The 72089-nt window shown below is 40.3% G+C and overlaps 5 protein-coding genes across 5 annotated transcripts; 2 read left to right on the top strand and 3 right to left on the bottom strand.

The window, feature by feature from the left end:
- The first annotated feature begins 26725 nt into the window (after positions 1-26725).
- On the top strand, positions 26726-28885 carry LOC138942173 (uncharacterized). Its single transcript, XM_070312222.1, has one exon. It carries the CDS (start codon positions 26726-26728, stop codon positions 28883-28885), a length of 2160 nt encoding a protein of 719 aa, XP_070168323.1.
- On the top strand, positions 28882-31962 carry LOC138942172 (uncharacterized). Its single transcript, XM_070312221.1, has one exon. The coding sequence runs from the start codon at positions 28882-28884 to the stop codon at positions 31960-31962; it is 3081 nt and encodes a 1026-aa protein (XP_070168322.1).
- Positions 31963-34680: 2718 nt separating this feature from the next.
- LOC138942171 (uncharacterized) lies at positions 34681-36427 on the bottom strand. The gene has a single exon (XM_070312220.1). It carries the CDS (start codon positions 36418-36420, stop codon positions 34681-34683), a length of 1740 nt encoding a protein of 579 aa, XP_070168321.1. The 5' UTR covers positions 36421-36427.
- Positions 36428-41315: 4888 nt separating this feature from the next.
- LOC138942075 (uncharacterized) lies at positions 41316-43291 on the bottom strand. Its single transcript, XM_070312107.1, has one exon. It carries the CDS (start codon positions 43267-43269, stop codon positions 41707-41709), a length of 1563 nt encoding a protein of 520 aa, XP_070168208.1. The 5' UTR covers positions 43270-43291; the 3' UTR covers positions 41316-41706.
- A 14930-nt stretch (positions 43292-58221) lies between these two features.
- On the bottom strand, positions 58222-58716 carry LOC138942170 (uncharacterized). The gene has a single exon (XM_070312219.1). The coding sequence runs from the start codon at positions 58714-58716 to the stop codon at positions 58222-58224; it is 495 nt and encodes a 164-aa protein (XP_070168320.1).
- Positions 58717-72089: the final 13373 nt, after the last annotated feature.

The raw sequence follows: 72089 nt of genomic DNA, 5'->3' as shown, positions 1-72089 counted from the left end.
CATGTATTTTGTAACAATTTTTATAATTGTTTAATAATTGCTTATTTTTCACATTAAAGTCATATGATAATCAATTTATACTTTATTTTTCTCAAGACGAATTTTTTATTTAGTCTTCTTACAATGTAACCTATAATTATGCCAATAATACATGGTCCTATTCTGATCCATGGGGGATAGTACAAAACACTGGAAACTATATTGTTCGTCAAATCTGCAATAAGACAATATTTAAGAAAGCATATAATTAGTAAAATGTTTTTATTACTTACGTCGGAATATATTCGTAAATATATGAAATATAAGCAGTAAGTACAATAGAGCCTATTAAAAGTGCACCCAATACGACAACAGTCATGTGAAAGTAACTAAAATTAGCAATTTATATTTATTTAAATATATACCCAATATATTGTGCTGATTATAATATCCTCGATATATCGACTTACACAGTTGACAAAATCAGTAGCACAGTAGCAATTATAAAATATTGCATGTCATTGGCTAAATACCAACTCCAAATCATGTACTATAAGAAAATAAAAGATTTAAAATAAAATTTTAATATTTTTTAAGCAAAATTGAACTAATTATAACTATTTAAAATATATTTATATACCATCGAATCGAGATCAAACAGATTATTTATGTATAAAAAATTTCTCCACCAATATTTTGTACAAATTTCGTGCAATCTATAATTTGGATAAAATTGTGAATTCTTGTCGTACCAAGCCGAATTTAATTGCAGTATTCCTATCATCATCATGTAGGCAGGTGTCAACCTTAATATAAATTGTTTTGAGATATAAATATATATATACAATACATAAAAAGAGATAATATTATTATGTTAAATTTTATTTCTAAATTGTTTTTATATGCATTGTTCTTATTTATTGCCTGTATAAATAAAGATAATAAGCGAGAAAAACGTACCGAACAAATCTTTTTATTATATGAATAAAGAATTCATTTAATTTTGCTTTGTAATTAATCCATGTGGTTTTATCTTTACCTATCTTATCCTTCAAATATAAATAGGCTACTAAAAATCTGCTTGTAAATAAGAAGGTATCTGTCGATATGATTATGTTACTTAATACTTGAATGAAGAAATCCGAAATGATTCTCCGTAAGAATGTTTTATTGTCTATATATACAAAATAATCTCTGTTATATATAGAAAACAAGATGTATAAATGTATTAATTCTATAAGTCTTTTTCGAATTACTCACCGATATAATTCAACATGAAGAATATTGTATGAAGAAGAATTATTTAATTCATAATCAGAAATTTTAAACCGTGAATAGTAGGTATTGCGTTAGCATCCAATTTTGTGCTGAATATTATTTTTGTATTTGTGTATAAAGAAAAACATATCAGTATTTTTCCAATTCTATTTCTCGATGTGAAGATAAAGATGTTATTTCCATTTCCTCGGACATGTTCACCACATCTATATCACAAGATAGAATTTTCACTAATATATTTATATAAAAATCAACATATGCTTTAACTAAATCAGGAAACTTGTAGAAAGAAGCATTATTTAAACTTAAAAAAATATATGCATATACAAGATGACTATTAATATATAAATCTATATATAGAAATGATGTAGCTCAGATTTCCGAACACACTCTTTTGTAATTCCAGCTTATCAATAACTTCTTTAGAGGTTGTAGATTTAACAGGGTACAGCCATATAAATTTCGTGAAGGAGTCGACTACAGCCAAAATGTGTTCTTATTTGTCGACTCAAGCGGTCCTAAATAGTCAACATGATAGGTATGTAGTGGTACGTCTTCTTTGGTCAACGGATGCAACAGACCTTCCTTCTTTCCGGCTTTCTTGTTGACTAAGATGCATTTTAAACAATTATCGATGCACCTCTCTACTTTCACTCGTAGATTAGGAACATAGAACTCTTGCTTGATGTTTTCTTCGGTCCGCTTTGTTGCGAAGTGTCCCTTCTCGTGAGCTCGCTTTATGATCTCGATTTGCATGGATTTTGGTGCCAATAATTCGTACCCATTTACATGCTTGTAGACTAATCCATTGCGCAAAAGAAAATCTTCGTATGGAGCCTCTTCCAGACGATTTTTGACAGCTCGTATCTCCTCGTCTAAATTTTGTGCTCTCTTGATTTATGGAATTACGTTACTGCCAATTACGACCATGACTGGGTTGCGACTTAGTGCATCTGCATGCTTCATCCTTGCTCCCGATCGATGTTCCATAATGTAGTTAAAATCTTGGGTAAACAGGACCCATCTCGCGATTCGGGGCGACAAATCTTTCTTGCGCATCGTTTGCTGAAATGCAGAACAATCAGTAATGATTTTGAAAGTTTTACCTAATAGATAAATACGAAACTTCCTTAGAGCTTTTACCACCGCCAGAGCTTCAAGCTCATAACTTGAATATTTCCTTTCAGCATCAGTCGTTTTCTTACTCATAAAGTACACTGGATGCAATTGATTGTCTGTGGGTGATTTCTGCAGCAGAACTGCTCCGTATCCATCTTGACTGGCATCGGTGTATTTCGGTTTCATAGTCGAAATTGTATATGCGCAAAACCAGCTCTTCCGCAAGACACCTCTTCAGCTCCTCAAACGCCCTTCTTTCGGGTTCCGTAAATTGGAATATTGAATTCTTCTTTAGTATGTCACTCAGCGGTTTGGCAATCCTTGAGTAATTAAGGATAAATTTTCGAAAGTATCCTGTAAGTTCAAGGAAGCTTTGCACTTCCTTTATCGTTCTTGGTTCGGGATATTTTAATACAGCTTTAGTCTTTTCAACAGAAGGATACAGTTTGCAATCCTCGATCACGTATCCTAAAAATGTAATACGGGTTTGCAACAGCTGACATTTCTTCTTATTAATCTCAAGCCCATATTCCTTTGCTCGTTCCAGCACGATCTTCAGGTTGTCGAGAGCGTCTTTTTCATCTTCTCCTGGGATTATGAAGTCATCGACGAGTGACAAAACTATTCCTTTTACTATTAGATCTTCGAAAATTACGTTTATGTATCGCTGAAATACCGCCGCTGAGTTGCAAAAGCCAAATGGTACTCTCAAGAATTGGTACTGACCATTATGTGTCATGAATGATGTGTATTTCCGGGCATTTTTCTTCACACGTACATGGAAGTATCCGTTCAGTATGAGATCAATGGAACTGAAGACGCGTGCCTTTTGCAATCTATCCAGTATATCTTTGATTAAGGGAAGCGGATGCCGGTCTTTATCCACTATTTCATTCATCGCTCGGAAGTCTATACATACTCTTGGCGTCCCGTCTCGCTTTCGTACTACCACCACTGGACTGGTGTATTCAGATGAGCATGGCTCTATGATTCCTTCCTTAATCCATTGCTCCACTTGTTCTTCTACGATCTTTCTTTCCGGCACCGGTAAACGCCTCGGTCTTGCAAAAATCTTCCGGTTGTCTTTGACATTAATCGCCATTTCAACATTGGCGTCCTTCGTTTTCTCGGGTCGATAATCTTCAAGTAGGCGCTCCACCTCTTTCCTTACTTCTTTGCCAACAATATGCGCGGTGTCTGGAATATTTTCTTCTATGATATAGCTGGGTAAGTGCATTAAGTCTAATTTGTGTATTTTCTTAATGATGATGCCGTTTTGCTTAATCATGAGCTCGGCTTGTGTTAGCAACTCGTTTCCTATTACAGCTTCCATAGTCATGACGTCATTTGATACTACATCAGTGGTGGGATTTAGTTGCAACTTTCGGCCGGATTTTTTTACTCACGCCTACGGTTCCCTCTCTTACTGCTCGCTCCTTAGCAACGCAGCGCCGAACGGCCGTAACTAAGGAGCGCGTCACTAGTCTCAGGAACGTGCGTATCACAAATGTAATAACGCAATACCCTAGTAGCAAAACTGCTCATTAAAATTTTTTAATTAATACTTTATTTCGTATTAATAACTAGAATAATTATTATTCTATTATTAATTACGTATATGTTCTGTAACAATTTAAAATATTTATGTTTTATTCAAAGCTCCTAACGCACTGTTATATATCAATTTACGTAAAATTATGTTATTTATTTTCACAATATATATTGAAATATGAAAATAAATATAAATATATTAAAATACGTTTTGATTAAAAGAAGACACGCTTGCGGCATATAAAAACTATATATTAAAAATTATAAAAAATATATATAAAAAAGCTATGGTTATAATATAATCGGGAGACAATATATTTCCTCATCACCCATGAGGTACTATTGTTGATGCGTTTTTTTTTAAGTGGTTTCCCCAGTCGGCCTATTCCAGTAAAGAGGACAACAACAAATAATGATCCGTGTAGGAAGGAAAATTTTATATAAGTTAATACAATACAATATATTAATAAAAAAAATAATAAAAAATTAATAAAAAAATACAGAATATTCGTGTTACGTCCAGACTCAATGGAAGGAAGAGTCAGCGGGAGGGCGTAACCTTTTTTTTGTAACGGATGGGAAATGCATTTTGCGCACACCCCGCCCCGACGGGTATCGCGGCGGGGTTATGTGGGACTCCCCCCGGCGAACCGGGGAAATACCCACTAAAACCCCTCCGGGGTGTCATCCTGGGTGATCAAGGGGACCCCTCGGAAAACTGGCGTTTGCACTACTTCAGAGGGGCCCCCCGCCCATGAGCCACTCATGTTGAGGAGGAGGGGGTTTAAGAACCTCCACCCCTCAAAATCCCCGATGTTGTGGGGACACCTTCCCTATGGCACCATTGGTGGGGGGGAAGGAGGGACCGGAGGAGGGCTACCCCCCACCTCCATGTCCACCTCCTCAACCCCCCACCCCCCGTGGTGCCATCCTCCTGTGTGAGGGAGGGGCCCGCTGCTTCTGTCGCGGCAGGCGGGGCAGCCTCCTGCGGCTGTCCCTGGGCCTCTCGCTGCACCGCGGGAGGCCCCCCTTCCTTCCCCTCGGCGCGGGGGGGGAGCACAGCCCCTCGCCCCCACGCAGTGGTCCGCCGGTCGCCCCAGGTCCGCGCAAAGCGGACACCTGGGGGACCCCGCCGGACAACGGGCTGCAGAATGCCCGGGTGTGCCACACCGGTAGCAACACCCGGACCTATCCTCACCTCCCGTGCAATGCTGCCTGACATGGCCGATTGCCAGGCAGCGGAAGCACCGCAGGCGGGCACGGAGCACCTCCACCTGTGCCCATGCCCACCCCACGCGCACCCTCCCGGCAGCCACCGCCCTCCTAACGAGGGGGACGGATGCCCGGACTGATATGGTCCTCGGGCCGGACAGGGCCCCCCCGATCTCCCCGATCCGGACGACCCCGCCCGTCGGCCCCCCGAGTTCCATAAGGGCCCGCCTCACTTCCTCAGGGGTTACCGAGCCGTCCAGCCCCCTAAGCCGCATCTCCGCGAGCTTAGTGGGCCGGACGACCCGGACCCGTGTCCCCTCCAATACCCCCCGCAGGCTGTCCGCCAGCCGGTCCGGGGGAGGGGGCCGGGGTGGGGCGGGTGCCTTTCCGCGGGTCCCGCCTCCACCCCCCTTCCTCTTTCGCACCACCCGCACCTACTCTCCCCCCGACTGGACGGGGGAGGGCGGTGTCGGGGGCACGTGCTGGGCCCGGTCGAGGTTAACGGGAGGGGCCGCAGCCCTTCTCCCACCCCCCTTCCGGGTCTTGCCCTTCACGGGCCGCTGGGCCCGGTCGGGGTTAGCAGGGGGGGCCGCAGCCCTCCCCCCACCCCCCTTCCGGGGCTTAGGCACGGCCGACCCATCGCCGGTCCCGCCGCCGCCCCCAATTCGCTCGAGGGCGGACATGAGGCGTTCCTTTACGCTTCTGAGGCCCTCGGCCAGAAGGGCCTCCACTTGGGCCATCGAAAGAGGTTCCGACCGCTCTCTCGCGCCCATTCCTCCTCTCTCCCCTTGTCCCCCCCAAGGGGGAGACGGGGGCGGAGAGTCCCAGAGGATCCCGCAGGCGCGACCGCGCGCAGGGATCCCCAGGATCGACTCCCCCGAGTCGTACGCATCCCCCGCGGCGGGCCCCCCCCCGCGGGGAGCCCCACTACCGCCCCCACCGTCGACCCCTACTGGGGGCCGTAAGGTCCTAAGGACCTTTGACGGCGGGCTCCCCCCATCCGGGGGGGTTGTTTTGAGGCGCGGCACCTCACCCCCCCTAAGGACCGCGACCTCCCTCACGCAGGCAGAGAGCCTCCTCCGTAGCCACTCATTGGCCGACCGGAGGAGGCCCTCCCGCGACTCCTCGCCGGTCCCCGTCCAGCTGAGGAGCTCCGCGCAATACGCCCTGACCTGCACGCGGTCAGGCGCATGCCTCGCTTAAACGTTCTCCTGAGGTTGCTGGAGACGGACACCATCCGCTCCAGCTCCCCAAGGGACTCACGCGCGCGCCGCTCGATCTCCAGGGACAACAGGTCCCTCACCTGATCCGCCACCTCCGACTCCGGAGGCAGCGAGCGAGTGCCTTGGGTCTCGGGAGGAACGTACCCCGGCTGCAGGGACCGCTCCTCCTCGAGAACCCTCAGCTCCCGCTCCTTCGCCGCCGCAAGGCGCTCGATCGCCTTCGCCCTACCGACATACTCACCTGTAGTCGGTGGGCGTCCTCTCCCTCTCTTGGCCTTGGCAGCCAGTTCCAGATCCCCCGGTCGAACGGAGGAGACAACCCTGTCCCTGTCCGCAGGCCCGGAATCGAGACTTGAGCTCGAGAGCGTATGGGGGGACCGAGTCATCAACTCCGCGATTACCGCATCCCTCCTGGCCTTCTGCCGAGCCACCGCCGCCTTCATCCTGGCAGCCCGTTCAGGCCCCCCGGTGTCTCCCGAGGTGGACTCATCGGGGTCCGGGGAGAGCCACTTTCCCCCCTTCCTCTCCTCGTATCGCTGGCGAACAAATTGTCCCCAGTGCTCCTGCATCGAGTGCGGCCCCTCTCCTTGGCTGGGATACTCGTCGAGCTCTTCCCAATCCCAGTCCGCCTCCGTCGACAACCCCGCCCTCCAGGGATGCTTTGGCAGGCGGTTCAGAACCACCACCGGTTCTTCCTTCCTCCTCCCGCCAGTTGGTGGATTGGCGGCCTTCTTCTTTGGGGATGGGGACTTTCCCTTCCGCGGGCTAGTCTCCATCTCCACCTCCACGATGCTACCCGCATCCTCCTCCACCTCGGCGGTAGTCCATTCCCCGGCCGTGCCGATCGGCAACACGACCGGTAGCCCATCGTCGGATGACGACCCAGGGGGAGCTGGGACGATACCCCTCCTTTGCCGGTCCAAGGTACCCGAACCTTTGGCGTTCCTTCTCTTCTTTTGGTCCATGGCATGCTGTAACAAAAGAAGTGGTTTTTATTTCGGGGTTTTCCTTCCCCTAGGCCGGTTGGCTCCACCACGCCTAACGAGCCCGCCCTGCCCGGCTTTTTTCAAGAGGTATGCTCCTCCTTTTGGCTGGCTCTTAGATCCTTTCCGCCTCCCGCATAAGCGGGAGGTTTCAGGGGAGCCCTACCACCACGTCAAAGTGGCCAGCCGTCGAGAGGGGGAAGGGCGTAACCTACTTACCTCGAAACACACTCTCTCTCTTTTTCGAGACAAGTGTTTCCGAGTCGAATGAACCATACAAGGCCTTAGACAGGTCAACGACCGGAAGGGTCGCTCTACTCTATCGAAAGACCGTTCGATCGGTGGACCCTTTTCGGTAAAGGAACTGAATCCTTATTACCCAGGATGGGACCCTGTGCGATTTCGGGTAACAGGAAGGAGGTCGGGTTAATAAGTTACTCGAATTTTAAAGTTTAACGTTACATTAATTCAAACAAAAAATAAATGAATGATTTTTTAAAAGGATTAAAAATTAATAAAGAACATTTAGTTCGGTTTATGAAAACTTATATGTAAAATACATCTTCTTAAATTCTAATATGTAATTGTAAGTATTCGTGTGCGTGAGTGTAGGTAAAGGAAAATTATGTTCTCGCGGGTGTTACGGAGGACATCAACCGGAATTAAACGGGGAGAGTAGAATTTAAATTCCGGTTGGAGATTTACAATATAAAGTCAAATAGTTATAAATTATAAAGAGAAAAGGAAAAATTAAAAAGTAAGGGAAAAGGTGGGATGACTATTAAAGATCCCAGATTAGTACGGTAGAGGGGGAAGGGAACTTCATCCAGAAGACCTCGATAGGGACGGCTACAGAAAATCGGGAACCAGGGACAAAAAAATGGGATCATTGAACCAGGTGGACTGGTTCGAAGGATCAGATGGAATTGGTCAAGGTCCACTATATCTGGACCGACGCGATAATCCACGTCTGTAAGAGGCACAGGGTAAGGAGGAAATTGACTTAGGAGATATCGGTACCAGTCTTCCCTATCTCGGTCTTCGAAAAGAGACTCCGATTCTCCTTCGGGATCGGAAGGTTCAGATTTGAAATCTTCCGGTTCCTCTTTGAGGTCGGGACACTCTTCCGCGAACTCCCGGAGGGCTCCGTCTAAGTCGTGCGACGCTCCTGAGAGGTCGGGCGATTCCAGGCGTGAGGAGGAGGGGGGAGTAGGAATTCTAGAGGGTTGATGTTGTTCAGGAAAGATAGGTGAACAGTTAGAAAGGGGAGGGGGAGTAGGGTTTCTCAGAGGTTGTTGGAAATCATCGAAAGCGGGGGAATATCCGGAGGGAGAAAGGGGATCAGGATTCTCCAGATGAAGAGATTCGGACGAGGTAGATGGATGTTCAGGGGGAGAAGGTGGAATAAGATTTTCCGACCATGGAGGGTGTTCAGGGAAAATAGACGATGGGGGACGCTCGGGGGAAGAGACGGGGGAATAAGAAGGGGGAGATTAATGAAAAGAGGAAGTTGGTAAGTTGTGTATTTTGTGTGTTCGTTTTTGCTTGTTATATATATTAATTAACCGATGCGTTTGTTACGTCCTGGCGACTCCACGATTCCTTCCTTCCGCAATGTTGCGGCAACGATAATCGATCGGTGATAAAAATAAGTCGTTCAGTAAATAGAGCATCTTGCGCCACGTATTTCTTTAAACATTTAGTCACTTATCAATATCAATATCTATGAGGAACCGTGGGAAAGACGCGAGAGACCGGTGACGAAACCGCGCCAGTCGCCTAAAAATAAATAAAAATCAGTAGATATCCTCGAAATAGAATTTTCCAACGGAAGAATAAATTGATATCAAAAAGATAATAAAATTCCTTCTAAGAAAATATCCGACAAACGTAACTAAATCAATAATGATGAAACTCCTGTGACGACATATCCAGTAACGATAGTAAGACCCTTTCTAATCAGATCACGTGCGCAAGGGAAATCTAATGCTCAACTGATATCGAGATCACCAATCGATGATCACCACGGGTAAATATTCGAAAAGTAGGAGAAACACTTCGCCTAACGAGGGCACTGGCATAATTTTTAATTCGTTAGAGACTTGGAAGATTCCCACTCTTAGAAATTAGAATACATCCCTAAAAAAGAGATATAAAAAGAGGACCCAAAGGGCCACTCACTGTCTTACTTAGCACCTGCTTACCACTTCATTTACTTAGCACAATTTTATTCACTTAATTTTGTGCGTGCGTCTTCAGTTAACATAAGTCTCATTAAGTGCCGTGGCACCGCGAAAACTACAAAAAAAATTATACCAGTGCACTCATCGCCTGGCTAATCTGGAACCCGGCAACCCGGTACATTAAGAAATTCCACACCTTCACCTACGAAACAAAAAGTAAGTCACATTCATTCAATTTAATTTGCGCTATTAACCCTCGTGAGATATAACGCATTACGTTATATTATATTAACGTTGGTTTTCATAGTGAAAACCAGATCCGGCAGTCCAAGCCAAACGGTCATTCGCAGGAGTCGGAAGACTCGAACGCCGGTAAAATGCAGATTCTGCGCTACTCGCAATAACAGTTCAACAACAATATCTGTTAGACCCATTCTTCCCCTCGGGAGTGGTGCACTTGGACACAGTATAATTGGACACGGTGCAAATGGACACGTTACAAATGGACACGAGATTTTGCACACGGTTCAATTGGACACAGTGCATTTGGACACAGTAATTTTGGATACAGTAGCTTTTGGACACATAAGAAAATACGCATCGTTTACTTGGACACCGCTCAATTGGACACTGTTCATTTGGACACCGTTCGTTTGGACACAGAAAGATGCGCACCGTCATTTGGACACCGTTCGTTTGGACACCGTTATTTGCCCACCGTTCGTTTGGACACCGTTCATTTGCCCATCGTTCGTTTGGACACCGTTCATTTGCCCACTGTTCGTTTGGACACCGTTCATTTGCCCACCGTTCGTTTGGACACCGTTCATTTGCCCACCGTTCGTTTGGACACCGTTCGTTTGGACACCAAAATTTGATTTAAATTATACGACGTAATCCACACCAAATTTTTGTATTAAATAAGAAATAGGTTTGGGTTAGGTTATATCTTCCGGAAGTGGAGTTCCCCCGCAGGGGGGGGGGGGGCGGAACCCACTGTATCCATGCATGACATCCAAATATGCGAAAGGCTAAACAAAGTGCTAAAAGCAATGTAAAATTAATGACATCAATATCAGAGATATATAAGTATGAATATATTTTATTTTGACAGATATTATAACCTTCAAATGTATCTCCTTTTCACGATTTCATATTTTACATAGATTTACCAGTATAAAGTGTTATAAGAATACTGATTATATTTTCCCAAAATGATTTTTATTTCTCTCCATCTGTTACATATTCAAACAAACAGTGCGCATGTTTCTGTGTACAAATGAACGGTGTCCAAACGAACGGTGGGCAAATGAATGGTGTCCAAACGAACGGTGGGCAAATGAACGGTGTCCAAACGAACAGTGGGCAAATGAACGGTGTCCAAACGAACGGTGGGCAAATGAACGGTGTCCAAACGAACGGTGGGCAAATAACGGTGTCCAAACGAACGGTGTCCAAATGACGGTGCGCATCTTTCTGTGTCCAAACGAACGGTGTCCAAATGAACAGTGTCCAATTGAGCGGTGTCCAAGTAAACGATGCGTATTTTCTTATGTGTCCAAAAGCTACTGTATCCAAAATTACTGTGTCCAAATGCACTGTGTCCAATTGAACCGTGTGCACAATCTCGTGTCCATTTGTAACGTGTCCATTTGCACCGTGTCCAATTGTACTGTGTCCAAGTGAAGGCCACTCCTTCCCCTCTCGCCTAACTACCCCTCCCCCAGCTACTCCCCAATCTACTTCCCCGAAGTCACTGAACTTCCGCTTTCCCCTCGTTCATTCTCCTCTCTATCTACTGTCCTCCTTAACAATTCACCCCCAACTTCCCCGCACCTTTCAGAGTCGGAATTCGACCAAGCGATAGAAGAGTTTTGCAACGAATTGCCCGACCTGGAAGCCGACTCATCTTACCAAGCTTAACCAAACCTAAAAATTCCCCCTTCTCTCTTTCTCCCTCCTTCATACCGCATCCTCTTACTCACTCTCACACATACACACACATGTTTTTATTTTTTTTTATTTGTTATTAAACCTTTACATTGTATTAACCAGTCAGAACCTAAAATTTAACGGTAGAGACTTTCCCTCGTCATTCTGACTGATGCCCTCCGTACCATTGTAACTCATGAGTAGGAGGTGTTACCCTTCCAGAAGAAGGTCCAGAAGTTGCGCCCATTGGTGTAGGCTTTTGTTTTTAGAAATTAATCCCAGCCTCTTGAAGAGTCCGTTAGGATCGGCTAAGTTGACATTTATTATTCCTGTTGGAATTTATTTCAAACAGATATCAAGAGGGTGGTCTGGCAGGCGAGCACGCGGTGTCAAGTATCGCGAGTTTTGCTTACGGATTCGGGTTTCATCAGTAAACCGTCGTCCGTATTCCTCTCCTTATTCCTTTGTTCTAAACTCTTAAGCCCATCACGCGGCTTTAGAATTGAATGTTTCATCATCTGTCCGCGCGCACATGATGTGGGTGTCTAGCGTTCGAGGGTTTCTTATCTTTGTTTAAAATTCTCAAATTTTGACGTGGACTTTAGTTCGGGAATATTTATTGATCCGTCTCATTGAAAAAAGAATTTTATAGTTCTGAAAGATTAGTCTCGCCTGCTAGATATTCCTTTGGTTCATTGTTTATGTCAAGTGCAAAGAGTTCCACACAGACCGTAGACGTTTAATATTACATGAAAGAAAAGAATCGTGGAGTCCACTGGACGTAACACCCTCCACCTTAAACAAATGTTGGGGGTGCACAACATTTGCAAATTTGTCGATTCTTTTCTCTCGTATTTTGACCTAAACATATTTGGAAAGAACTCACATTTAATCATAAGATTAAATGTGTTTTCTCATATTCTTAAAGTGTAATTTTCCTTCTAGAACAACATTTTTAATTTTTGAATAAAATACTAGTCTTTGATTCTAAGTTACAATTATTTTTCTTTGAAGGCACGCTTCCTATTCTAATTTAACATCGCTGATTGTTTATATATTTAATTTTGTCTAAATAATATATATATAACCCCCTTTTTTCAGAACTCACTTTTCCTTTTCTCCTTCCCCCCCCCTTTTTTTTGGCATTGCCTGTGTTACCATCGTCTCTGAAGGAAAAGGGGATGTAGGGTTCGCTGACCCAAAAAGGTTTCTATTTTCCGGTCCGTCCGTCGAACACCGGAGCTCCCCAACCATCGTTCAGTTACTCTCTGGGAGTATGTAGATATATTACAATGCAGGCTCTACATTCGCTTGCTGGTTTGATTGTTACGATCGGTTTGTAGCATATAGTGCAATTTGTTTGGGTGTCGGCTGAATTTTTGTGCACTAGATTATGCGGCGGCACCATTGTATATCCTTCTTTTTGTTCCTCGGACATATAGGTATAACAAGAGTAACAGACCTTATAACTATCGCTGGGGTGTTGGAAAAGCGAATTTTCAGTCAGTTTGACGCACCGTAGTTCCATCAGGTATCCGTAGGTTTTGGGATAGTCTTGTGGTAGTACGCCGTCAAGTGTTTCGCGATCTTCTTCTTCTAGGATTTCGAGGGTCAGCGTGAGACAATGGTACGCTGGCATTTTACTGGAATCGATAATCATCGATAATGCAACAAATAAAAGGAAAATGGTTCTATTTCCTCCTTATTTTTAATTAGTTATTTTAATGCGTAATGTTGATAACAGGTATTACGCATTGATGTATATATATATATATATATATATATTGTTAACACGAGGGTAAATAGTGTTAATAACAAGGAATACAAGAATGTAATGTATGGTTAAAAATAAGTCCTCCTTTTTTTCGTTTAGGATAGGGTAGATCTGCATATTTGTGTGTGCACGTGTTTTCCTTTGTTTCTATACGCAGGGAAACACATGCTCGATCTTTTTTGCGCTTTGCATGGCAAGACCGAACCGAATCAATGCATTCTTGAAATCGTAAGATCCGTAAAAACTGTCTACTCGTAGTTGCAGTTCTACTAGGGCAGCCCCTTCCCAAAGAGGCTGTACTATCTTTATCCAACCCTTGTGTTCTTCTGCCATGAACCGGCAAAATTCTCTCATATCGCGGGGCCATATTGAGGTAGGGGTTATGCAACTCGTATAAGGTAAGCCACATGCAATTGTTTGCCACGGCAGTTTCTTGAATTCGTCTTCTAGCTTATAAATTTTATGTATCGGCAGAATAATTTTCGTACCGATATCTTTGAGGGAGACTTCAACTATGTCTCTTGTTCCTTTAATTTTAGTTATTAGTCCTCTGTGCCAGAATCCATCATCTTTAACAGCGACGGCCTGTCTCCGTTTTATCTCCCGCAATTCGAGAAGCGAGATGTTACGTCCCGTCATTCGGAAGTTGAGATCTTCCTCTAAATTTTCCAAATCTATTTCGTTATCTCGAAGTCGCACCCAGAAAAGCAGCGGTGATTCCACATGTGTGACCTTTACTGCTAGATGTTCGCGAGCTAGTTGTCTGGTGTCGATTGATTTGATTTCCATTGTCTATAATGAGTAATCGCCGGTTAACAGATGTGTTTTGCTTTCTAATTTATAAACAAAAACATGTAGTTAAAGATTTCCTTAGGGCGTGCGTTAAAGTATTGCTTAATTCTAATAGTCTCTCTTCCCTTTTACAGAATGATTTTTGTTACTATCATTACTAATTGATAGACGCTAGGATATGTTAATATTAATGATTTTCCTACGCCTTTTATTGTTATTAGTATTATATATTGTATATCGCAAGATAGAATTTTCAGTAATATATTTATATAAAAATCAACATATATGCTTTAACTAAATGAGGAAACTTGAAGAAAGAAGCATTATTTAAACCGTAAAAAATATATGCATATACAAGATGACTATTAATATATAAATCTATATATAAATGTTTGCTGATCTTTATCAAAATATTTCCTTATTAAATTATTCGACTTGAAAATACACTGATTTTAAATAGTCAAATATCATTTTAATGTACAATGCATAAGCTTGATTTTCAAATACAAGTATAATACATAAACAAAATTACGAATAATTTAAATACGATACTTACTAGCTGTAGTATTAGTTTTATCTTTTGCAAGTAAATATTTTTGATACACGAATATATCGTACATTGTTCCAATTATCATTATAAAAAAAGTAAGCGCTAAAACACTACAATTATAAAATAAATACAAAATATATCTCTCTATTATTTCAAAATTTTGGAAGCTATAAAAATTTGCTTGTAATTATTAATTATTCAAATAAAAAGACTAAAGATCAGTATTTCATACATCAAAAATTAGGCTATTTTGGAACCGTTTAAATCCGCGAAAAATCATCGTAAACAAAAAAATTAAAAAAGCATTTTGAAACTTAAAATTTTAACTTTAACGCGCTCTCAACAGTTTTCTCAGATTTTTTTATTTTTCTTGTTTTATGAAACGAATATATTGTTTTGTTCTTAAAATTACGTAGTTTTAATGCTCTGAAGCTCGACTTTACAAATGTATTACAAATTCTATTCAAATTCACATTTGAAAAATCACAAATCACAGAATCACATTATTTACATCAACTTTCAATGGGTATAGTTCTCGTAATTTCTTTCCACATATTTGAGTTAACAAGATTGGCTCTCGAAGCAACGATATAAACAGGCAATGTATTACTAATAACTTTTTTATATTCATTCTTGTCAGATTTGTTAACTTGCGCAAAAACACTAATTAAGGCGCCAAAATTTACACAAATACATAAAATAAACACAAATCGATAAAATAACATAATGCAGAATACTTCAATTTCAATTATAAACTGCAACAAACTTCATAATTTTATTTATTCTTTGTTGGTTTTAACAATAATATTAAATGCAACTAGTAACTTTGTTGAAATAAGAAGATTTATTATAAAAGGATTATATATTGTATTTGTATTGTTATGACCCCGGAGACTTACTGATTTTAATGTAGTTGATAATGACACTCTTGTAGTTGCAATAAAGATATATATATATATATATATATATATATATATATATATATTTTATTCACAAATTGACTTAATTACAAGGTTTCCGTACGTTAGCTCGCGTCGCGTATCGCGATAGCGGATATCTTGGCGCGTGCGTGTCTGGAGTCGAGTTTCGGTTGCGAGACTCACTCTCTCTCTCTCCTCATTCTGTCGTATTTAATTCTGCTGACTGTGTGGCTTTAACTTAATATTGACTGCCCGCGTAATGTTAATTAATGATAGAGACTGCCCCTCGCTTATTAATGATCGGCCTTTTTATTATGTCCCCTTGATTTCCGGGAGGAGATCGTTTGGCAGCCGAGCTATGTGTCGTGTTGCTCGATTTTGGCGGATACAAGCTAAGGAGTTCGAAGTAGGACTTCTTTGCTTGCTTTTTCGCAATTTCTTTATTCCGTTTATCCTGATTTCCGCGTTTTCGCAATGAAGTGATTGCGCGGTCGCTCGGGCTTCGCGCGTGGTTCGCCTTGTCAGCGCTTCGCTCGGTCAACATTCGTAACGTGATCTGTATTCGCGTTATACGTTGAGCAATGCCTTACCATATAAAATAATATATATCTAGTAATTCGTGTATAACCTATTTGGGTTATAACAATATAAAGTAAAACTCGTGTCTCAGTACTTGTAAAAAGATTTTTTCTATTACTGCACACATCTGCTCACGTTCGTGGTTGCTGAACCATTAATGAGAATATAGATATAAGAAATATCTAGACGGAGTATATTGCTGCGAAGTTGAAGTCAAGGGGGAAAGGAAATTGAAAGTTTTGTGTGACAGATATGAACAACCAAGATAGAGGGGCAGCTCAGAGTAAAGAATAACAGGAATGAGTAGAGTCCTATATAATCAGAGAAACAACAATAGCGTTTCGCTTGCGCTGACGGCCATGTTGGTCAGTTGGTCCCGTAATGAATAGTGAATCTTATGTGCGAACTAATCGCAACTGGCGTACCGTATGTGAGAAAAAAGTATATTTGTAATGTTATTTTAAAAAAAACATTTTAAATATCTCTGAGACATTTTTAAGACATTTTAGATTTACAAATGAACAGCTGCGAGCCTAACATGGCGATTATGGAAAGCATGGAGAGGGTGACGATGTCGCCTCCATAGACATAGTATATCTAAATCGAGCGTTTGCCTTTATTTAAGGAATGGGGATAAAAATACATGTAGGAAAGGATATACTTTGATTGATTAAAAAAAAAAATTTTAGAGCAGGTGCTCGCAATGCCTGCTCGAAATAATCCAATATGTTACGCTGTTTAGCAAAGTTCTTCAGCTGGAATTGCATATGGTCTTATACCGTATGCAATCCCAGCTGAAGAAATCGCAGTTACAAAAGTACACCGTCTTCTCGAAAAGATTGATTTTGCTTTATTCTGCAAATAAGTGCTATAATTTAGATAATATTCAGGTATAATTAAGAATTATACTTATAAAACAATAAATAAACATATATAAGCAGATATATTATACGAAATTTCAATCTACTTACTCGATAGCAAATATATTTTCTGCAACAGATTCAAATATAACCTTAACCTTATTATATCTTGACGATGCTACCGCGTACTGCGTACCGCGTCGCTTGATACATATCATATACGTATACACATTGTCTCTCAAAGCGTATTAGCACACTCAGGCGAATAATCGTATATGAGCGTTGCGAACGCGCCTTGAGAGACAAAATTGCTTTGCGTGTGTGCGTGCGAGCGTACGTACGTGAAAGTCTGAAACTTATGATGATTATTATGATAATGATGAAGAACAAAAAATGTCACATTTCTGGTATACGATTATCATTTCTCAGGATTGACTGCAACAATCTTATTCACACTGGTGGCAATCGAAAGCTTGCATCTACATTGTATAAGGAAAGTGCCGTTAGATTTTTCATTAACGGCTTGGTTCCTGAGGAATTTTAATCGAAAATGTATTAGACGTAAAACTCTGGATAAGCTACTCGGTAGCGTTGCGGCCTCTGTATATAGGCAACATAGGCAAACCGTTGACAAGCCGAAAAGTTTTTTTTATATATTAGGGAAACCGGAAAGTAATGTCGTTTCTGCGCATGTCGATATTCGTTTGTCATTTATCAGCTCATATCGATCAGGAAGACCAACAACTTTAGACAATGACATGTTAAGGGCGGAAGTGGAAGCAAATCCGTGTCAGACAATCGAGGAACTGTCAAACACTTTTAACCAACCTTGATCGACCATCCAAGAACATTTGCAGCAGATTGGTAAAGTAAGCAGAGCAGGTGTTTGGGTCCCGCATAATCTGTCCGAAGAAAACAAAGCTAACCGGTCCACCACATGCAATTTATTGCTTCAGCAGCACAATACAGAAGCGTTTTTTGATCGCTTGATCACTGGAGATGAAAAATGGGTCTTCTATGATAATCCAAAACGCAAAAGGCAGTGGCTCTCTCCGAATGAATCGCCACGAAGTACAGCTAAGCCAGGTTTACACCCCAAAGGGCGCTTTTGTGTGTTTGGTGGGGTATTCGCGGGGTCGTTCATTTTGAAGTGCTGAAACCTGGACAAACTGTGAATGCAGACCTTTACTGTGAACAATTGGATCGAATAAATCAATCTTTAATTGAAAAGTGCCCAGCGATTGTCAACAGAAAAGGCGTTATTCTGCAACACGGTAATGCAAGACCGCACTGCGCAAAACGAAACCTGGAAAAAATTAATGAATTGGGGTGGGAGGTATTGCTTCACCCACCATACTCGCCCGATATTGCGCCATCGGATTTCCATTTATTCCGATCGCTACAACATTTTCTAAGTGGCAAAAAATTTGAAAATTTGGATGATGTCCAAAATGCCAATTCCAGATATTTTGCTCAAAAACCAATTGATTTTTATCGATCCGGCATTGAAAATTTGCACACTAGATGGATGGCAAAAGTTTGTTGATAACGAGGGTGATTACATCATTAATTAAAAATAAAAACTTGTTAAAAATTTATCTGTTTGAATTTAATGTAAAAAAACGACATTACTTTCCGGTCCCCCTAATACTTAGCGTCGCGACGTTACCACATCGCTTGATAACATCAGAAATTATATATATAAAATGGCATTTCGAACAATGGAACAAGAGGGTGTTATCGAACCCTAATCAGCGCCTGGAGTTCTCTTATCGTTCTGGTCAAAAAGAAGGACGGTGCCTACAGCTTCTGCATAGACTACCGGAAGCTGAACGCGGCATCCGAAAAAAACGTATACCCGCTGCCACATATTACGGCCACGCTCGACAAGCTGCATGGAACCAAATATCTGTCCACGCTTGACCTCAAAAGCAGGTATTGGCAAGTGCCGCTCACTCCGTTCAGCCGGCCTGCAATCGCATTTACCGTGCCTGGCCGAGGCTTGATGCAATTCAGAGTGATGTCCTTTGGCCTGCACTCGGTACCCGCTACCTTCCAACGGCTGTTCGACGCGATACTCGGGCCGGAGCTCGAACTGCTATCTTGGTGTACCTCGACGATATTATTATCTCTAGCCATACGTTCGAGGATCACCTACGGCACCTATCCGAGGTGTTTCACCGCCTACGCCAAGCACGGCTCCGCCTCAATCCGGACAAATGTCATTTTTGCCGGACGAGCCTCCGTTACCTCGAGCACGTTATAGACCGCCAGGGTATCCGCACAGACTACGAAAAAGTGAGCACCATTTCGAATTGGCCAGCACCGACCACCGTAAAGAAGGTACGCCAATTTCTGGGGTGGCCTCATTGCCGACTTTTCGACCCTTGCCGATAGAGCCGCGCCTTTCATCAGGTTGACCCATAAAAAAGTCAAATGGACGTGGACGGACTACAAAGAAGCCGGTTTTCGAAGGCTGAAGAAAGCCCTGACCACCACGTCGGCCCTGGCCTGTCCGGACTTTTTGAGGCCATTCATCCGCCAAACCGAGCAAACGGTCTGGGGGCCGTACTAACTCAGCACCTTGACGAGGGAGAGTGGGTTATCGCTTATGCCAGCCGAACCCTCAACGCCGCGGAGCGTAATTACAGCGCTACCGAATTAGAGTGCCTGGCAGTCGTCTGGGGCATTCGGCGGATGCGCGAGTACCTGGAGAGGTATCTTTTCACGGTCCTGACCGACCATCAGGCCCTCCGCTGACTCCAGTGGATCAAAGAACCTACCGGCTCTTTAGAGAGATGGATATTCAAACTCCAACAACACGATTTTGATATCCAATACCGCTGAGGCGCCCTTAACCGAATAGCCGATGCCCTGTCTCGTACACCCAAGTACAACGTCGTCACGCGGCAACCAACGTGCCGCTGGTACCGCCGCATGCTCGCAGACATAAAAGCAAGGCCTGCCGACTTGCCCGACATTCGAGATGGCCAACTCTATCGGCATATCCTGACCTAGACTTTGGGGAAACACCGTCCGAAGACCAATGGAGGCAATGCGTCCCAACCGAGCAACATCCTCCTTGCTCGGCCGAATGCACGACGATCTGGCAGCAGGGCAGCTGGGTACCGTGAAAACCATCGCTCGCGTTGCGTCGCTTTACTACTGGCCCGGCATGTTTAGGGACATCACTCGCTACATTAGGAAATGCCCGACGTGTATAGCGCACAAGGCTTCGCAGCAACGACTGGCCGGAACTCTGTGCGCAACCGTCTACACCACGCCCTGGCAACAAGCGGCCGTCGATTTGGTTGAGCCACTACCGAGGTCCACATCTGGCTCTTAACGATGCAGGACCGATTCAGCAAGTGGATCGAGATGGTTCCATTACGCCGAGCCACCACCGAAACCTTAGCTTGCGCCGTGATCCACCATCTCATCTATCGCCACGAGTGTCGGACAATATTCATATCCGATAACGGGACTCAATTCACGTCCCAACGGTTCAAAACCCTCCTCGCCGCCTTTGGTATAGGACACCAGAAATCACCCGTATACCATATGCATTCCAGTGCAACCCGGTAAAACGAGCCAACCGCATGGTTAAAACTATGATCGTCCTATATGTGGGGAAACGTCATAAAAACTGGGACGAACAGATCGCCGCGCTACAATTCGCAATCAATACAGCAAGATATGAGGCCACGGAATACACCCCAGCGTACATTCTCCATGGGCGCGAGGCGCAATCTCACTCGGAGGATCAGAGATCGCCGGCCCCCGCTCCAAGTCCGGACATAAACCGGAAGCGACTCGAGGAGGCCTTTGAGGTGGTCCGAATCCATAGCTCGCGCGTTCCAAAGGCAGGAACACCATTATAACCTGCGCCGGCGCGACTGGCGTCCACGAATAGGCGAGCAAGTCTGGAAACGCGATTGACCACTTCCCAGCAAGAGCGACGCGTTTAACGCCAAGTTGGCCCCCAGGTACATCAGACCCCTGGAAGTCCGGAAGATCCTGTCACCGTCGTCCTGTCGACCTTCGCGACGCCAAAGAGAAGTGGCATCGGCACGTTCACGTGCAAGATTTGAAACCGGCCCCGAGCACCGACGACGAACATCCTGAGCCGGAGAGTTAAGCCAACACCACCGGAGGACAACGCCATCCCACGCCCTCCCACCAGACTCGCCAATGAGACCTCCCCGCGTCTAGATTTAAAAAGAGGGGTGGTGTAACGACACCGTTACTAGCGGCTTCGCGAGCCGACCAGCCGCTCGCATTTCCTGAGGCTCGGCGCCTATGACGCCCCTAAGCTCCCACACCCGTGTCGCGGCTCCTCCGTGGAGCCACCCCACTACGCGCCGACTCGCGTGAGTGGGAGGCCGACCGCCAGTATATAAGGCGGTCCGACAAGCGTAGCGTTACCAGTTCCCGATCCTGAATCCTCTCATTAAGTCCAGATGCAAAACTACCTCTCGTGTTACACCAGGTCACGGGCTACCCGTGGTTATGCCGGGCTACCCGGTTACTGGGACGGCGCATTCTTAGAAAGTAAGACCGTTTCGCGTACACCGCATCCAGATTAGACCGTAAGACCGTTCTGCGTATATCACGATCAAACCAGACTAGACCGTAAGACCGTTCTGTAAATATCGCGTTCAGATTAGACCGTAAGACTGTTCCGCGCATGTCGCGACCCGACCAGATTAGACCGTAAGACCGTTGTAAATATCGCGTCCAGTTAGACAGTAAGACCGTTCCGCGCATATCGCGTCCAGACTAAATTGTAAGACCGCTCCGTACCGATACCGCGACCTGATAGCTTGTAAGACCGTTTTGTACATATACCGTGGCCGAGCCCCGTACTTGTAGAATTAATTAGCTCCTTTAGGATAACCACCCGCGTCGCGCTAACTCCACCTTTATACGTAGCCTTTAGACTACACTAGCGTGCTAGTCTTTCTAAGGATAAGACGCAGAATGTGCCGACACCCCGTCCTTCTAAGGATAAGGCGATCAGGCCGTTGGAACCACATTAAGGGCCATAAATTATTTTTTCATTAAATACTTTTTGAGTTATTTTATGTTTTAATCTGACAAATTTTGATATAAAAATTAAAATATCTTGTAAAATACTTAGTTTTTGATAATCTTACCGTAATATTTTTATGTACAGAATAATGAGACAAATCAATTAGTGTAAAGAAAAAAACAAATAATTGTTTAAAAAATACATTGTAAATAATTATATACTTTTTTTAAAAACAATTATTTTTGTGACCTTCACGTGATCTTCACGCAACTATTCAAGGTCAAATTAATGACACCACCTTATCCCCCTTAAAGCCATACAACTTTTGTCTGAAACATTTTTCCATATTTAAAGCCGTTTCCAAGATTCAAGGGTGAGGTCAGACTTTAGAGATACCCTGTATAGACTGCGCGTCTCTACATTTCCCTCTACATTTTTATTCAGAACGCGTCAAAAAATAGAAAGAGTCTGTCTTTGTCTAACTTGGAAAGAGAAAACTAGAAGGGATGGAAAAGATGAAGATAGAATGGTGATACAAAGTATGCTATCTCTGTCTAATACTTGACGATCCCCACTCCTTAATATTTGGTCTAGATATACTATGTCTATGTTTCTATCACAAAAAGCCAAAAAGCATTGTCGGTAGATCGCACAGTGGTCCCAAACCCCGAAAAGCTGGCCAAAAGTCGAAAAATAAAGTTTCAATTTAGTTTCAATTTTGACTGTTGGATTGGATAGAGGAAAGGTTTAAATGTCGTGAACCGGGGTCAGGAAGAGAGAATTGTGTATATCTACTTTTATACAGCCAATACAAAAGTGACATTCGAATGAGTAACACGCAAGGAAAAATTAACCTTGTATTTAAAAGTATACCAAAATTCGCACGTTTCACCGATTTGAATTTTATAAAATGGATCTTTCAGTTGAAACTAATGTTACGTCCAGACTCGAGGAAGGATGAGTCGACGGAAGGGCGCAACAACTATCTTTTATTTTCCCGAAGTTAAACGTCTCGTGGCGTTCGGAATCGGGTCGAACGAACTGATAGGTCCGCAAAGCAGGTAAACGACCGTTCGGATCGCTATTACGCTGCTTATTCAGACGTTCGTTCGGTGGTCCCTTTTCGGTCAGGGAATTTAATCCCTTTTACGCGGGATGGGACCTAGTGCGATCTTCGTACTGGGATCGAGAGAGGGGTTAAGAAATGTTTAATTAATGAAAAAAAAATATAATTTTATTCATTATAAAAACAAAAGTTAGAATACATGATATAATATATATATGTAGGAAGTGCTTACATTATCGTGTGAGTGTGAGTGATTGTGTGTGGTTGAGCTTATCGCTCCGCGGGTGTTACAATGGTACGGAGGGCATCAGTCAGAATGACGAGGGAAAGTCTCTACCGTTAAATTTTAGGTTCTGACTGGTTAATACAATGTAGGTTTAATAATAAAAAAAAAATTAAAACATGTATGTGTATGTGTGAGAGTGAGAAAGAGGATGCGGTATGAAGGAGGGAGAAAGAGAGAAGGGGGAATTTTTAGGTTTGGTTAATCTTGGTAAGATGAGTCGGCTTCCAGGTCGGGCAATTCGTTGCAAAACTCTTCTATCGCTTGGTCGAATTCCGACTCTGAAAGGTGCGGGGAAGTTGGGGGTGAATTGTTAAGGAGGACAGTAGATAGAGAGGAGAATGAACGAGGGGAAAGCGGAAGTTCGGTGACTTCGGGGAAGTAGATTGGGGAGTAGCTGGGGGAGGGGTAGTTAGACGAGAGGGGAAGAGTGGGTCTAACAGATATTGTTGTTGAACTGTTATTGCGAGTAGCGCAGAATCGGCATTTTACCGACGTTCGAGTCCTCCGACTCCTGCGAATGACTGTTTGGCTTGGACTGCCGGATCTGGTTTTCACTATGAAAACCAGCGTTAATATAATATACGTAATGCGTTATATCTCACGAGGGTTAATAGCGTAAATTAAATTGGACGAATGTGACTTACTTTTTGATTCGTAGGTGAAGGTGTGGAGTCTCTTAATGTGCCGGATTGCCGGGTTCCAGATTAGCCAGGCGATGAGTGCACTGGTATAATTTTTTTTGTAGTTTTCGCGGTGCCACGGCACTTAATGAGACTTATGTTAACTGAAGACGCACGCACAGAATAAAACAAGTGTTAAGTAAATGAAGTGGTAAGCAGGTGCTAAGTAAGACTGTGTGTGGCCCTTTGGGTCCTCTTTTTATATCTCTTTTTTAGGGGTGTATTCTAATTTCTAAGAGTGGGAATCTTCCAAGTCTCTAACGAATTAAAAATTATGCCAGTGCCCTCGTTAGGCGGGGTGTTTCTCCTACTTTTCGAATTTTTACTCGTGGTGATCGTCGATTGGTGATCTCGATATCAGTTGAGCATTAGATTTCCCTTGCGCACGTGATCTGATTAGAAAGGGTCTTAATATCGTTACTGGATATGTCGTCACATGAGTTTCATCATTATTGATTTAGTTACGTTTGTCAGATATTTTCTTAGAGGGAATTTTATTATCTTTTTGATATCAATTTATTCTTCCGTTGGAAAATTCTATTTCGAGGATATCTACTGATTTTTATTTATTTTTAGGCGACTGGCGCGGTTTCGTCACCGGTCTCTCGCGTCTTTCCCACGGTTCCTCATAGATATTGATATTGATAAGTGACTAAATGTTTAAAGAAATACGTGGCGCAAGATGCTCTATTTACTGAACGACTTATTTTTATCATCGATCGATTATCGTTGCCGCAACATTGCGGTAGGAAGGAATCGTGGAGTCGCCAGGACGTAACACCCCCGGCCTTAGACAAATGTTGGGGAGGAGCCCGACATTTGCAAAGATTAAACAGATTCCTTCCTTTCGCAATTAACTAAAGTATCCTAATTATATATGATTTCGGGCATGCTGGTTGGTTTATTAAGAAGGAGGAAAGAGAAGGCGACCACCAAAACCCCTTCCTTCTTTCCTTCGTCCTTCTTTTACTTTTTCAATTAACTATTATTATTATTATTATTATTATTTTTTTATATATATATAATTCTTATACAAAACTATCTTTTCTTATATGTGCCCATATATGGCGTAAGAGATAGAGAAAAACTACATATGTCATAATGTTTACCTGACCATTATTGATAAGGTTGGGTCTTCGGCTGGAGGGTTTTATTGCCCTGTGAGAGAGATAGGATATTCCCTTTTTTTTCTTCTTCCCTCTTGTGTTGTTGGAGTCATCTGAACAGCATATGTTCTGCTTGTCGGGAAGGTTTTTGATATTTGGCTTGGATTCTCGTTTATTACGAGCAATTAGCCATTGACTAGGATTCCATGTTGAATCCCATAATAGAATGTCCAAGCTTCATTTGCCTGGATCTGAGTTAAAAGTAGATTTGCTGATAGATATGCAATGATGACTTGTCAATTGACAAACGCTGGAATAGATTTTTTCTGACATGTTTTACATGTATATATATATATCTCTCTCTGTAGCTTGCTGATATCAGTTGACATCACCTTTTTGTAACTATCGGTCAAGTAACGCTGTTCTATAGTGTTAGAAAAGATAGTTTTGGTTTTGTTAGTTAATTAATAAAATACGGTAATGCTATACTATATATATATAATGGTATATATATATATATATTTTTTTTTTTTTTTTTTTGAGTTTATTGAGATATATTTTTTTCTTTGTTCAAGATCGAACATATTTGCTTCGCGTTATTCGTTCGCTTTAGTTCTCATGTCAAACGGCCGTGAAATTCCTGCGTGTTTACTTGTCGCGGTATCGCGGAAGGACGAGAGAGAGAGAGAGAGCCTAGCGCGTTCGTATGTTTTCGTTCGCTCTCTTTCGCGTATGTTTCGAATGTTTCCTGTCGCTCTCCGGCTAAGTGCGTGATCATGCTCTACGAGAGTGACCGAAAGGAATGTCAGTTTTTATAATTTAGTCCGTAGTTGCCGATCCTATTTGGGATCATCTACAGTTTAGTTCCTCTTGGAAGGCCGCACGCGACACATCGCATCAGCAGTGTCGCGAACGCAAGTTTCGCGTCTTTCGCCAGCGGCAGCGATATTCCGAACCGCTTGCCCTGCACCAGTGCGGAAACCAAATACAAAAAGTGCGGGCGATTGAATCGTGCCGAGTGCACCGCCGCCGCGCTTGACTCTATATCGTCGGCCCTGCCCCGCGCTCGCGGCTCAGGGCGCGTTTCGATCTTCAGGACTCTGTGTCGCTCTCCATTAAGCGCAATTATTATTGTGACGATCGACGGGAAGACTCGCGTCTGAGGTGCGTAAACGCGATCGCGCTGGCTATCCCGCGCCCCGACAAGATTTCCGCTCTCGCGTTACCGCTCGGTTACCGAGCCGGACATTACGTCACAACATAAGTCGCTCGTCAAGATTTCCGTCAATCGTCGGATTCGCGCCTCAGCGTTCCGTCAGTTTCAATTCCCGTCGGCCGCCTCATGTAACTGTCTGTGCAATAAAGTATTCTGTCAGTGCCTGTTATACTTTGTGTTTCGTCATTCTCGCATCCCCTTCCGATCCGATAGCGATTCATATCGCGCAACGTTCCCGATCGCGTGCCTCTCTCGAGGCTTGTGCCGGTATTCGCATTCGCATTCTCGCGGCGCGGGGATCCTCCTCCGCTCGCGAACATATTGCTGGTCCTTCGAGCCGGATCGCCGGGACGTGTCGGATCACGGGAGTTTAGTGACAAAAATCGCAAGTTACTTCGGCAATCATGCAGGATCTCCTGCAAAAGCAAGGCAGTGTGCAGCACTCGATCGAGCGTTCGCTCTCAAACTTCAAGAAGATAGGAAAGTCGAACGTGACTGCTCCCACGATTCGGAGCAGACTCGCCCACCTCCAAGAAAGCTGGATGCTGTTCCAGGATGGGCACGCTCAACTACTCAAGGCCGTTCCTCTAGCGACTCGCCCTACTGTGAGCTACTTCAAGGACAACGTCCGCGATGCTGTGGAAGACATCTATCAACAGACGAGAGACTACATGACGAATTGGCTCGAGGAACTCGAGCCAATCGTAAGTGAAAATCAATCTCTTAATGCGAGTGTTGTCGGGCTTACGGATGCGTCCGCGTTAAATCTTTCTTATTTACCTCCCATTAAACTTCCACCGTTCGATGGCACATACTCAGACTGGGAGAATTTCCGCGATCGCTTTCTCACTCTCATCGTAAAAAACAAATCGCTGACGGACTTCGCGCGTATGCACTATCTTTCTTCGTCGTTGAAAGGTCGCGCTCTCGACGCGATAAGCAATATTCCGGTTATCGCGGATAACTTCTCAAGTGCATGGGACGCGCTTAGTCGGCGATTTGAAAATCCGCGCCGGCTTTTGGCGCATCACTTCAATACGTTGCTCGGATTGCCGGTGTCAAATAAAGAGTCGGCCTCGGATCTTCAATCGTTAATTGATAAAATTAATATTTCCGTCGCTTCCATGAAGCAGCTTAAACGCACGCCGAGTGAGTTATGGGACGACTTTCTCGTCCACCTCGCCGTGCATCGGCTTGATTCCGCGACGAGAAAAGCGTGGACCATAAGAGCGACTGACTCCGACACTCCGCCAACGTATGAAGCTCTGTGCGCATTTGTGAGAAACAGAATTCGAGCTCTTGACGAATGCACTCCTCAAGTGCATTCGAAATCCGGAAATGATCAAAAGGCCGTCGGCCATCAACGCGTTTCCGCCTCAACTGCGTCCGCGTCCTCGCCGATAACATGCCCGCTGTGTAGATCTAAGCATCTTGTAAATAAATGTTCGAAGTTTATCGCTCAGACTCCGATCCAGCGCCGCGAGACCGTGAAGTCCCTCAAACGGTGTTTCAATTGTCTAAGTTCTCTGCATTCCGTCCAAGAATGCAAAAGCCGATTTTCTTGTCGGTCGTGCAACAAACGGCATCACTCGATGCTGCACACTGGATCGGATTCTGAGCCAGGAATTTCCGTGTCTCCTGCGCAAGACACTCCGCCGCCGGTTCCGTCTCAAGTGCCGTCGGCTACGGTCCCGGCAGTCAATTCGCTTTCGGCATCCGCGGTTCTGCCCTCGCGACCGCGGGTCCTTCTCGCTACCGCGCGTGTTCACGTCGCGTCGGCCTCAGGCCATTCAGTGGTGGTCCGAGCTATGTTGGATCAAGGCTCGGAAGCCACCTTCATTTCTGAAGCCCTCGCTCAGACTCTTCGTTTACAACGCATTCGCATGCCTACGTCTATCTCGGGCGTCGGCGGATGCGCTGCCGGCACGGCTCGGCAAGCCGCTTACATTAAAATTTCTCCTCTCATTCCTTCCTCGGCGTATTTATCCGCCACCGCTCTCATACTTCCTTCGCTTACGGCTTATGCTCCTCATCGTGTCGTCGATAAATCCGCGCTCTCTCATCTCTACAACTTAGCGTGGGCCGATCCCGATCCGACCAGCACCGAATCAATCGATTTGCTCATCGGCGCCGATCTGTGTTGCGAGGCAATCCTCGAGGGGGTTCGAAAAGGACAGTCCGGATATCCCGTCGCTCAACAGACGATCTTTGGTTGGGTTATTTCCGGTCCCGTTCCGGATTCGGCGACGCGCTCCTCTCACACGGTTTCAGTGCATCATTGCACATCATTAATGTCCCTCTCGGAGGATATACAAAAGTTTTGGGAGATCGAGGAGCTCCCCTCGTCGCGCATCTACTCTCCTCAAGACGAGCAATGTGAAGCTCACTTTGTGGAGACTCACTCACGCGACGCAAGCGGGCGATATATTGTCCGCTTGCCGTTCAAATCTCCGCCGCCTTTAGCTATAGGCGACTCAAAACGCTCCGCTGAGCGTCTTCTACAATGCCTTCTCCGCCGCTTCAAGTCTCAGCCCGATCTTTACCACACTATCTCGCGTTCATGACCGAATACGAGACGCTCGGACACATGCGTCGTGTCGCGGATGACACCTTTTCGTCACACTCCGTTTATATTCCGCATCATCCAGTGACTCGCGCGGACAGTGCAACCACGAGGTTGCGCGTTGTTTTCAATGCATCGTACATTACCTCCAACGGGTCTAGTCTAAATGATCACCTACTCGTTGGCCCGAAGCTACAAACTGATTTGCGATCAATTATCGTCAACTGGCGGCAATTTCGGTATGTTTATATAGCGGACATTGCCAAAATGTACCGCCAAATTTTATTAGATTCTCGCGATGTAAATTTTCAGCGAATCAAGTGGCAGCCGGCTCAAGGTAACGCCCCGTGCGATTTTCAACTCCTTACAGTCACTTACGGCATGGCGTGCGCTCCGTTTCTCGCTTTACGCGTGCTCAAATGTTTGGGCGACGACGAGGGTAATCGATTTCCTCTTGCTGCCTCCATTCTCAAAACGCAGATTTACGTCGACGATGTCATTTTCGGTGACAATCAGATCGAGGCGCTACGCGTTAAGCGTGATCAACTCATTGCTTTACTTCGCTGCGGTCAATTTGAGCTTCGTAAATGGGCCAGCAACTCATCGGTCTTACTGGCGGATATCGATCCTTCGGATCACGGTTTAGCCTGTCATAAAGATCTCTCTGAAGGTGAGAGTGTCAAAGTGCTCGGTATCATTTGGAATCCCGCGAACGATGCATTTCAATTCAAAGTGTCAACGGAGCCTACAACTCCAAATACTAAACGGTCAATTCTGTCGGTGATCGCTCGATTGTACGACCCGCTCGGATGGGTCACTCCCGCGACCGTCGCGGCGAAACTCGTTATGCAACAGTTGTGGCGCGCAAAGATCGGCTGGGACGAGGTGATCCCGGATGCGATCATGGCGAGATGGCAAATTCTTTATTCTACGCTTCCAAATCTCAATCGTATAGTGCTCCCGCGGTGGATGAATTCTCTCTCCGATTCGGCGGAATTGCACGGCTTTGCGGATGCCTCCACCCATGCATATGCCGCCGCCGTTTATATGCGCGTGACGAATTCCGACGGTCGAGTTTTCGTCTCATTAATCGCGGGCAAATCTAAAGTCGCTCCGATTTCGCCTATGACCGTGCCGCGCTTGGAGCTTTCCGCCGCGCTCCTTCTTTCCCGGTTAATCACGTTCATTCGCGACGCGCTCAATTTGCATTCTGCTCCCTGCTTCGGATGGACCGACTCGACCATCGTCCTCGCGTGGCTTCGGTCTCATCCATCGCGATGGAAAACCTTCGTCGCAAATCGCGTTGCGAACATTCAGACTACATCACCATATGTGGTGTGGCGTCATGTGCCCACGGCGACGAATTCTGCTGATTGTGCCTCGCGGGGCCTTTCCAGCGCCGAACTCTTAAATCATCATCTATGGTGGGACGGCCCCCCATGGTTGAGACTGCCCTCAGATGACTGGCCCGCGGCGCCGGAGCCTCTCAGTGACGATTCTTCCGGAGAGGAGAAACTTCGCGTCTGTCACGCCGCTACTCCGCCGGTTCCGTGGGACCTCGCATCCCGTTTCTCGTCGTGGCCCAAATTGATTCGTGTGACGGCTCACTTATTTCGCTTCATTCATTACTGTCGGCGCCTTTCGCTCAATTCTACTCAGTTTCCTGGGGGCAGCGCACTTTCGGCCGCTGAATTCTCCAAAGCAAAAGTTTATTGGCTCAAGCAAATTCAATTCGAGTCATTCCCGGCGGAACTCCGCACGCTGCGCTCAGGAAACCCAGTATCTATCAAAAGCTCGCTCGCACCTCTGACGCCGTTTCTTGATCGCGACGGGTTATTGAGAGTGGGCGGACGCCTTCATTGCGCTCCGCTTCCGTACGACTCGCGTCATCCCATTGTTTTGACCAGCCACCCCCTCGTTCGGCTCATCGCGTCACATGCGCACCTCCGTTCGCTACACGGCGGGACTCAGCTGACACTCAGTGTTCTCCGGAAGGAATACTGGATCCTTCGCGCAAGGACGCTAGTCAAGTCTATTATTCATGCGTGCGTGCCGTGTGTCCGCGAACGCGCTGCGGTTCCGCAGCAATTAATGGGCAATCTTCCGGCCGTGCGGGTGTCCCCTCCGCCTAGGAGCTTTGCTCATTGCGGGGTAGATTACGCTGGGCCTATCAAAGTTCGTTCGGCTGCCGGTCGCGGAATTAAGTCCCACAAATCGTATGTCGCGCTTTTCATTTGTCTCGCTACTCGCGCCATACACCTAGAACTGGTCGGGGACTATTCTACCGCCGCGTTTATACAAGCTCTCAATCGCTTTAGCGCTCGCCGCGGACTTCCCCAGGCCATCTACTCGGACAACGGTACGACGTTTGTCGGCGCAGATCGCGAGCTTTCTAAAGCATATCGCAAGACGCTTCGGGATCCCCAGCTGCTCAACATCACCGCAGGTGATAACATAAGCTGGCACTTTATTCCGCCCTCCGCTCCTCATTTCGGAGGACTGTGGGAGGCCGGAGTAAAGAGTGTCAAATATCATCTCCATCGCGTGGTCGGGGATCACACTCTTTCTTTCGAGGAGCTTACTACGCTCTTATGCCAAGTCGAGGCATGCTTAAATTCCCGTCCAATCGCGCCGCTGTCTGACGAATTCGACGACTTTCAATTTCTGACCCCCGGTCACTTTTTGATTGGAGCCTCGATAACGGTCCCTCCGGAGCCGTCGGTTCTGGAATTGAAGGAAAATCGACTCTCGCGGTGGCAAACCGTTCGGCAACTCGCGGAGCGCTTTTGGAAATTGTGGTCCGCAGACTACATAAATACTCTACAGCAGCGAAATAAATGGCGCAAGCCGCACCCTCCGCTGTCCATTGGCAAAATCGTTCTCATTCGCAATCCTCTATTTCCTCCATGTAAATGGGAGATCGGCCGCGTCATCTGCGTTCATCCTGGTCCGGATGGCCTTCCGCGCGTGGCCACCGTAAAAACCGCGTCGTCGGAGTTTGTTCGCCCTATCGGTAAATTATGTCTGCTCCCGATAGACTTACCAGATGATTCAAATCTTCGGGCGGACAAGGTCTGACCTCCGGTTTTCGCGTAAATTCTAAGTCTCATCTCCCGAAGGACCCGCGCTCGCGATCGCTCTCGGCGTCGTAAAGCAGGTACTGTTAGTTTAACTTAAGGTTCTTCGCGATTTCTTTCGTTCTCGCTCTGCGTCTTTCATTTTCTATGCGTTTATTCGTTGCGATTACTCTTAAGTTATGCGATAATCTCGTAGGCTAAGTTCAATTCATAACTCGCGGTCATGTCATATTTCGATGTCAGTGCACCGCCTCTTTCTTTTCGCGCTCTCATTTGCGTGTATTTGCGATTCTATTGTGCTGTATTAGCAGTCACAATCGCGCGTTCTCGCGTTTCTAGTTTAAGTTTCTATTCGTTCAATTCTGCGTTATCACGCGTTTCTAGTTTTAGTTGGCGTTCTTAGCGTTAGTTCGTCAAGTGTTATTCGAAGTTTATTCTTTGCGTTTGGCGTTTTCTTCAAGTACTTCGCCGCGTCTTAATCTAAGTTATTTCGTCAAGGCGGGCGGCTCTTCAAACCAATGTATCTGTTGCTGTCCTTCGGGGACACCTCATGTAAGCTCTCGTCCTCCTAGATTCGCGGATCTAACCACGCGCCTAATTAACGTGTCTTCTATTTTGAAGCTAATATTGGAACGACGTTCCAAGGCGGGCGGTATGTTCAAGATCGAACATATTTGCTTCGCGTTATTCGTTCGCTTTAGTTCTCATGTCAAACGGCCGTGAAATTCCTGCGTGTTTACTTGTCGCGGTATCGCGGAAGGACGAGAGAGAGAGAGAGAGCCTAGCGCGTTCGTATGTTTTCGTTCGCTCTCTTTCGCGTATGTTTCGAATGTTTCCTGTCGCTCTCCGGCTAAGTGCGTGATCATGCTCTACGAGAGTGACCGAAAGGAATGTCAGTTTTTATAATTTAGTCCGTAGTTGCCGATCCTATTTGGGATCATCTACAGTTTAGTTCCTCTTGGAAGGCCGCACGCGACACATCGCATCAGCAGTGTCGCGAACGCAAGTTTCGCGTCTCTCGCCAGCGGCAGCGATATTCCGAACCGCTTGCCCTGCACCAGTGCGGAAACCAAATACAAAAAGTGCGGGCGATTGAATCGTGCCGAGTGCACCGCCGCCGCGCTTGACTCTATATCGTCGGCCCTGCCCCGCGCTCGCGGCTCAGGGCGCGTTTCGATCTTCAGGACTCTGTGTCGCTCTCCATTAAGCGCAATTATTATTGTGACGATCGACGGGAAGACTCGCGTCTGAGGTGCGTAAACGCGATCGCGCTGGCTATCCCGCGCCCCGACAAGATTTCCGCTCTCGCGTTACCGCTCGGTTACCGAGCCGGACATTACGTCACAACATAAGTCGCTCGTCAAGATTTCCGTCAATCGTCGGATTCGCGCCTCAGCGTTCCGTCAGTTTCAATTCCCGTCGGCCGCCTCATGTAACTGTCTGTGCAATAAAGTATTCTGTCAGTGCCTGTTATACTTTGTGTTTCGTCATTCTCGCATCCCCTTCCGATCCGATAGCGATTCATATCGCGCAACGTTCCCGATCGCGTGCCTCTCTCGAGGCTTGTGCCGGTATTCGCATTCGCATTCTCGCGGCGCGGGGATCCTCCTCCGCTCGCGAACATTCTTATAGAGGTAAATTATTGTTATTATTATCACTATTACTACAATAGTATGTGTATATAATAAGTTTTACTACTATTATTCTTATTAATACTATAGGATATATATATATATATATATATAGGATATATATATATATATTTTTTTTTTCTATATGTATATTGTTGTGATTAGTCTATGTTAGGGAACGGTTAAGTAAAAGGCTTCTTCTCACTTTTACAAGTGGGGGAATACACTTGTGGCGACGTCGTCGATGAGTCGCGCGTGTCCCAGCTGGATCAACGAGTCTCGTAGGTTGTAGGCCCCTTCGGTGTTTTCATTATAGATCGTCAGTTTCACCATGGCTTCTCTTTCACCCAGAGGATGGATAATTCGTATCCACCCCTCTTGGCGATCTCCGAGAATCTTGCATATCAATCGCGTTTTTTCGGGCCATTTCGTGGCTCCGTTTACGGGACCCGTGTGCGCCAAGCCGCACTTGATGCTCTGCCATGGCAATTCTCTGAATCGGTCTTCCAAGAAGTATACCTGGCTCATCGGTTTCCAGACTGCCAGGCCCCAGTCTCTCAAAGATATTTTCACCATGGCTGTTGCTGTGTTTATTCCTATAATGAGACCGCGTTGCCAGAGATTTTTTATTTGGATGGCGCACGGTTCATCTTCCCTTAAGTCTTCGGGCCAACAGTGGAGGTAGCGACTTCGTCGGTTCATCCGGAAGTTGAGCTCTTCGATGAGCTCTACTAGGTCTTTCTCTCCGTTTTTTAATTGGACCCAGAAAAGTAATGGAGACTCTGTGCGAGTTATCCGTACTTCCAATCGTCCGCGGGTCAACTCGTGCGTGTTGATGTTTTTGATTTCCATTCTCTAAAAATAGGTAAGACTAGGTTGATATAATTGGAAAGTTTTTAAGAGGGGCCCATTGCTTTAGGTTGATGGAGAGGAAGAGGGAAAAGGCGTTTCGTCGTTCTTTTTTCATATAAAAATTTTTTATTATTATTATTATTATTATTATTATTATTATTATATTCTATTCTTATTATTATTAATAAACAAAAATAAAATAGAATTTGATTTCCCCTTTTTTTCCCTTTTTTTTTTTAATCTCTTATCTTTAACGTATAGGTAGAGTTTTCTTCCAGTCGTAGTAGAGGATATACCGCATTCATTTCTATGGTGTTATGATCTCCTTGTTTGGTGGGTTTTATTGCTTTATTGTTTTCTTGCGGTGCGCTTGGCAGTAGTGGTGGTGATGGTGGGCTCGGCTGTGGCCTCTCGGGTCGCCTCCGTCTTCCCAGATGTAATAAAAGATTTGTAAGAGAGTCCCAGATTGCTCCAAGCAAATATATGGACCATCCGTACACGGTATGTAAGGCATAACCGTGCACAACTGTGTCCAATATTAACTTGGAAACTCTTGCAATTAAATATATGCCGAGTAATCCAGCACTGATATTCCCGAAAAACAGGAACTTGTTCCAGAATTTTTTCCAAGCGGAAGCGGCTATCTTTTCCATAGATGCTTCATCCAATAAATTGGAAATGGAGCCCCCCTGTAGAGAAGTGGGTCTTCCCATTACTCCTCTTGCTACGGTGTTAAGTACTGACGGTCGTTCGGCCGGAAACATTATATGATCTCTCAGATCTTTTAATTCTTTTTCAGAATATATACCACTAGTAGCGAGCGATCCTGGGTTAATGTACTTCCAGGTAGGCTTGGTTAACGGTTTCATGATAGTAGGTGGTAAGGTATCTATCGGATTAGGTATAAATTTGTACCATGAGTCTCCTAAGAGGTACATGGCAGGTGCAAATGGATTGCATGCAGTTTGCGTTCCTTGTTGTAGTAATATATGAGTTTGAGGCGTTAGGAAATGTGTTCGATTCTCTCGGATTACTGGTAATTGGTCGTAACATTCATTTGTTCTTGCTAATTTTACATCAACTGGTACACATTTGATTATGTGAATTACTTCTCCTGCCAAAAGAGCCATATATCCAGGTCCTTTCATTAGATGGTATGCGAAAATGTCAGGTGCTTGCGTAGCTATGGCTAGTGCATTATGTAACATTCGTTTTTCTAAATTACATTGATGTAATAATAAATTTCTGTATAGTTCATTTATTTGCGTGCGGACGTGTCTTTCTACATATACGAATTTGGAATTCATGTAAGTAAAAATGTCAAGATTTGAGATGCCTGATTGTTTTTTGAAAATAGTAGTACCGCGTACTGTCTCAAAAATTACTAATTTTGGATGCTCTGTTGTTATTAGTGAATATCCACATGTATTGTATTTTCCTTTGCTAGTCAATGCAAATATTGTCTCTTGTGAGGTTAAGGAATAAACTGTTTGAGGATGATCCTTGTCGTTATCTATTATTTTGTATGCGTATCCTTCAAATAGTACACCGAAGTTATGGAGTTTGCAAGTATCAGTAGGTACGGGATCCCAGTAAGTATCTCCTCCCTCTACATCTGTACAATGTGTGGAGCCAAATTTACATGCTACCCCGGACCTGAGTTGCACTCGATTAGTATTTATTTTTACGTCGGCTACGTAATCTTGCAGCGTAATTCTTATGCTTGCGAGTACGATTACGTCTGTCCATGTTCCATAGGGATCGGAATACGCTCCTCCGATACATTCCCCGTCGTTGTCCACACTTCCAGCGAGCGTTATTGGACGAGTTGTAGTTTGATTTGATCTTAGGCCGGTTATATAGGTGTGCCCCATTTGATAAGTACCATAATCGTGCATTCGTTTGCATATATCTCGGGATATTTCCTCTATGTATGAATATTTTCCGTTATATACGTCCATAGTGTGAAAGAACATTCCGCACCTTTTTATTAATCGGTCTATTTCAACTTTACACTGTATTATTTTCACGGATTCAAATTCATTAATTTGAAGTAATTGTATATATGCTTGTTCACGTTTAACGTTTTGTGGTGGAATGTCACACTCTTCGATAGTTAGTAAGGATAATGTTGTTAAATTCGCTGAAGGAGATCCGCAATCGTACCCTATTATTCCCAGAGTTTGGTAAAATTTGATTAATACTACTAGTATCGCGATTAGTCGTTTAATGTTGTTATCCATCTGAAAGTTTACATAATTATTTCTTCGATAATTATTCCTTATTGGTAGGTTTGATATGTGAAATTCGTAAGCGGTTAGGATGTACAATTCGGCTATTCTTTTTTATTCTAATTTTTACGTTGTTTTTATTCAAGATTTCTAGAATTTCGTAAGGCCCAATATATTGATCTCCGAATTTACCTGGTTTTGGACCTTTTAATAAAAATACTTGATCTCCCGGTTTAAAGGTTTGCGGGTTGATTTTTCTATCATAATAATTTTTTGATCTAACTTTGGCTTGAATTACGTTATCGCGTGCGTTTCCCTGAATTGCGTGAAGCTGAGTGACAAGATTTATTAAATATTCGTCGTAATTTGCTAATTTATCCCCAGGAGGTAGAAGTTCGTTCGATGGAACGCGTGCTATCTTTCCAAAAACCAGCTCATATGGAGTGTGCTTTGTTGCTTCATGTACGCTTGTATTATAATTAAACATAGCAAGGCTAATCCATCTATCCCATTGTTTTTGTTCATTTGCGTATTGTTTTAAATATTCGCCTAATGCGTGATGTGATCTTTCTAAGGATCCGTTTGATTGAGGATGGAAGGCTGTTGTACGAAATTTACGAATTTTAAACAATTTTGCAATTTTCTTTATTAGATCGCTAAGGAAATTTCTGCCTTGATCCGTTAATATTGCTTTTGGTGCTCCAAGTACGCAAATAAATCGGTCTACAAAAGCTTCTGCGATGGTTTCGGAAGTTTGATTCGGTAATGGTATTCCCATGCAAAATTTAGTTAATTGATCTTGTAATGTCAGAATATATTCGTTTCCTCTTTCGGTTTTAGGTAAAGGGCCTACGATATCCATAGCTACTTTATCAAAGGAAGATCCTGGTGTATCTGTAATTATCATAGGTTGTTTTGTTTTTACTCGGACTAGTTTTTTCAATTGACATTGTAAACATTGTTGTATATACCGTTGAACATCTGCTTTTAAGTTTTCCCAGTAATAATTATGTTTTATTCGGTTATAAGTTTTTGCGACTCCCCGGTGTCCTCCCATTGGTAAGCAATGCATTTCACTGATTATAACGGAACGTAAGTCCTTTGGTGGATATTTAATTAGTCCGTGGCAAACAATAACTTTAGTAGGGGCGTCACCGAATATTGATTGTATATGTGATTTAACGTCATTCCATGGGACATTATTAATGAACTCGGTTTTTGCGATACTAAATGTTTCTAATTTTAAGTCTTCGGTTATATTTCGTAAGTCTGTTAAGATTTTAATAATTTGGTTAAGGGTAGTCGTAAGGCCTTCTCGCTGTCCCTCGCTGATGGGTAAAACCAGATGATAATGATTTTTATGTTTTTTAGCCTTAGTTTTTCCTAAGACAAGAAATCCTAGGTTCGGAAGCTCTTTTCGTTCGAAAAGTTTTTGTGAGCCTGAATCTAAAGGTGTTCCCTGAGTGTCGACGAAATATACCATGTTATCTTTTCGTAAAAATAATAATTCTCGAGAGTCTATAACGTTACCAGGAATTATTCTATTTTCAATAAATGCGGGATTTCTTTTTCTCGATTTTAAATTTTGGTTGATAATATCTTCCTCGTTTTCTTCTTCTTCTTCTTCTTTTTCACTGTTAGAATCTTTATCCGGCGGGTCGTTTCTTTCTTCAATCTCTTCAATCTCTCCGTCGTTATGCAATTCGTCGGTTATTTTATTTTGCTCAATATTTTGTCTTGCAGTTCGGCTTCTTGTTTGAATTTTGTTTTGTTTAGGAGGATCATGTATTAAAGCCTTTTCGGTAATTGATAGATGATCTGGTTCATTTAGTTCTGTTAGTGTAAATGGAAGAATATCGTTCTTGTTATTTAATAAATCGCTTTCAGGTATTATTTCTTCGTTTTCTTCCTTATCGGAAAGATATAAATGAAAATCGTCATCTTCTTCTTCGTCTTCACTATCGGATTTTTCTAATAGTTCGGCAATTAATCTTGCATCTTTAGGGCTATCTGGGTTTAAAAGTTTCTTGGTTTTCAAAATTTTACAATCTATTTCTTCGATATTTACAGGATTTCTGGACAATGCGTCTGCGTTTACGTTTGTTTTTCCCGCTTTGTATACGACCTCATAATCGTATTCTGCTAATTTTAATCTCCAACGAAGTATTCGCATATTTGCATCTTGTGCGTTTTTAAACCACATCAAGGGTTTATGATCTGTAACTAAAGTGAATTTTCTTCCGTATAAGTATGGTCGAAAATGTTTAACGCAATATACAATGGCTAACGCTTCCTTTTCGTAAGTATCGTATTTTAATTCGTTATCTGTTAGGGTTCGTGAGGCGTATGCTATCGGTAGGTCTTTATTTATCTTTCCTTGTGATAATATCCCTCCAACGGCTATTCCTGATGCATCAGTAGTTAGAATAAATGGTTTAGAAAAATCTGGATATTGTAGTATTGGTTCTTCGCATAGTTTTTGTTTTAAGATTTCGAAGGATTCTTCTTGCACGGAGGTCCACTCGAAGCGGGTGTCGTTTTTTAATAAATTTGTTAATGGTTTGGCAAATTTGGAAAAGTTCGGTATAAAGCGTCTGTAATATCCTGCAAGTCCTAAAAATTGTTTAATATTTTTAGGTGTTTTAGGTCTTGGGAATCGTTGTACTGCTTCTAATTTTTTCGGATCTGGTTTTACTCCGTCTTTACTGATTACGTGTCCCAGGTAAGTTACTTCTGTTTTTAAAAATTCACATTTGTCTGGTTGTAGTTTTAAATTAGCTTCTCGGAGACGTTCCATTAAAATGTTGTATTTTCTTTCGTGTTCTTCCAACGAGGTTGCGTAGATAACGATATCGTCCATATAAACAAATAATTCCTTGCCTTGTAACCCAGTTAACACTAAGTCCATTAGGCGTTGGAAAGTAGCCGGAGCGTTTTTTAGACCGAACGGCATACGGTCAAATTCGTAATGTCCAAAAGGAGTAGTGAAAGCTGTTTTATGACCGTCTTCGCGGTTCATTTTTATTTGATGAAATCCTGATGCTAAGTCGCATACCGAAAAATATCTAGCTCCTCCTAATTGATCTAATATATCGACGATATTCGGTAAAGGATATGCGTCTCCGATGGTTTTGTCATTTAAAGCGCGAAAATCTAATACCATTCTCCATCGTTTGTTTCCCTTGGAATCTTCTTTCTTCGGCACGATCCATATAGGCGTGTTATATGGCGATTGTGAGTGTTTTACGATTCCTCCTTGTAACAGTTCTTCTACCTGCTTGTTTATTTCTTCTTTATGAATTTGCGGAAATCGATACTGACGAGTGTTTATTGGTTGGTCATCTGTAGTAGGTATTCGATGTTGTAATACGTGAGTTGCGGTTAATTTTTCTCCAGGGATATGAAATCGATCTTGACTGTCCGTTATTAATTTTATAATGCTTTTTCTCTCTGCTTCATTTAAATGTTCTAGACGCAATGATTCTATGATTTCGGCGGGTCGATTCTTTCCTTTTTCCTCGGGAATTGTTAGACAATTATGCAAATTATAATTTCCAAGTTCTTGTTTTCTTTTATATCTTGTTTTGCGTTTTTGCATAAATTTTTCTAAAATTACTTGAGATTTATTCAACAAAGATATAAGGATTTTTGAAGACGGTTTATTTTTATTTTTAATATTTCGTAGATTCGAGTTTTTAATTTTTAAATTATATTTTAGAGCCTCTTCAGGGAGGTCTTTTATAGTAACATGAGAGGGTTTTAATTTATTTTCACTTTCTTCTTTAAATAATTCAACCTTAGGAAATTTGAGATCCAGGGAGGATATAGGACTTCTCCCCTTTTTGGAATGAGGTTGTGTCGAAATACGTAGTGAGGTTTGGTAATTTTCCTCCTCGCGATCGACGGAGCTAGGATTTTCTGACAAGGTTTGGAAATTTCCCTCCGAAATCCTAGAGTTATTCCCTTCTTGAGAGGATTGATAATTTCTCTCTTCGAGGGTTTTTAAATTAATCAAATTTTTAGGAGAGGGTTGGTAACTTCTCCCTCCAGGAGTGGTTGGATTTATTGGATTTTCAAGAGAGGTTTGGTAATTTCCCTCTCCAAGGATTTTTGAGTTGTTTATTTTTGTATTTTTCCTCCCAATTTTAATTTTTATCTCGTCTTCGGTTTTAATTTTATTCTTATTTTTATTTTCTTCTTTGTTTAAAGTTGTTTCTTCGTCTTCATAATTAATTTCTTCGATAATAATTTTTTCTTCATCCACATTTTCACTTCCATTTTCAATATCCATGTTATTTTCATAATCGTATTCATTATGTATAAATGTTCCGTTAGTGGTTTCTTCTTTTTCCTTATTCAGAGCCTCGGTCTTCGAATCATGGTCATCTAATAATTCGCTGAACGGTTTTAAGCGCAAGGTCGGGACATGTACTTCTGCCTCTTCATCTAAAGTACTGATAACATTTAAGTATGCTTTTCCAGAAACATTTTCCACGATGGTATCTCCTAAATAAATTCCATGTGCTATCTTTAATCTTGGTATGTAGCCTATTTGTATTTCTGGATTTTTTATTCTCACATAAAATAATGATTCGGATCGCGGAGCTACGATAATGGTTTCAGGCGATAAGAAAGGTATGTTGATTCCGGAGACATCCAAGTGTCCTTGTGCGTAATCTATCTTCGATGAAGTTTGTTTAAAGAAGTCGTTTCCTAATATGCCGGATTGTGAAATTGGAAAATCGTTAGATACAATATGGAATATAACCGGTGTTTCAAAAAGAGTTAATGTAATTTCACCTAAGGTATACACAGGGTAATTATTTATACCGTTCAACTTAAGGATATTAGTGTAATTAATATTTATATCTTCAGGAACGAGATTTTCTTTAATTATATTAGGTCCAGATCCCGTGTCTAGCATAAAGGTTATATTAGCAGTTAAATTACCGATGTTGATTTGAACGGTAGGCACGCGACTATGTTTGTCGAGGTTTACCGTCACGGGCCTTATGGTAGTCCTGTCCTTATCTACTTGGCTACCTGGGTTTTGGGCGGGTGCGGCTCTCGTTCGGACCCCTGCTGTGCACCCGACGTCGAGGGACCGTTGTAGTTTCCCTGATTATTTTCCTTCTTTCGAAAGTTACTGGCATGGCGTAATTGACAATTTTCGAGAAGATGACCTCGCTCCTTACAATAGCGGCAGAATAAGGAATTCCTGGATCCCGTTTGTTGGTTTAGTTTTGATCGACAATCTTTAGCAATGTGTCCAAAGTTGTTGCAAATTTGACAAGTTACGCGAGTTTTGTTTTCCGTATAACGTTGTTCGTTCTGTTTCTTCCAGCAATTATTTGCAGAATGGCCGGGTCTCTCGCACCATTGACAAATTACCGAGATTTTATTGTTATTAGTATTATTCTGTCGGCAAGATTTTGCATCATGACCGAATTTTAAGCATAATTGACAAGTTATTAATCCTCCTTGAACTACGTTTACCGGGCGGCGAAGTTGTGGATCGCGGAAGCGGCATTTCTCTGCTCCATGCCCACGTTTTTTACAGATTTGACATACTAATATTGCGGTTCCTAAATCAATCTGGTTATTAACTTGTTGAGGGGTTTGTAAATATTTTCTACAGTTACTACCTACATGCCCTTCCTTATAACAGATTTGACAAGTTTCCCTTAGGCTGTTAGTTTTTTGTCTACCTGCTATTCCCTGTCGTAAATCTGTCATTGCTTTGATTTCTCTCTCTATCCTTATAGCGTCGGCTGCGGTTGCTTGTACATCTGGTAAATTTCTTGAAACTCGTTGCTCGATTTCTGGTATTAGCCCTCTAATAAAACATTTGCACATGTCCTTTTCTAATGATGCTTTAATACTTTGGTCAGATAACACGTTTCCGGAACTTCTATATGCTTCTAAAATTTGTTTCCCAAGAATTTTTACCCTATTTGCATAATTAATAACATCTTCATCACTCTTTTGATATATGCAACCTAATTCTCCTTGTAATTGATAAACGTTTTTTACAGGTCCATAAATTTGTTTTAAATATTTAGTTAAATGAGAAACGCTATCAAAATCTTGATCTTGTATTGTGCGGCGAGCCTCACCTATTATCCTAGTCCTTATTATTTTAGTAAACTGTGATTCAGCCTCATTAGGCAACATAGATTTCGCTTCTTCACATCCTTCAATAAAATAATTTAGTGGAATGTTCTGACCGTCAAAATAAGGGACGGCTTCGACCGCGTATTTCAAAGTAGCGAAAGGATTATTTTGAGTCATGTTGCCGTTGGTACCGCTCGGGTCTTTCCTTTTTTCAGATTTATTAAATTCAGGTATAATAGTCTTATCGCAGGAATCGGCAAAATGAGATTCGGCCGCTGACTCGCTAAACTTTTTTTCGAAATCTTTTTCAATTACAGTTTCGTCTAATGAAAAATTAATGTTTTTAGTGGTTTTGTTAGGAGTGGAAGTGTGATGTGTTTCTGATTTGTTAGATTTTGTTCGATTGTATGTTTCCTGAGCAAACTGAAAATTTCGTTCTACTTCGTCTTTATCAGCTGTACCTCTTGTCCCTTTACTCATTCCAGTTTAAAAGATCGCACATTACAATCCCGGCTGAGCCCCCAAAATTTAATGAACAGTATGTTACGTCCAGACTCGAGGAAGGATGAGTCGACGGAAGGGCGCAACAACTATCTTTTATTTTCCCGAAGTTAAACGTCTCGTGGCGTTCGGAATCGGGTCGAACGAACTGATAGGTCCGCAAAGCAGGTAAACGACCGTTCGGATCGCTATTACGCTGCTTATTCAGACGTTCGTTCGGTGGTCCCTTTTCGGTCAGGGAATTTAATCCCTTTTACGCGGGATGGGACCTAGTGCGATCTTCGTACTGGAATCGAGAGAGGGGTTAAGAAATGTTTAATTAATGAAAAAAAAATATAATTTTATTCATTATAAAAACAAAAGTTAGAATACATGATATAATATATATATATGTAGGAAGTGCTTACATTATCGTGTGAGTGTGAGTGATTGTGTGTGGTTGAGCTTATCGCTCCGCGGGTGTTACAATGGTACGGAGGGCATCAGTCAGAATGACGAGGGAAAGTCTCTACCGTTAAATTTTAGGTTCTGACTGGTTAATACAATGTAGGTTTAATAATAAAAAAAAAATTAAAACATGTATGTGTATGTGTGAGAGTGAGAAAGAGGATGCGGTATGAAGGAGGGAGAAAGAGAGAAGGGGGAATTTTTAGGTTTGGTTAATCTTGGTAAGATGAGTCGGCTTCCAGGTCGGGCAATTCGTTGCAAAACTCTTCTATCGCTTGGTCGAATTCCGACTCTGAAAGGTGCGGGGAAGTTGGGGGTGAATTGTTAAGGAGGACAGTAGATAGAGAGGAGAATGAACGAGGGGAAAGCGGAAGTTCGGTGACTTCGGGGAAGTAGATTGGGGAGTAGCTGGGGGAGGGGTAGTTAGACGAGAGGGGAAGAGTGGGTCTAACAGATATTGTTGTTGAACTGTTATTGCGAGTAGCGCAGAATCGGCATTTTACCGACGTTCGAGTCCTCCGACTCCTGCGAATGACTGTTTGGCTTGGACTGCCGGATCTGGTTTTCACTATGAAAACCAGCGTTAATATAATATACGTAATGCGTTATATCTCACGAGGGTTAATAGCGTAAATTAAATTGGACGAATGTGACTTACTTTTTGATTCGTAGGTGAAGGTGTGGAGTCTCTTAATGTGCCGGATTGCCGGGTTCCAGATTAGCCAGGCGATGAGTGCACTGGTATAATTTTTTTTGTAGTTTTCGCGGTGCCACGGCACTTAATGAGACTTATGTTAACTGAAGACGCACGCACAGAATAAAACAAGTGTTAAGTAAATGAAGTGGTAAGCAGGTGCTAAGTAAGACTGTGTGTGGCCCTTTGGGTCCTCTTTTTATATCTCTTTTTTAGGGGTGTATTCTAATTTCTAAGAGTGGGAATCTTCCAAGTCTCTAACGAATTAAAAATTATGCCAGTGCCCTCGTTAGGCGGGGTGTTTCTCCTACTTTTCGAATTTTTACTCGTGGTGATCGTCGATTGGTGATCTCGATATCAGTTGAGCATTAGATTTCCCTTGCGCACGTGATCTGATTAGAAAGGGTCTTAATATCGTTACTGGATATGTCGTCACATGAGTTTCATTATTATTGATTTAGTTACGTTTGTCAGATATTTTCTTAGAGGGAATTTTATTATCTTTTTGATATCAATTTATTCTTCCGTTGGAAAATTCTATTTCGAGGATATCTACTGATTTTTATTTATTTTTAGGCGACTGGCGCGGTTTCGTCACCGGTCTCTCGCGTCTTTCCCACGGTTCCTCATAGATATTGATATTGATAAGTGACTAAATGTTTAAAGAAATACGTGGCGCAAGATGCTCTATTTACTGAACGACTTATTTTTATCACCGATCGATTATCGTTGCCGCAACATTGCGGTAGGAAGGAATCGTGGAGTCGCCAGGACGTAACACTAAGTAGAATATGAACATGTATTTCAAATATTGTATAATAATGTACTTATAATATAATTATATAATAATATACAAATTAGCATATTATAAATATAATTTGATACAATTACACGAGAAACTTTTAAAAATTTAGAGAAAAAGTTATAAGTTCCGCAGAGTTCTGCAAAAAAATTTATTGCAGATTATAGTGTTATATATTATATATTTGCATGAGCTATGCGCGCTCGAGAATAAGAGAAGGCGTACGCGTGCGTAGTATGATGATTGAAAGAGACAGACTTGTGCGATATCCGGCGGGATGTGCATAAGAGCGAGATTGCTCCGATTCTCTTTCCGGCTAGACCTTTGTACGAAGCACACGTGTAGTAAAGGAAATATATTTAAGAAGTAACTCTGATACAGATCTATTGCGAAAATGAAAGCAAAGAAGTCCTACTTAGAACTTTTTAGCTTGCCTCCGGATCTTGCCGCCAAAATCGAGCGACACGTAGCCCGGCCGCCAAACGATCCCCTTCCAGGAAACCAAGGGGACATAATAAAAAGGCCGATTACTAATAAGCGACGAGTAGTCTCTATCATTAATTAACATTACGCGGGCAGTCAATATTAAGTTAAAGCCACGCAGTCGGCAGAATTAAATACGACAGAACAAGGAGTGAGTCTCGCAACCGAAACTCGACTCCAGACACGCACACGCCAAGATATCCGCTATAGCGATACGCGATGCGAGCTAACGTACGGAAACCTTATAATTAAGCCAATTTGTGAATAAAATGGATATATATATATATATATATCTTTATTCCAACTACAAGAGTGTCATTATCAACTACATCAAAATCAGTAAGTCTCCGAAGTCATAACAATACAAATACAATATAATCCTTTTATAATAAATCTTCTTATTTCAACAAAGTTACTAGTTGCATTTAATATTATTGTTAAAAACAACAAAGAATAAATAAAATTATGAAGTTTGTTGCAGTTTATAATTGAAATTGAAATATTCTGCATTATGTTATTTTATCGATTTGTGTTTATTTTATGTATTTGTGTAAATTTTGATGCCTTAATTAGTGTTTTTGCACAAGTTAACAAATCTGACAAGAATGAATATAAAAAAGTTATTAGTAATACATTGCCTGTTTATATCGTTTGTCGTAACCCGACCAATTTCTTAATATAATAAAGAATAAAACAATAAAGTGACACAGAAAAGTGTAAGAAAGAGCTGAGTAAAGCAAAGCATTAAAATTAGAAAAGAGATCAAGGAAAATTAGGAAAGAGTAAAGTAATAAAAGAATATTAATAAATTAAAAGTAAGATACATGACTAAAGAGAAGGAAGTCACGGTCAAGTTCTTGGAAGCTGAGTAAGCAGCTGACGAGACAGCGGAGCACGAGACATGCTCCGGTCTGGGACACCACACTCCTCCCCAATCAACGACCTAATTAATTAAGAGATATTATTACGTCCAGTAGACTCCACGATTCTTTTCTTTCGTGTAATATTAAACGTTTACGGTCTGGAACTCTTTGCACTTGACATAAACAATAAACCAAAGGAATATCTAGCAGGCGAGACTAATCTTTCAGAACTATAAAATTCTTTTTTCAATGAGACGGATCAATAAATATTCCTGAACTAAAGCCCACGTCAAAATTTGAGAATTTTAAACAAAGATAAGAAACCCACGAACGCTAGACACCCACATCATGTGCGCGCGGACAGATGATGAAACATTCAATTCTAAAGCCGCGTGATGGGCTTAAGAGTTTAGAACAAAAGAATAAGGAGAGGAACACGGACGACGGTTTATTGATGAAACCCGAATCCGTAAGCAAAACTCGCGATACTTGACACCGCGTGCTCGCCTGCCAGACCACCCTCTTATGATATCTGTTTGAAATAAATTCCAACAGGAATAATAAATGTCAACTTAGCCGATCTTAACAGACTCTCCAAGAGGCTGGGGTTAATTTCTAAAAACAAAAGCCTACACCAATGGGCGCAACTTCTGGACCTTCTTCTGGAAGGGTAACACATCCTACTCATGAGAGGATTTTTTTAAAAATAACATTACAAATATACTTTTTTCTCACATACGGTACGCCAGTTGCGATTAGTTCGCACATAAGATTCACTATTCATTACGGGACCAACTGACCAACATGGCCGTCAGCGCAAGCGAAACGCTATTGTTGTTTCTCTGATTATATAGGACTCTACTCATTCCTGTTATTCTTTACTCTGAGCTGCCCCTCTATCTTGGTTGTTCATATCTGTCACACAAAACTTTCAATTTCCTTTCCCCCTTGACTTCAACTTCGCAGCAATATACTCCGTCTAGATATTTCTTATATCTATATTCTCATTAATGGTTCAGCAACCACGAACGTGAGCAGATGTGTGCAGTAATAGAAAAAATCTTTTTACAAGTACTGAGACACGAGTTTTACTTTATATTGTTATAACCCAAATAGGTTATACACGAATTACTAGATATATATTATTTTATATGGTAAGGCATTGCTCAACGTATAACGCGAATACAGATCACGTTACGAATGTTGACCGAGCGAAGCGCTGACAAGGCGAACCACGCGCGAAGCCCGAGCGACCGCGCAATCACTTCATTGCGAAAACGCGGAAATCAGGATAAACGGAATAAAGAAATTGCGAAAAAGCAAGCAAAGAAGTCCTACTTCGAACTCCTTAGCTTGTATCCGCCAAAATCGAGCAACACGACACATAGCTCGGCTGCCAAACGATCTCCTCCCGGAAATCAAGGGGACATAATAAAAAGGCCGATCATTAATAAGCGAGGGGCAGTCTCTATCATTAATTAACATTACGCGGGCAGTCAATATTAAGTTAAAGCCACACAGTCAGCAGAATTAAATACGACAGAATGAGGAGAGAGAGAGAGTGAGTCTCGCAACCGAAACTCGACTCCAGACACGCACGCGCCAAGATATCCGCTATCGCGATACGCGACGCGAGCTAACGTACGGAAACCTTGTAATTAAGTCAATTTGTGAATAAAATGGATATATATATATATATATATCTTTATTCCAACTACAAGAGTGTCATTATCAACTACATCAAAATCAGTAAGTCTCCGAAGTCATAACAATACAAATACAATATAATCCTTTTATAATAAATCTTCTTATTTCAACAAAGTTACTAGTTGCATTTAATATTATTGTTAAAAACAACAAAGAATAAATAAAATTATGAAGTTTGTTGCAGTTTATAATTGAAATTGAAATATTCTGCATTATGTTATTTTATCGATTTGTGTTTATTTTATGTATTTGTGTAAATTTTGATGCCTTAATTAGTGTTTTTGCACAAGTTAACAAATCTGACAAGAATGAATATAAAAAAGTTATTAGTAATACATTGCCTGTTTATATCGTTTGTCGTAACCCGACCAATTTCTTAATATAATAAAGAATAAAACAATAAAGTGACACAGAAAAGTGTAAGAAAGAGCTGAGTAAAGCAAAGCATTAAAATTAGAAAAGAGATCAAGGAAAATTAGGAAAGAGTAAAGTAATAAAAGAATATTAATAAATTAAAAGTAAGATACATGACTAAAGAGAAGGAAGTCACGGTCAAGTTCTTGGAAGCTGAGTAAGCAGCTGACGAGACAGCGGAGCACGAGACATGCTCCGGTCTGGGACACCACACTCCTCCCCAATCAACGACCTAATTAATTAAGAGATATTATTACGTCCAGTAGACTCCACGATTCTTTTCTTTCGTGTAATATTAAACGTTTACGGTCTGGAACTCTTTGCACTTGACATAAACAATAAACCAAAGGAATATCTAGCAGGCGAGACTAATCTTTCAGAACTATAAAATTCTTTTTTCAATGAGACGGATCAATAAATATTCCTGAACTAAAGCCCACGTCAAAATTTGAGAATTTTAAACAAAGATAAGAAACCCACGAACGCTAGACACCCACATCATGTGCGCGCGGACAGATGATGAAACATTCAATTCTAAAGCCGCGTGATGGGCTTAAGAGTTTAGAACAAAAGAATAAGGAGAGGAACACGGACGACGGTTTATTGATGAAACCCGAATCCGTAAGCAAAACTCGCGATACTTGACACCGCGTGCTCGCCTGCCAGACCACCCTCTTATGATATCTGTTTGAAATAAATTCCAACAGGAATAATAAATGTCAACTTAGCCGATCTTAACAGACTCTCCAAGAGGCTGGGGTTAATTTCTAAAAACAAAAGCCTACACCAATGGGCGCAACTTCTGGACCTTCTTCTGGAAGGGTAACACATCCTACTCATGAGAGGATTTTTTTAAAAATAACATTACAAATATACTTTTTTCTCACATACGGTACGCCAGTTGCGATTAGTTCGCACATAAGATTCACTATTCATTACGGGACCAACTGACCAACATGGCCGTCAGCGCAAGCGAAACGCTATTGTTGTTTCTCTGATTATATAGGACTCTACTCATTCCTGTTATTCTTTACTCTGAGCTGCCCCTCTATCTTGGTTGTTCATATCTGTCACACAAAACTTTCAATTTCCTTTCCCCCTTGACTTCAACTTCGCAGCAATATACTCCGTCTAGATATTTCTTATATCTATATTCTCATTAATGGTTCAGCAACCACGAACGTGAGCAGATGTGTGCAGTAATAGAAAAAATCTTTTTACAAGTACTGAGACACGAGTTTTACTTTATATTGTTATAACCCAAATAGGTTATACACGAATTACTAGATATATATTATTTTATATGGTAAGGCATTGCTCAACGTATAACGCGAATACAGATCACGTTACGAATGTTGACCGAGCGAAGCGCTGACAAGGCGAACCACGCGCGAAGCCCGAGCGACCGCGCAATCACTTCATTGCGAAAACGCGGAAATCAGGATAAACGGAATAAAGAAATTGCGAAAAAGCAAGCAAAGAAGTCCTACTTCGAACTCCTTAGCTTGTATCCGCCAAAATCGAGCAACACGACACATAGCTCGGCTGCCAAACGATCTCCTCCCGGAAATCAAGGGGACATAATAAAAAGGCCGATCATTAATAAGCGAGGGGCAGTCTCTATCATTAATTAACATTACGCGGGCAGTCAATATTAAGTTAAAGCCACACAGTCAGCAGAATTAAATACGACAGAATGAGGAGAGAGAGAGAGTGAGTCTCGCAACCGAAACTCGACTCCAGACACGCACGCGCCAAGATATCCGCTATCGCGATACGCGACGCGAGCTAACGTACGGAAACCTTGTAATTAAGTCAATTTGTGAATAAAATATATATATATATATATATATATATATATATATATATATATCTTTATTGCAACTACAAGAGTGTCATTATCAACTACATTAAAATCAGTAAGTCTCCGGGGTCATAACAATACAAATACAATATATAATCCTTTTATAATAAATCTTCTTATTTCAACAAAGTTACTAGTTGCATTTAATATTATTGTTAAAACCAACAAAGAATAAATAAAATTATGAAGTTTGTTGCAGTTTATAATTGAAATTGAAGTATTCTGCATTATGTTATTTTATCGATTTGTGTTTATTTTATGTATTTGTGTAAATTTTGGCGCCTTAATTAGTGTTTTTGCGCAAGTTAACAAATCTGACAAGAATGAATATAAAAAAGTTATTAGTAATACATTGCCTGTTTATATCGTTGCTTCGAGAGCCAATCTTGTTAACTCAAATATGTGGAAAGAAATTACGAGAACTATACCCATTGAAAGTTGATGTAAATAATGTGATTCTGTGATTTGTGATTTTTCAAATGTGAATTTGAATAGAATTTGTAATACATTTGTAAAGTCGAGCTTCAGAGCATTAAAACTACGTAATTTTAAGAACAAAACAATATATTCGTTTCATAAAACAAGAAAAATAAAAAAATCTGAGAAAACTGTTGAGAGCGCGTTAAAGTTAAAATTTTAAGTTTCAAAATGCTTTTTTAATTTTTTTGTTTACGATGATTTTTCGCGGATTTAAACGGTTCCAAAATAGCCTAATTTTTGATGTATGAAATACTGATCTTTAGTCTTTTTATTTGAATAATTAATAATTACAAGCAAATTTTTATAGCTTCCAAAATTTTGAAATAATAGAGAGATATATTTTGTATTTATTTTATAATTGTAGTGTTTTAGCGCTTACTTTTTTTATAATGATAATTGGAACAATGTACGATATATTCGTGTATCAAAAATATTTACTTGCAAAAGATAAAACTAATACTACAGCTAGTAAGTATCGTATTTAAATTATTCGTAATTTTGTTTATGTATTATACTTGTATTTGAAAATCAAGCTTATGCATTGTACATTAAAATGATATTTGACTATTTAAAATCAGTGTATTTTCAAGTCGAATAATTTAATAAGGAAATATTTTGATAAAGATCAGCAAACATTTATATATAGATTTATATATTAATAGTCATCTTGTATATGCATATATTTTTTACGGTTTAAATAATGCTTCTTTCTTCAAGTTTCCTCATTTAGTTAAAGCATATATGTTGATTTTTATATAAATATATTACTGAAAATTCTATCTTGCGATATACAATATATAATACTAATAACAATAAAAGGCGTAGGAAAATCATTAATATTAACATATCCTAGCGTCTATCAATTAGTAATGATAGTAACAAAAATCATTCTGTAAAAGGGAAGAGAGACTATTAGAATTAAGCAATACTTTAACGCACGCCCTAAGGAAATCTTTAACTACATGTTTTTGTTTATAAATTAGAAAGCAAAACACATCTGTTAACCGGCGATTACTCATTATAGACAATGGAAATCAAATCAATCGACACCAGACAACTAGCTCGCGAACATCTAGCAGTAAAGGTCACACATGTGGAATCACCGCTGCTTTTCTGGGTGCGACTTCGAGATAACGAAATAGATTTGGAAAATTTAGAGGAAGATCTCAACTTCCGAATGACGGGACGTAACATCTCGCTTCTCGAATTGCGGGAGATAAAACGGAGACAGGCCGTCGCTGTTAAAGATGATGGATTCTGGCACAGAGGACTAATAACTAAAATTAAAGGAACAAGAGACATAGTTGAAGTCTCCCTCAAAGATATCGGTACGAAAATTATTCTGCCGATACATAAAATTTATAAGCTAGAAGACGAATTCAAGAAACTGCCGTGGCAAACAATTGCATGTGGCTTACCTTATACGAGTTGCATAACCCCTACCTCAATATGGCCCCGCGATATGAGAGAATTTTGCCGGTTCATGGCAGAAGAACACAAGGGTTGGATAAAGATAGTACAGCCTCTTTGGGAAGGGGCTGCCCTAGTAGAACTGCAACTACGAGTAGACAGTTTTTACGGATCTTACGATTTCAAGAATGCATTGATTCGGTTCGGTCTTGCCATGCAAAGCGCAAAAAAGATCGAGCATGTGTTTCCCTGCGTATAGAAACAAAGGAAAACACGTGCACACACAAATATGCAGATCTACCCTATCCTGAACGAAAAAAAGGAGGACTTATTTTTAACCATACATTACATTCTTGTATTCCTTGTTATTAACACTATTTACCCTCGTGTTAACAATATATATATATATATATATATATATACATCAATGCGTAATACCTGTTATCAACATTACGCATTAAAATAACTAATTAAAAATAAGGAGGAAATAGAACCATTTTCCTTTTATTTGTTGCATTATCGATGATTATCGATTCCAGTAAAATGCCAGCGTACCATTGTCTCACGCTGACCCTCGAAATCCTAGAAGAAGAAGATCGCGAAACACTTGACGGCGTACTACCACAAGACTATCCCAAAACCTACGGATACCTGATGGAACTACGGTGCGTCAAACTGACTGAAAATTCGCTTTTCCAACACCCCAGCGATAGTTATAAGGTCTGTTACTCTTGTTATACCTATATGTCCGAGGAACAAAAAGAAGGATATACAATGGTGCCGCCGCATAATCTAGTGCACAAAAATTCAGCCGACACCCAAACAAATTGCACTATATGCTACAAACCGATCGTAAGAATCAAACCAGCAAGCGAATGTAGAGCCTGCATTGTAATATATCTACATACTCCCAGAGAGTAACTGAACGATGGTTGGGGAGCTCCGGTGTTCGACGGACGGACCGGAAAATAGAAACCTTTTTGGGTCAGCGAACCCTACATCCCCTTTTCCTTCAGAGGCGATGGTAACACAGGCAATGCCAAAAAAAGGGGGGGGGGAAGGAGAAAAGGAAAAGTGAGTTCTGAAAAAAAGGGGGTTATATATATATTATTTAGACAAAATTAAATATATAAACAATCAGCGATGTTAAATTAGAATAGGAAGTGTGCCTTCAAAGAAAAATAATTGTAACTTAGAATCAAAGACTAGTATTTTATTCAAAAATTAAAAATGTTGTTCTAGAAGGAAAATTACACTTTAAGAATATGAGAAAACACATTTAATCTTATGATTAAATGTGAGTTCTTTCCAAATATGTTTAGGTCAAAATACGAGAGAAAAGAATCGACAAATTTGCAAATGTTGTGCACCCCCAACATTTGTTTAAGGTGGAGGGTGTTACGTCCAGTGGACTCCACGATTCTTTTCTTTCATGTAATATTAAACGTCTACGGTCTGTGTGGAACTCTTTGCACTTGACATAAACAATGAACCAAAGGAATATCTAGCAGGCGAGACTAATCTTTCAGAACTATAAAATTCTTTTTTCAATGAGACGGATCAATAAATATTCCCGAACTAAAGTCCACGTCAAAATTTGAGAATTTTAAACAAAGATAAGAAACCCTCGAACGCTAGACACCCACATCATGTGCGCGCGGACAGATGATGAAACATTCAATTCTAAAGCCGCGTGATGGGCTTAAGAGTTTAGAACAAAAGAATAAGGAGAGGAATACGGACGACGGTTTACTGATGAAACCCGAATCCGTAAGCAAAACTCGCGATACTTGACACCGCGTGCTCGCCTGCCAGACCACCCTCTTGATATCTGTTTGAAATAAATTCCAACAGGAATAATAAATGTCAACTTAGCCGATCCTAACGGACTCTTCAAGAGGCTGGGATTAATTTCTAAAAACAAAAGCCTACACCAATGGGCGCAACTTCTGGACCTTCTTCTGGAAGGGTAACACCTCCTACTCATGAGTTACAATGGTACGGAGGGCATCAGTCAGAATGACGAGGGAAAGTCTCTACCGTTAAATTTTAGGTTCTGACTGGTTAATACAATGTAAAGGTTTAATAACAAATAAAAAAAAATAAAAACATGTGTGTGTATGTGTGAGAGTGAGTAAGAGGATGCGGTATGAAGGAGGGAGAAAGAGAGAAGGGGGAATTTTTAGGTTTGGTTAAGCTTGGTAAGATGAGTCGGCTTCCAGGTCGGGCAATTCGTTGCAAAACTCTTCTATCGCTTGGTCGAATTCCGACTCTGAAAGGTGCGGGGAAGTTGGGGGTGAATTGTTAAGGAGGACAGTAGATAGAGAGGAGAATGAACGAGGGGAAAGCGGAAGTTCAGTGACTTCGGGGAAGTAGATTGGGGAGTAGCTGGGGGAGGGGTAGTTAGGCGAGAGGGGAAGGAGTGGCCTTCACTTGGACACAGTACAATTGGACACGGTGCAAATGGACACGTTACAAATGGACACGAGATTGTGCACACGGTTCAATTGGACACAGTGCATTTGGACACAGTAATTTTGGATACAGTAGCTTTTGGACACATAAGAAAATACGCATCGTTTACTTGGACACCGCTCAATTGGACACTGTTCATTTGGACACCGTTCGTTTGGACACAGAAAGATGCGCACCGTCATTTGGACACCGTTCGTTTGGACACCGTTATTTGCCCACCGTTCGTTTGGACACCGTTCATTTGCCCACCGTTCGTTTGGACACCGTTCATTTGCCCACTGTTCGTTTGGACACCGTTCATTTGCCCACCGTTCGTTTGGACACCATTCATTTGCCCACCGTTCGTTTGGACACCGTTCATTTGTACACAGAAACATGCGCACTGTTTGTTTGAATATGTAACAGATGGAGAGAAATAAAAATCATTTTGGGAAAATATAATCAGTATTCTTATAACACTTTATACTGGTAAATCTATGTAAAATATGAAATCGTGAAAAGGAGATACATTTGAAGGTTATAATATCTGTCAAAATAAAATATATTCATACTTATATATCTCTGATATTGATGTCATTAATTTTACATTGCTTTTAGCACTTTGTTTAGCCTTTCGCATATTTGGATGTCATGCATGGATACAGTGGGTTCCGCCCCCCCCCCCTGCGGGGGAACTCCACTTCCGGAAGATATAACCTAACCCAAACCTATTTCTTATTTAATACAAAAATTTGGTGTGGATTACGTCGTATAATTTAAATCAAATTTTGGTGTCCAAACGAACGGTGTCCAAACGAACGGTGGGCAAATGAACGGTGTCCAAACGAACGGTGGGCAAATGAACGGTGTCCAAACGAACAGTGGGCAAATGAACGGTGTCCAAACGAACGATGGGCAAATGAACGGTGTCCAAACGAACGGTGGGCAAATAACGGTGTCCAAACGAACGGTGTCCAAATGACGGTGCGCATCTTTCTGTGTCCAAACGAACGGTGTCCAAATGAACAGTGTCCAATTGAGCGGTGTCCAAGTAAACGATGCGTATTTTCTTATGTGTCCAAAAGCTACTGTATCCAAAATTACTGTGTCCAAATGCACTGTGTCCAATTGAACCGTGTGCAAAATCTCGTGTCCATTTGTAACGTGTCCATTTGCACCGTGTCCAATTATACTGTGTCCAAGTGCACCACTCCCGAGGGGAAGAATGGGTCTAACAGATATTGTTGTTGAACTGTTATTGCGAGTAGCGCAGAATCTGCATTTTACCGGCGTTCGAGTCTTCCGACTCCTGCGAATGACCGTTTGGCTTGGACTGCCGGATCTGGTTTTCACTATGAAAACCAACGTTAATATAATATAACGTAATGCGTTATATCTCACGAGGGTTAATAGCGCAAATTAAATTGAATGAATGTGACTTACTTTTTGTTTCGTAGGTGAAGGTGTGGAATTTCTTAATGTACCGGGTTGCCGGGTTCCAGATTAGCCAGGCGATGAGTGCACTGGTATAATTTTTTTTGTAGTTTTCGCGGTGCCACGGCACTTAATGAGACTTATGTTAACTGAAGACGCACGCACAAAATTAAGTGAATAAAATTGTGCTAAGTAAATGAAGTGGTAAGCAGGTGCTAAGTAAGACAGTGAGTGGCCCTTTGGGTCCTCTTTTTATATCTCTTTTTTAGGGATGTATTCTAATTTCTAAGAGTGGGAATCTTCCAAGTCTCTAACGAATTAAAAATTATGCCAGTGCCCTCGTTAGGCGGAGTGTTTCTCCTACTTTTCGAATATTTACCCGTGGTGATCATCGATTGGTGATCTCGATATCAGTTGAGCATTAGATTTCCCTTGCGCACGTGATCTGATTAGAAAGGGTCTTACTATCGTTACTGGATATGTCGTCACAGGAGTTTCATCATTATTGATTTAGTTACGTTTGTCGGATATTTTCTTAGAAGGAATTTTATTATCTTTTTGATATCAATTTATTCTTCCGTTGGAAAATTCTATTTCGAGGATATCTACTGATTTTTATTTATTTTTAGGCGACTGGCGCGGTTTCGTCACCGGTCTCTCGCGTCTTTCCCACGGTTCCTCATAGATATTGATATTGATAAGTGACTAAATGTTTAAAGAAATACGTGGCGCAAGATGCTCTATTTACTGAACGACTTATTTTTATCACCGATCGATTATCGTTGCCGCAACATTGCGGAAGGAAGGAATCGTGGAGTCGCCAGGACGTAACACCCCCGGCCTTAGACAAATGTTGGGGAGGAGCCCGACATTTGCAAAGATGAAACAGATTCCTTCCTTTCGCAATTAACTAAAGTATCCTAATTATATATGATTTCGGGCATGCTGGTTTGTTTATTAAGAAGGAGGAAAGAGAAGGCGACCACCAAAACCCCTTCCTTCTTTCCTTCGTCCTTCTTTTACTTTTTCAATTAACTATTATTTTTTATATATATATAATTCTTATACAAAACTATCTTTTCTTATATGTGCCCATTTATGGCGTAAGAAATAGAGGAAAAAAAACTGTATATGTCATAATGTTTACCTGACCATTATTGATAAGGTTAGGTCTTCGGCTGGAGGGTTTTATTGCCCTGTGAGAGAGATAGGATATTCCTTTTTTTCTTCTTCCCTCTTGTGTTGTTGGAGTCATCTGAACAGCATATGTTCTGCTTGTCGGGAAGGTTTTTGATATTTGGCTTGGATTCTCGTTTATTACGAGCAATTAGCCATTGACTAGGATTCCATGTTGAATCCCATAATAGAATGTCCAAGCTTCATTTGCCCGGATCTGAGTTAAAAGTAGATTTGCTGATAGATATGCAATGATGACTTGTCAATTGACAAACGCTGGAATAGATTTTTTCTGTGACATGTTTTACATGTATATATATGTATCTCTCTCTGTAGCTTGCTGATATTAGTTGACATCACCTTTTTGTAACTATCGGTCAAGTAACGCTGTTCTATAGTGTTAGAAAAGATAGTTTTGGTTTTGTTAGTTAATTAATAAAATACGGTAATGCTATACTATATATATAATGGTAATTTTTTTTTTTTTTTTTTTTTTTTGAGATTATTGAGATATATTTTTTTCTTATAAAGGTAAATTATTGTTATTATTATCACTATTATTACAATAGTGTGTGTATATATAAAATTTTACTACTATTATTCTTATTAATACTATAGGATATATATATATTTTTTTCTATATGTATATTTTTGTGATTAGTCTATGTTAGGGAACGGTTAAGTAAAAGGCTTCTTCTCACTTTTACAAGTGGGGGAATACACTTGTGGCGACGTCGTCGATGAGTCGCGCGTGTCCCAGCTGGATCAACGAGTCTCGTAGGTTGTAGGCCCCTTCGGTGTTTTCATTATAGATCGTCAGTTTCACCATGGCTTCTCTTTCACCCAGAGGATGGATAATTCGTATCCACCCCTCTTGGCGATCTCCGAGAATCTTGCATATCAATCGCGTTTTTTCGGGCCATTTCGTGGCTCCGTTTACGGGACCCGTGTGCGCCAAGCCGCACTTGATGCTCTGCCATGGCAATTCTCTGAATCGGTCTTCCAAGAAGTATACCTGGCTCATCGGTTTCCAGACTGCCAGGCCCCAGTCTCTCAAAGATATTTTCACCATGGCTGTTGCTGTGTTTATTCCTATAATGAGACCGCGTTGCCAGAGGTTTTTTATTTGGATGGCGCACGGTTCATCTTCCCTCAAGTCTTCGGGCCAACAGTGGAGGTAGCGACTTCGTCGGTTCATCCGAAAGTTGAGCTCTTCGATGAGCTCTACTAGGTCTTTCTCTCCGTTTTTTAATTGGACCCAGAAAAGTAATGGAGACTCTGGCGTGAGTAAAAAAATCCGGCCGAAAGTTGCAACTAAATCCCACCACTGATGTAGTATCAAATGACGTCATGACTATGGAAGCTGTAATAGGAAACGAGTTGCTAACACAAGCCGAGCTCATGATTAAGCAAAACAGCATCATCATTAAGAAAATACACAAATTAGACTTAATGCACTTACCCAGCTATATCATAGAAGAAAATATTCCAGACACCGCGCATATTGCTGGCAAAGAAGTAAGGAAAGAGGTGGAGCGCCTACTTGAAGATTATCAACCCGAGAAAACGAAGGACGCCAATGTTGAAATGGCGATTAATGTCAAAGACAACCGGAAGATTTTTGCAAGACCGAGGCGTTTACCGGTGCCGGAAAGAAAGATCGTAGAAGAACAAGTGGAGCAATGGATTAAGGAAGGAATCATAGAGCCATGCTCATCTGAATACACCAGTCCACTGGTGGTAGTACGAATGCGAGACGGGACGCCAAGAGTATGTATAGACTTCCGAGCGATGAATGAAATAGTGGATAAAGACCGGCATCCGCTTCCCTTAATCAAAGATATACTGGATAGATTGCAAAAGGCACGCGTCTTCAGTTCCATTGATCTCATACTGAACGGATACTTCCATGTACGTGTGAAGAAAAATGCCCGGAAATACACATCATTCATGACACATAATGGTCAGTACCAATTCTTGAGAGTACCATTTGGCTTTTGCAACTCAGCGGCGGTATTTCAGCGATACATAAACGTAATTTTCGAAGATCTAATAGTAAAAGGAATAGTTTTGTCACTCGTCGATGACTTCATAATCCCAGGAGAAGATGAAAAAGACGCTCTCGACAACCTGAAGATCGTGCTGGAACGAGCAAAGGAATATGGGCTTGAGATTAATAAGAAGAAATGTCAGCTGTTGCAAACCCGTATTACATTTTTAGGATACGTGATCGAGGATTGCAAACTGTATCCTTCTGTTGAAAAGACTAAAGCTGTATTAAAATATCCCGAACCAAGAACGATAAAGGAAGTGCAAAGCTTCCTTGAACTTACAGGATACTTTCGAAAATTTATCCTTAATTACTCAAGGATTGCCAAACCGCTGAGTGACATACTAAAGAAGAATTCAATATTCCAATTTACGGAACCCGAAAGAAGGGCGTTTGAGGAGCTGAAGAGGTGTCTTGCGGAAGAGCTGGTTTTGCGCATATACAATTTCGACTATGAAACCGAAATACACCGATGCCAGTCAAGATGGATACGGAGCAGTTCTGCTGCAGAAATCACCCACAGACAATCAATTGCATCCAGTGTACTTTATGAGTAAGAAAACGACTGATGCTGAAAGGAAATATTCAAGTTATGAGCTTGAAGCTCTGGCGGTGGTAAAAGCTCTAAGGAAGTTTCGTATTTATCTATTAGGTAAAACTTTCAAAATCATTACTGATTGTTCTGCATTTCAGCAAACGATGCGCAAGAAAGATTTGTCGCCCCGAATCGCGAGATGGGTCCTGTTTACCCAAGATTTTAACTACATTATGGAACATCGATCGGGAGCAAGGATGAAGCATGCAGATGCACTAAGTCGCAACCCAGTCATGGTCGTAATTGGCAGTAACGTAATTCCATAAATCAAGAGAGCACAAAATTTAGACGAGGAGATACGAGCTGTCAAAAATCGTCTGGAAGAGGCTCCATACGAAGATTTTCTTTTGCGCAATGGATTAGTCTACAAGCATGTAAATGGGTACGAATTATTGGCACCAAAATCCATGCAAATCGAGATCATAAAGCGAGCTCACGAGAAGGGACACTTCGCAACAAAGCGGACCGAAGAAAACATCAAGCAAGAGTTCTATGTTCCTAATCTACGAGTGAAAGTAGAGAGGTGCATCGATAATTGTTTAAAATGCATCTTAGTCAACAAGAAAGCCGGAAAGAAGGAAGGTCTGTTGCATCCGTTGACCAAAGAAGACGTACCACTACATACCTATCATGTTGACTATTTAGGACCGCTTGAGTCGACAAATAAGAACACATTTTGGCTGTAGTCGACTCCTTCACGAAATTTATATGGCTGTACCCTGTTAAATCTACAACCTCTAAAGAAGTTATTGATAAGCTGGAATTACAAAAGAGTGTGTTCGGAAATCTGAGCTACATCATTTCAAACCGAGGAACGGCCTTCACCTCGAACGAGTTCGAAGATTATTGTCACAAGAGAGATATCAAACACTACAAGATCACCGCCGGCCTACCAAGGGCAAACGGCCAGATCGAGAGGATCAATCGCACGATCATACCAGTGTTGACAAAAATGTCGATTGAAGAACCTAGCAAGTGGTACAAGCATGTTCCAAAATTACAACAGATGTTGAATTCCACCTACCAGCGGAGCATCAACACGACACCTTTCGAGCTATTAATAGGAGCTAAGATGAAAACCGAAGATGATCTTAAGATGAAAGAAGCCATAGAATAGGAGATATTAGATGATTTCGAGAACGCCAGGCAACAATTGAGGAACGATGCGAAGAAACAAATCGAAAAAATGCAGCACGAAAATCAAAGACATTACAACTTGCGGCGTAAGCCTCCTCGGGCATACAAGTTAAATGACTTGGTGGCAATCAAACGCACGCAAATGGGGCCAGGCCTGAAGCTGAAGTCAATTTATCTTGGTCCATATCGTATAGTCAAGGTCAAACCCAAAGACACGTATGACGTGATAAAAGAAGGCGAACAAGAAGGACCAACGAGGACAACCACCTGCGCCGAGTACATGAAGACATGGACAGAGGATCGCGATAACCTTGTGTCATCCGAGGCGGATGACGAGTTAGGATAGCCGAGCTACGGGATCTGACGCCGCGGCTCGAAAAATGTTACCGGCCGAGAGAAAAGAGAGAGGGCGTAGAGGAGAGCGACAGGAGCGCTCAGTTAGTGAGTGGATGTACGATCAAGATCACGCTCAAAAAAAAAGAAAGAGATATACTTGTTTACTAACTTTGTATTTTTTTATATATATATTTAATAATCAACAGTTCCTACAGAATCTTGCCTCATTATTCTGACTGATGTCCTCCGTACGATTGTAAGAACCGCGAACAACCAAACACACACGCACACACACACACACACACACATACGCATATTAAAATAACTATTGTTCTCATCATTTTGATATAATGTATACCAAAGTAGTTTAATTTATTACGAATAAATTTATATTCTAATTTAAATCCAATCTTTATTAACCCTTCTCATTCTCCAGTCAAAAGATCGCACCTGGTCCCATCCCGCGTAATAGAGATTAAATTCTTTTACCAAAAAGGGACCGCCGAGCGAACTTCTGAAAAACAGAGTAATAGCGACCCTAACGGTCGTTTACCTGATTTTCGGACTGTCAAGTTCGTTCCACCCGATTCTAACGCTTCGAGACGTATAACTTCGGGATCATAAAGATAGTGGTTGCGCCCTTCCACTGACTCATCCTTCCTCGAGTCTGGACGTAACACTTTACACCAATATTTCAATTATTTAATTTTAAAAAAAGACGATTGACCACCAAACGTTTTAATTAGACTACCAATCACCACCAAACGACCACCAAACGATAAGATAATTTTAATTATTAAAAACTTAAAGTGGTCCGGGTTACGGAGCTGACGTTTCTTAAGGGGATCCAATATTACCGACAGAACGCGAATATTCTTTATTTTGCAAAATCTTTTTGTTGATTATAGATATCAACAAATCCTTTTCTACAATTAAGGTACACATAATAACGGAGTGCGGAGTTTAACATTTCATATGAAAAGTTAAAAAAAATGAGAAAATTACAGTTTTGTTATCGGCTTCTGCGTCAACATTTACTTAATATAACAAATATGTAATCTACACGTGCCTAATCAGTAAACTCCGCACTCGGCATTTCATCAAAGAGTATAAGTGAACTTAGAGAAGTGAGTTTAGAAACTTTATAAAAAAGATTTTGCAAAATAAAATTTTCGTGCATATGTGTGTGTGCGAGATGGAGGCTCAAGAGCAGTAGATTAATTGCGTGATGTCGCGATAGACGGAGCTGTAATCTTACACGACAAGGACAGACATAATCGTACTACCTTTGTTTCTTTCATGCGTGTAGAGTAATATACATGTGCGCACTAACATTATTGCAGTATCTTTTTTCTTTCGATCATACGCTCTGTCTCTTTCTAATCGCTCGCTCGCTATGTACTACGTATCCCTTAGCTTCATGCTCCTCGCATATTCACTTACGCGTTCACTCGCGCTTCTCTCTCTCTCTCTCTCTCTCTCTCTCTCTCTTTCTTTCTGCTCGTTCATTATTGTATATTGTATTCTTTTATTGCTATTATTATATTCTTTTATTTGCTCAATTTTTATTCTTTCTATTCTCGTGTCCCTACATGAAAATAAATAAATTTATTTATTTATGTTTATTTGATACATCATAAATGAGATACACAAGTTATTTTCTTTTTCTTTTTCTATTTAACTATAGTTAAATACAACACATGTACATACAAAAATACACATAATTAAATACTTTTTCTATTTATGACATACACAATATCTCATTTATGTTGTATAAAATAAAGACGAATAAATTAATGTATTATTATGTAGGAAGACAAGAATATAGAAAGAATAAAAGTCGAAGAAATAAAAGAATATAATAATGGGGATGAAAGAATACAATAAAGAACGAGGAGCAAGCGAGATGACAAACATCAAACAGTTCCGAAGTCTCGTTCGCGAGGCTCTCTTTATCTATAATATCTCGGGTTACATATCGTTCGTAAAATTTCTGTTTTTCGTTTTTATCGATATCAAAATAATTTTAATAGATTAATGAGATTCTTGCGATTAAAATAATACTAAACATGACATAAATCGGATAATTTTTAATCAGTTATGTTATTAAAATTATGATTACTTATTTCATTTAAAATAATCGGATTTATATCGTATTTGGTGTCATTTTAATCGCAAAAATGTAATTAATCCATTACAATTATTTTCAGATATATAAAATGCAAAATACAAAAGTTTTATTTTCTATAGTAAGATGACATATATACATGAAAGATTACAGATAAAAGAAATCACGCGAGCGAGGCTTCGGAATTCTTTCATGTTTGTCATCTCACTTACTCCTTCATTCTTTCTCGCTCTCGCTTTTGTCGACTCTTCAGCGTCGGGGATCTTTCCTTATCTACAAAATATAAACATCTTCTATATAAAAAGTGAAACTTGTATTTTCCATTTCATCTGTATAAAAATAATTATAATGGATTAATGAGATTCTTGCGATTAAAATGACACGAAACATGACATAAATCGGATTATTTTTAATCAATTATGTTATGAAAATTATGATTACTTATTTCATTTAAAATTATCCGATTTATGTCATATTTGGTGTTATTTTAATCGCAAAAATCTCATTAATCCATTATAATTATTTTTATACTAATAAAATACAATATAAAAGTTTCAGTTTTTATTTTATAAGATGTTTATATATAGTAGATAAGGAAAGATCCCCGCGCGATGCTGGAGAGTCGACAAAAGCGAAAGCGAGAAAGAATGAAGGAGCAAGCGAGACGACAAATATCGAAGAGTTCCGAAGTCTCGCTCGTGAGGCTCCCTTTATCTATAATCACGTTAGATTAATATATATAAATTAATATAAAATTTATATATATATATATATATATACAGGGTGTCCGGCGTCAATCGCATCACCGGTCGTGTGCAGGTAGAGCAGATGAAATCGAGAAGAAAAGTCCTTTACCTTTTTTTTCTATAACACTTAATAAAAGTTATTATTGAGTAAAGTCTGGCCAATCAGCGCCGACCTTTAGCCGGGCGCACGTCAGTGAGCCGCGCGCTGTGAAGTGTGCAGCGGCGCACACTATCAGGCGCGGTTCACCGACGTGTGCCCGGCTAAAGATCGGCGCTGATTGGCCAGACTTTACTCAATAATAACTCTTTTATTAAGTGTTATATAAAAAATTGGTACAGGATTTTTCTTCTCGGTTTCACCTGCTCTATCTGCACATGACCGGTAATGCGGTTGACGCCGGACACCCTGTATATATATGTCATGTTACTATAGAAAATCAAATGTCTGTATTTCGCATTTTATATATCCGAAAATAATTTAAATGCATTAATTACATTATTATGATTAAAATGACACGTCGTAAAATATTAATAAATAATGTTTTTATGTATGGAATTAATTTTAATCAATATGAAAATAACTTTTTATTCGGTTACAGAATATTCGTTTATAAAGATGCGCATTTGTTTTTATTATTACGCGATATTTGTAGCATGCATGTATCTAAGTATGTATGTACGTATCGGGGAATAAGGCGACTGTACTATTCACACACACACAGCCAGGCATATGCGATAATATCAGTGCGCGGCAGTATTTAGTCTCAGTCTCAGTCGCGCGTGTTGTGTACATACGCGTAACGAGAGATAACCGCAAAAGTGTGCTCAACCGTTATAACGCGTTATAACGCGTCGAATTTAAAAAACGAGTGTTGTGTTTGTGTAATTATAGTGTGTTCATATAATGGGGCGAAAATGTAATGAGAAACGCTTGCCTCGCTTTGCCTGCAGACTTCCTTTAAAAAGAATAAGGGTCAAAAGGTTAGTATATTTATATATCATAATTCTAGAAGGAATTGTTTTAATGTATACTATATACTAATATGTCGATAGATATAATTGAATTTTTTTTCTGTGCAGTTTACACAAAAATATAAGTATGATAATGTAATATTATATTATATAAAAATGTAATATTTCAAGTTTCTTTTTTTATTTTTTGATTATATCTTTAAAGCAATTAATAAGTAGAAAACAACATAAAGACATTTGTATAAAAAAATTGTAACATAAAATTAATCTTTAAATAGAATTTAGAATTATTACAATACATGAACATACACATTATATGTATATGATGCACATAGTATTTAGTACTCATATAGTATTTTTGTTATAAAGAAATGGACAGACATGGGCAAAAAAAGAAAGAGAGAGAGAGAGAGAATAGAAATGAGTAAGCGAGGAAATGGCTGTACAACGATATATCGATTAATAATTCACATCAGTCGCTAAATATTAGTGAGCATAAAGTATTGCTACGGAGAAAGATCCAACTATTTCCTTTTTTTTCTTACTTTTGGCACTTGTATAGACACTTGCTCATTTACACTCATATCCTCTTTCTCTTTGCCCATTCTTCTCTGTCCGCCTCTTTCTGATCCGAGCATACTATATGTGTGTTATATATTATCTATATGCGATCTTTTCGTGAACTGGTTGTAAATATTTCATACCACATGCGGTTTGCATGAGCGTTCTGGTTAAAAATATATCCCAGAGGCGATTTACGTGTGCTGGTTATTGTAAAAAATATCCCAGAGGCGATTTACGTGTGCTGGTTATTGTAAAAAATATCCCAGAGGCGATTTACGTGTGCTGGTTATTGTAAAAAATATCCCAGAGGCGATTTACGTGTGCTGGTTTTTGTAAAAAATATCCCAGAGGCGATTTACGTGTGCTGGTTATTGTAAAAAATATCCCAGAGACGATTTACGTGTGCTGGTTATTGTAAAAAATATCCCAGAGACGATTTATGTGTACTGGTTATTGTAAAAAATATCCCTGAGGCGATTTATGTGTGCTGGTTATTGTAAAAAATATCCCAGAGGCGATTTACGTGTGCTGGTTATTGTAAAAAATATCCCAGAGGCGATTTACGTGTGCTGGTTATTGTAAAAAATATCCCAGAGGCGATTTACGTGTGCTGGTTATTGTAAAAAATATCCCAGAGGCGATTTACGTGTGCTGGTTATTGTAAAAAGTATTCCAGAGGCAATATACATGTGCTGGTTGCTTTACAATATTTTGAACCTGATGCGATAGTTATGTAAGATTAGCAATATAACCGTTATTATATATTATAATACATATATATGTATTGTGCTATTGTATGTATGTATGTATGTATTAAGTAATGTGTGCAATTGTGTTCAAATATGCAATAAAGACAGACACGTGTCTATATTATACTGTTATCTATACGCTTAGATACGCTTAGATATGCGTGCCAGGCAATAGAGCAGTAGAAATACATGATGTTGTCCGATTTCATCATATTGAACACAATTCTCTTTCAAATATGCATAAAACATGCAAAAATATTATCGGTAACAGCGGAATTAAAATTATTGATATTATCGATAATTTCGGTCGGTATTATCGATAGTTTTAGTTACGCTTAGATGAGGGCGCTAACCCGTCGGAGTTCGCTCGTCACTGTTGGATCCCCTTAAGAGGATGCCGGAGCGACGGCCGAAGTCCGACGGGTTAGCGCCCTCATCTAAACGTAACTAAAAGTGTCGGTATATTACCAACGCTTTATAGTTACGTTATCGACAGTATTACGTAGAATAATTAGAGTCAGGGGCATATGCATATTTTAGACAGAGCAATAAAACCCAACTTTTTCGCGTTGTGTTAAATATGTGGAGACAGAAAAAATGTTGTATTTCTACTGCTCTATCTCGTACAAGCAATTTTAGAGCACAAATGTCTGTGTCGCATACATATTTTGAACACAATAATATAATATTGCTCATATTGTCTCTTTTGATTTTGTCATGATGTGCATATATAGATATATACCATATAATATATATAAATATATATTATATATATATATATATATATATATATATATTGTATATATATACAGGGTGTCTCATTTTAAAGGACCCACTCAAATATCTCAGAAACACTGCGTTAAATCGAAAAATGTTTCAAACAAAAGTTGTGTGGCTTCAAGAGGGCCATAAGGTGGTGACAATGATTTGACCTTGGAAAATTATTTGAAGGTCATGTAAAGGTCAACTTTAAAATCTTAAATGGAAACTCCCATTTTTTATTTAGTATTCTTATAGCTGACATCAAGAGCTTTGCAAAACACCATAATAAAGTATTTTTTTATTAAGTACTTTTTGAGTTATTTTATATTTTAATCTGACATATTTGATATAAAAAATTTAATATCTCGTAAAATATTTAGCACGGAAAAAAAATGTTTATGTTTCGTAGTTTAGCTGGACCATTTTTTGATTGAAACGTATTTTAGCGGTACCATTGGCCTTTTCTGTCTCTTTCATTGATTGGTATTGAATAGAAAGAGATAGACATTGGCCGCACAGCACTACATGCTTTTCTAGAAAGTGGATTTTTACATGTGATATGCGCAGCCCAAGTCTATATGTCGATGTTTTATCTATTATTGGTATCTCACAAATATATGTCATCTTACCGCAGTCAGTGACATACGCGAAGTTAGGACATCTGTTATCCGTGCAGTAGGCAATGTAGAAAAACGCTCTCTTAAAATATTTTTATTAATTATATATGGATTTATTTTTTGTATATCTGTATTTTTCCTGTTATATATGCTATCCGTAAACAATTAATAACTGTACTTTTTCGAAATTAAAATTCCACATACGTAATGGTATCGAGAGATTTTACGTACAAAAGAGTATCATACAATTATTAATTGTTTTTATGGACAGTATATCATACGTAAAACACAGATATATAAGAAAAAAGACTATATATAAATTATAAAGATAATCTAACAGAGCGTTTTTCTATATTGCTTACTACATATATCTTAACCTCACATATGTCATTGTTTTAATATTTCATTATCAGTTTTCAGTATCAAACATATTTGTAAGTTTAGAAATTTTGCTCTTCGTACGAAATGACATTGGGTAAGCATTCTTTGCTAATTTGATAGAGCTTGGGTATTTTAGTAATGTGGGACAAGTTTTTAGATATAAGTAATAAAACATAATTAGAAACGAGTTTTTTCTGTTATACCTTCATAGTTGATAATATAAGAGTACGTATATGCAACATAGGCCTACTAATTTTCAAGTCATTAATCATCTCTTTTATTTAGAGTGGGATCTTTACGCTAGAAATAATGTATTTTTGGGTCTACGCATGCTGGGATAACTATCGTGCAATTACAGTATGAGATAATGTCTTTAAGTAATGTATTCTGTGACTGTTCATTCAACCTAAAAGAAGACTGAATTGTGATGATGACAATTATGCTGGTAAGATTGCTTTATGAACGAGATCTTAATGTCACACTACCTATTTATATTTATATCATGTTTATTTTCATTTTAAGCAGGCCAAAGTAATAAATCGGCACTAATCTGCAAACCAGGAATTCAGTTTGCATCGTATGTCTGGAGGGAATCCATTTACAAAGCACAAGAATCTTTTAAGCGAGAGTTCGATATTATAGTCTCCGCTAATAGAATCTTGTGATCTGTAATGGAATGATCAACGCTCATTGACCAACTTGCAGTATCTGTTGAAGCAATAATGATTTTGTACTGTTGATGTGTTAGAAGATTGAGTATGAAGATTGAGTTTGAAGATTGAACATTTATATCATTATTCAGTTAGTGAATATATCAGCGAAGACACTGCTTTGGCATATTATATGCAAATGTGGCATATTGTAATATATATATATTATTATATATGTATTATATATGTATATATTATATATGTATTTTATCTGTATCATAAAAGAAAAATCGTATAATATTTTGTTTTAATCGATTTATCAATTTTACAATTACATTGCAGTATACATATGAATACATTATTTTTCAAAGAAATAATCTTGTATCAATATGATAATTATATTGTGATAGTTATATTTGCAGATTTACATATATGTACTGTCTCACATAATGCATAGACATATGTTGAAATGTGGAATTATTAGAAATATTAGAATAGATATATTTATATATTTGTATTGTATATAGGCGTATTTCGTATGGTGAACAATGAAGAATTATACCATATTCTTTTGCACTTAAAATTTCACGTATGTCACGGCAAAGATTTCAAGAATTGTAAGATTTCAAGTGCGAAAGAGTGGGGTAAAATTTTTTGTTGTTCATCATATGAAATACTCTGATACACAAATGTACAAATATATCTATTCTAATATTTCTAATAATTCCATATTTCAACATATGTATATGCATTATACAATATGTGATAGTACATACATGTAAACCTTCAAGTATAATTATTACAAATATAATTATCATATTGATACAAGATTATTTCTCTGAAAAATAATGTGTTCATATGTACACTGCAATGTAATTGTAATGTTGATAAATCGGTTAAGAACAAAATGTTGTAAGATTTTTCTTTTGTAATACATATAATATGTATAATAATATAAATATTATACAATATGCCATATTTGGATATAATATGCCAAAGCACTGTCTTCGCTGATATATTCATTAACTAGATAACGATACAAATGTTCAATCTTCAAACACTCAGTCTTCTAACATGTCAAAATCACAGTATAAAATCGTTATTTCTTCAACAAACACTGCAAGTTGGTGAATGAGCGTTGATCATTCAATTACAGATCACAAGATTCTATTAGCAGAGACTATATTATTGAACTCTCGCTTAAAAGATTTTTGTGCTTTGGAAATGGATTCCATCCATACGATGCAAGCTGGATCCCTGGTTTGCAAATTAGTGCCGATCTATTGCTTTTGCCTGCTTAATATGAAAATAAACATGATCTAATATAAATAGGCAGCGTGACATTAACATCTCATAAAGCAATCTTACTAGCATAATTGTCATCACTACAATTCAGTCTTTCTTTAAGTTGAACAAAGAGTCAGAAAACACAATACTTAAAAACATCACCTCATATTGTACTTGTACAATAGTTATCCCAGCACATGTAGACCCAAAAATGCATTATTTCTAGCATAAAGATCTCACTGTAAATAAAAGAAATTGAATAATGACTTGAAAATTATTAGGCTTATGTTACATTTACATACTCTTGTATTATAAGCTAAGAAGATATAACAGAAAATACTCGTTTTTAATTGTAACGTCTTATTATTTATATTTAACAATAAAAACTGTCCCACATTACTAAAGTACCCAAGTTCTATCATATTAGCAAAGAATACTTACCAAATGTCATTTTGTACGAAGAACAAAATCTCATAAACTTACAATTTGATACTGAAAACTGATAATGAGATATTAAAATAGTGACATACATGAGGTTAGGATATCTATGCTGTCATGTGTGCTGTAAGCAATATAGAAAAACGACCTGTTAGAATATCTTTATTTATATATGGTTTTTTTGTTGTATATCGTATATGTGTTTTATGTATGATATATTGTCTGTAAATAATTAATAATTGTACGGTAAACTCTCCTTTTGCACGTAAAATCTCAGGATGCCGTGATATATATTGAATTTTAATTTCGAAAGAGTACAATTATTAATTGTTTATGGGTAGCATACAACAGGAAAAATATAGATATACAAAAAATAAACCCATATATAAATAATAAAAATATTTTAACAGAATGTTTTTATACATTGTCTACTGCACATATGACAGATATTCTAACCTTGCTGTTTTAATATCTCATTATTGTGTTTGTAGTATTAAACATATATTTGTAAGCTTCCGAGATTTTGCTTTTTCTACGTAGTGACATTGAGTAAGCATTCTTTGCTTACATGAAAAAGCTTGGATACTTTAACAATGGGGGACAAGTCCTCGAATGTAAATAATAAGACACATTATAATTAGAGGTGAATATTTTTGTTATATTTTCATAGTTTATATGTTTATAATACAACAAGAATATGTATATGTAACATAAGCCTAATAATTTTCAAGTCATTAATCAATTCTTTATTTATAGTTGGATCTTTACATAAGAAATAATACATTTTTGGATCTACGCATGCTGGGATAACTATAATGCAACTATAGTATGAAGTAATGTTAAGTATTGTATTTTCTGACTGCTTATTCAAACTAAAGAAAAACTGAATTATGATGATGACAATTATACTGGTAAGATTACTGTATGAACAAGATCTTAATGTCACGCTGCTTATTTCATATTATATCATGTTTATTTCCATTTTAAGTAGGCAAAAGTAATAGATCGCCACTAATTTGCAAACCAAAGATCCAGCTTGCATCAAATGTCTGAAGGGAATCCATTTACAAAGCACGAGAATCTTTTAAGCGAGAGTTCAATATTGTAGTCTCCGCTGATAGAATATTGTGATCTGCAACGGAATGGTCAACGCTTATTT

Source organism: Polyergus mexicanus, unplaced genomic scaffold (assembly GCF_030449975.1).
Source record: "Polyergus mexicanus isolate NDT 795.1 unplaced genomic scaffold, iyPolMexi1.0 SCAF_21, whole genome shotgun sequence".
Lineage (NCBI taxonomy): Eukaryota > Metazoa > Arthropoda > Insecta > Hymenoptera > Formicidae > Polyergus > Polyergus mexicanus.
The sequence above is the reverse complement of the archived record's forward strand: the minus strand, read 5'-3'. Positions and strand labels throughout refer to the sequence as shown.

What these genes read in the sequence shown, in the direction of transcription:
- LOC138942075 (XM_070312107.1), bottom strand. Translation starts at nt 43,269, where the DNA reads ATGAGTAAAGGGACAAGAGGTACAGCTGATAAAGACGAAGTAGAACGA.
- LOC138942170 (XM_070312219.1), bottom strand. Translation starts at nt 58,716, where the DNA reads ATGAACCGACGAAGTCGCTACCTCCACTGTTGGCCCGAAGACTTGAGG.
- LOC138942173 (XM_070312222.1), top strand. Translation starts at nt 26,726, where the DNA reads ATGCAGGATCTCCTGCAAAAGCAAGGCAGTGTGCAGCACTCGATCGAG.
- LOC138942172 (XM_070312221.1), top strand. Translation starts at nt 28,882, where the DNA reads ATGACCGAATACGAGACGCTCGGACACATGCGTCGTGTCGCGGATGAC.
- LOC138942171 (XM_070312220.1), bottom strand. Translation starts at nt 36,420, where the DNA reads ATGTTCTTTCACACTATGGACGTATATAACGGAAAATATTCATACATA.